This window comes from Hyperoodon ampullatus, assembly GCF_949752795.1.
Source record: "Hyperoodon ampullatus genome assembly, chromosome: 2".
Classification (NCBI taxonomy): Eukaryota; Metazoa; Chordata; class Mammalia; order Artiodactyla; family Ziphiidae; genus Hyperoodon; species Hyperoodon ampullatus.
The window spans coordinates 176,066,866-176,138,022 of NC_136915.1; the positions used below are offsets into that span (position 1 = coordinate 176,066,866).

The 71,157-nt window shown below is 45.9% G+C and overlaps 3 protein-coding genes and 1 pseudogene across 5 annotated transcripts; all 4 read left to right on the plus strand.

The window, feature by feature from the left end:
* Nucleotides 1-3,834: 3,834 nt before the first annotated feature.
* SDE2 (SDE2 telomere maintenance homolog) lies at nucleotides 3,835-16,809 on the plus strand (the record flags this gene model as incomplete). The annotated part of the gene is made up of 7 exons (XM_079727774.1): nucleotides 3,835-3,954; nucleotides 9,532-9,649; nucleotides 10,654-10,765; nucleotides 11,090-11,259; nucleotides 12,273-12,393; nucleotides 14,092-14,599; nucleotides 16,487-16,809. 7 exons carry the CDS (start codon nucleotides 3,835-3,837, stop codon nucleotides 16,706-16,708), a joined length of 1,371 nt encoding a protein of 456 aa, XP_079583900.1. The 3' UTR covers nucleotides 16,709-16,809.
* A 13,442-nt stretch (nucleotides 16,810-30,251) lies between these two features.
* On the plus strand, nucleotides 30,252-39,406 carry LOC307066691 (deleted in azoospermia-like; annotated as a pseudogene). Its single transcript has 5 exons — nucleotides 30,252-30,355; nucleotides 34,394-34,404; nucleotides 37,845-37,900; nucleotides 38,278-38,569; nucleotides 38,795-39,406. The product of its transcript is annotated as a deleted in azoospermia-like (transcript).
* An 8,262-nt stretch (nucleotides 39,407-47,668) lies between these two features.
* Nucleotides 47,669-50,853, plus strand: LOC307068149 (left-right determination factor 2-like; the record flags this gene model as incomplete). Its single annotated transcript, XM_079725828.1, has 4 exons — nucleotides 47,669-47,918; nucleotides 48,782-49,028; nucleotides 49,264-49,506; nucleotides 50,490-50,853. The coding sequence occupies 4 exons, from the start codon at nucleotides 47,669-47,671 to the stop codon at nucleotides 50,851-50,853; spliced, it is 1,104 nt and encodes a 367-aa protein (XP_079581954.1).
* Nucleotides 50,854-56,659: 5,806 nt separating this feature from the next.
* Nucleotides 56,660-60,557, plus strand: PYCR2 (pyrroline-5-carboxylate reductase 2; the record flags this gene model as incomplete). Of its 2 annotated transcripts, XM_079697036.1 has the most annotated exons (7): nucleotides 56,660-56,726; nucleotides 57,050-57,120; nucleotides 58,125-58,304; nucleotides 58,399-58,620; nucleotides 58,839-58,931; nucleotides 59,117-59,280; nucleotides 59,836-60,557. In XM_079697036.1, 7 exons carry the CDS (start codon nucleotides 56,660-56,662, stop codon nucleotides 59,999-60,001), a joined length of 963 nt encoding a protein of 320 aa, XP_079553162.1. In that variant the 3' UTR covers nucleotides 60,002-60,557. The 2 variants fall into 2 exon arrangements, with proteins under 2 accessions (XP_079553162.1, XP_079553163.1); XM_079697037.1 differs by lacking the exon at nucleotides 58,399-58,620.
* Nucleotides 60,558-71,157: the final 10,600 nt, after the last annotated feature.

Genomic DNA, 71,157 nt, shown 5'->3' on the forward strand with positions numbered 1-71,157 from the left:
CTAACGTTATTCTGGGTGTTTCTGGATGAGATTAACATTTGAACCAGTAGACTGAGCAAAGCAGATTACCCTCCCTAATGTGGGTGGGCCCCGTCCAATCAGTTGAAGGCCTGAATAGAGCAAAAAGCCCAACCCTCCTCCCAGTAAGGAAGAATTCCTTCTACCTGACTACTTTCAAATTGGAACATCATCTTTTTCCTGCCTTCAAACTCAAACTGAAACATTGGCTCTTTCTGAGTCTTGAGCCTGCTGACCTTCAGACTAGAACTACACCATCAGCTCTCCTGGGTCTCCAACTTGCCCACTCGCCCTGCAGATCTTGTGGCTTGTCATCCTTCATAATTGCACGAGGTGTGAGCCAATTCTTTATAATAAGTCTCTCTCTCTCTCTCTCTCTGTACACACACACACACACACACACACACACACACATATATCTCCTATTGACTCTGTTTCTCTGGAGAACACTGACTAATGTAGTGGACATACTCTAATGTCAACTAATTAAAGGAAAAAATACTCCCAAAGACTTATCACTTCTCCAGCAGGAAAATCCCCTTTTGAAAGGCTTAGCTACACAGAATTCATAAAGGACTGTGGATTTCTATTGACTAGAGAGAAATTAAATTTCAGTGTTGAAAAAATTCCAGTGCTGAGATAGTAAATTTCTGGAAGATAGGTGCTTTGCCAGTTTTGTTTTATAGTTCTAGTACACTGAACAGCACAGCACGGCAGAAATTTTTAATGTAATGACATTATTTGATGGTGATGTAAGAATGATGATACCAAATAAGCCTTTGGAAACAACTGTTGGCATGATGATGCAAACAAGGTAATATCTAGGGCAATCAGGAGTGACAGAATGTACTGATGTAAGTCCACCCTAAGTGAAGATGCTTTCTTCTTGCTGATACTACAAAGAGGTGGGCTTCTACATTCAGCACTGACTGTGGGTCCAGCTTTTTATCTCTGCTCTGCGCTTCTACCCTACTCTCCTCTTCTGCCCTCTCCAGATCCTTTCCAGCATCAGAGCTAAACACAAACCTCTTCTACCTCTCACCTCCATCTCACCCTTGACGGGTCCTGTTTTCTTCCATCCAGTAAAGGAAGGAGGGTGGAGCTGTGCCTTCATTGGCAGCTAAACATCTTGGGTGCTTGCTTCAGGCTCCACCTCCCACACCAACCACCACTCAGTGTGGATTACACAGCTCTTACCCAGAAGCTGTTTTTCCATCCTAGGAGCTGACCTCATTGTTCCTGGGTCGGGAGCCATCTACAAGGTGACACTTACCAACTGGGGAGTCTAGAGCAGTTTTGTGTTTGTGGCACTGGAGGAGTCATCCTGTTCCATTGTCTTTTGTTGTAAAGACGGCATTAACAACCTCCTTTCGTCTTCTCTGAGCACAGAACATGGCTGAAAACACAGAAGTGCGACTTGCATGTCACACATGGATATAGTCTGTGAATTCTCTAGTTCAGGAGCCTTGCTGTCATTTATGAAAACTGCCAGAGCTGTACGGCTCTGCTTCCTATTCTTACAGACTCAGTTGAGCCCCTGTCATGGGCTGCCACACAAACGTTGTCTGGTGCTGTCATTTCCTGGCAGTGAGCAATATTCCCCATTGCCTCAGGATGTTCTCACAGTGTCCTTCTCGTGGTGGTTGAACCAGTCTTCAAAAAGCAAATGTATAGCTAGAGTCAATCTTTTGGAGAAGATGGGCGGAAACAAGGTCAGTGTGGTTTATTGGAAAGAACAACAAATACAGTTCTAAGAGCACAGCTACACTCTTTTGATAGTAGAGGAACTAGGCCCCCACCCCCTCACCACTTAGTGTCACAACCCTACATGTGTCTTCCTGTTCCTTCCCTACCTAACACCTTGAGGTGGGAAACGTGGCAGCAGTTATCTCTATTTTATCATAACCACTGACCAGCCTGGCCACACAACACCGTCTACTGGACACCACCACACACTCTCAGCCATCCAGCCAGTCAGCTGTGTTTCTAGATTTTTTTCCACTGATGTGCCCTGTTTTCTTGGCCACAGCCCTAACTTTAGGTACATCAATTTCCTCATTATTTAAATGTATTCAGTAATGATAACCCAAGTTGAATCTGCATCCTTAGGAGAGAAAGCATTCTATTAGTGCAAGCTATGTCTCTTCAGCTGTATATTGGGAATAATTACACTTACTACCTTAGTAATTCATCAAATATCCAGCTAATATTGATTTAATGTCTACTTTGTGTGTGTCATAGTGCTAAGTGCTTATTGTAAAGATTTAACAACAGATTATATACTGCTCAGGAGATTTTTGTCTTTGAAAAGTTAATAATCATTATTTCATATATTATAGGACAAATGCCTTTTCAATACTTGGGATTTTTTTTAACCATAGGAATTTAAATGCAACAAAGGGATAAAGAGTGAACAATTTCATTCAGACTTCAGGTTTTGGAAGGACTAGATATAATGTTAGTAATAAACAATGTGGACTTCCCTTATTAGAAAGATACATACTTAGTGAGACATTTACTGACTCCAGGGTCACCATGTCACCCTCTTTGCAAAACACTGGTCTCTAGCACCGCATCTTTGTTATTTTGTGTAATTTTTCTTTATTTCCTGGCACCCCCATGGAGGCACTTTCTCATTTTTCCTCCTGTGTAAGTGAAATAAAGGTAACAGAGTCTATAACTTCAGAGGCCTTGAAATTTTATGGTTGTTCATACCGCCACAGTTAAAATGATTTCTGAATTTTTTTGTTGCTTTCCCTTCAGCAGAGTTTCATTTGCCAAGTACCTGAGCGGCAGAGAAGTCGATTCTGTGGGCGGATATATCTGTGTTTAACAGGCGCAGATATCTCCTAAGAACCCTCCTATCTTCACACTCGTCGCCTTTATATTTTTCGGGATTTTAGAAATACCATAATCTCAGCATATTAAATATGAAGGGACTCCTTCGGATTCCCAGAGCCTTAAAGTTAGGCTATGCAAATGTGTGCGAGTGTGTTTCCATGGTGCGGAATGAAAGTTACGGCAGGGTTTTTCGAAGCAGCATTTCTATAAGCGTCACTCCTGCCACTGCCTTTCACAAGGGCCCACTTGCTGTGAAATATTTTGAAAACAGAGCTGAAGTGAAGCTAACGCAGAGCGCAAACAGGCGGAAGTACGAATAAACTGAGCGTGGCTGGCAGAAACCGAGAGGTTGGCAGTTTCCGCAAAGGAAGAGAATGCTTGGTAAACCGGGAGGAAAAAACCGCCCAGGGCTGTTGTTTAGAAACCTCCCGACCTCTGTTTCCCTTGCCCCTAGGGTTGGGGGAGCTCCCCAGAGCCGAGGAAGCAGCCCCCCAAAACCGCTTCCGGGACTGAAGCTTCCCTCCTCACGCCCCCAGGGAGCAGCGCCTTCTCAGGCCACGATTCCCTGCGACCCAAAAATAACTACACAGACTTGAGGAAAAGGGCCAAAGCCTGCGGCACAGGGAGGTGCTTAGTTACCGACTTATCGCTTACAGCCAGAACGCTCGAAACCTAACCCAGCGCTAGCCTTTTATAGAGAGTCCCTGGAGCCCCGCCCTAGCAACTTCTCCTAGCAACGCCTCGCCCGGGTGCTCCGCGGTCTTATCTGCCTCTGCCAGACTCTTCCTGTTCCCCTCCCCCAGGCAGCAGGCTCGGCCGTCCCAAGTCACGTGACTATCCCCAGGGGAGGAACGGGACAAGCGGAAGATGTGAGGGGCGGGGCGCTGGAGGGCGAGCTTAACGTCATCAAGATAGGCCAAGCTGGTGGTGGCGCTTAGCGCTTCTGGGAGTCTTGAGATTCGGCGACTGGGTGAAATGGCGGAGACTGCGGCCCTGGTGTGGCTTCGGGGCCCCAGCTTCGGGTGCAAGGCGGTGTGGTGTACCTCGGCCCCGCGCTCCGTACGCGATTTTATCCACCGACACTGCCAAGATCAGGTGAGGTTTGTGGTTCCTGGAAGGAATGGGAAAGCAGGACAGGGGCAGGATTAGGTGCGGTGAGGGTCTGTCGGGGGCACGTCTGTTCTTTGGGGTTCTCAGTTTTTGAGGCTGAGGGTTAGGGTTTTAAGGTGCTTCAAACTGATGCTGAGGCCTGCCTTTGCTTTTGTTTTGTGGTGGTTTTGTCTCACAGAAGGGAGAAAAACCCCTCCGCTCACGGGCGTTTAGTCCGGCCCTCAGTCTGGACTAACAGAATACACTTTGGTATTCTCTTCATCCGTAAATGAGGCAGTTGGACCAGATGATTTTTAAGGCTCATTTCCTTACGTTCGCTCTGTGCTTATGTGACGTGCATTTTTTGTCCACTGATAACACAACCCTCTTAGCTCCAACCTAGAGAAGTATGTCATATCCAAACCCAGGCCAAAGGATGGTTGGGAAGGAAATGGATTTATCTGGTCACTGGTCGGGGCCAAGCACTCACATAGGTCATGTCGAGGGCATGATTCTTAGGGCCTGTCATGTAGATGTTTTCACTAATCATTATGATGCTCTTATTTGCCCAGGCATATTTTTGAAAACCTGTCATTGACTTCTAAAGTTACATGTGTGGTTTACTTAATTATCAAGTCAACAAGCTTTTACCAAGTATAAGATATTAAACCTATTCAGTTATTTAAAGAATATGCTGGTCTCAGTGAATCTAATTTTAATTTTGACATTTGATCTCCTATTAACACGTTAACACTGCAGTCTAAACCAAATCTTTACTTGGATTGGTTCCATGAAGAAGCAGTGTCTGTTTGCAAATAATGTGGTTTTTCAGTTTCCTCATTTTTCTTCCTAGACTTCAGTCCAGTTTAAAAGCTGTCAGAAATGTTTTTACCATCTGAATGGGGAAATATTTTCCAAAATAGTTGGATTTTAATATCTCTGAAAATAACTTTTATCTGATGACCAGTTTTCAGACTTACTGACAGTTGATCCAAAATGAGACCAGAAAAAAATAAGATCTTAATTATGAGGAGTCTTGGAAAAAATAATTTAAAATAAGCAAGAAATATAAACGAATGGATTCATTCATATACCTAAGACACATGGCCATAACAAATATGAACAAAAACACAAAACTTACAAAAGGGCATTTGATGAGACACTGGAACGAATAAAAATAGCTCAAGTTCATGCTTATGCCTTTTAAAACAGAACTATTCTGACACATGATAAAGTTAGTGTTAGCTCTACCTGATAAAGTAAAAATCAGGCTGGGATAATACACAGATAAAGCTAGCTGCAAAGTTAATAGGAAACAGTGTTTCTCCCAAGGACATGGTACAGTGATGAAATGTCATAATGACTTCCTTGAAAGTCTGCTTCTTTTTTAGTCTTTGTGAAACCTTACCTCAAAAATCAGAGATTATAAGAATAAACTGCTGTTGGAAGTTTTATCAGTAAGAAGCATCCCACTCTTACCTTGAGAATCTATGTCACTTTGATGTAGAGAAGCACTCTTGATTTCCCAGGTGCAGAGCTTCAGATTAGGGGTTTCTGGGCACAACATTCCACATTTATCTTAACTTTGTAGTTTCCGAGGAAAGAGGAGCCTGGATCTCCTTCACAGTCTAGACCTGATGTTGACCCTTAATACACACAGCCCTGCTTTATTGTGAGCCTCTCAAAACATTGTTTCATTTAAATTTTACCTAAATTCCATCCGCCCCCAATCCTATAATAACTATATCTTTTTATTTGTTGGTGAGACACCTCATGATTCCTCTGGTGTGCAGTCTGTCTCTTGTAGTGAGTCAAGAAATTTGAGTTGTTGAACTATATGTTGTTTCTGGTGGCCTTTGGCTGATTGGCCTAAGACACACGTAATACTTTCTGCTTGAAATGCTTTATAATGGTTAAAAACAGTTAAATTGATTGTAAATTTTCTTTGTTATTTTTTTCTACTAGTGATTATTAACTGACAAGAATCTTAACAAGTAGAAAATGCAATTTTGTTCATCAGTTGTCTCGTTAAATAAGCAGTTCTGTTTGGAAATGAAGTATGATGCATGATGTATAATCTTTCAGCCTTCATGTTAAAGTCTTTTAAAGTTATTTAGGATTTTAGAAATACCATACCCATTGGATATATAAGATATTAAAAGAAGCTAAAGTAGCTTTTAATTTATAAACATTAAACATATAGGAGGTATATTACGTGTCTCATTTAATTTTTACAGCTCTTTAAAGTGGACAGCATTTTATAGGCAAGAATAGTCCTTCATGTTAATCACATCATTGCATACAGCCTGAGCTCTTTTGCTCCTGTCTCCTGGTATCATATTTGCCTGGGAAAACTCCAGTCAATTTAAATCCAACTCTCCACCTATTTTACCTGGCATCTGGGCAGCGACTGTGGTAGGGCAACTAATCACGCAAACCAGTCTCACTACAAATTCATAAACACCAAACTTAGTGGTGCTTGACATTTCTACTGTATTTCTCTAACCCAGAGCATGCTTCCACTGGGTTGCAGGACTGCTGAGAATATTGATCTAAGTAGTCCTTGGGCAGCTGGACAGAACCCAGGATCTCAACACATCTTCAGTAGCTTTGCTCATTTTCCCTAGAGTGTCATCCAAATATCATTTGTGTATACCATGGTGTGAAAAGGGTTGAGAGGCACTGCTCAGTTCATCACTCTTTCACTCTCCTAGATTACTTTTTCACATCTTCTCTCTTTAAATCTCCAAGACTTCTTCCATCCCAAGGACCATACTTTGTACTCAAGCAGTAAAGAGAGAATTTCTGCATCGTCACACCAGTGCCTCTGGTAGGTACCTGCTGTATATTCAGCCTTCTTGTCTGTTACTGTGGATGAACTGTCATTATTTTACAAATAATTTGCAATTATCTTCTACTTTGTACAGTAACCCCTCCCCCTCACCTACTGACAGACTTATTTTGACATTAGTTCTTTCTCCCCTGTATTTTCCAGTGTTTACCCTTTTTACAGCATCATTCCTACCAGTGCGCAAACGTGAGCCCACATCTCTTCTAGCTATCACCTTATTTTCTCTGATTTTCTTTATAAAAAAATATTCTTGAACATAAAAGTTTTCTCCTTTAGAACCCACTCTAGTTAGGCTTTTTTGTTGCCATCACTCCAACAGAACAGCTCTTTGTCATACTGGTCAGTATCTTCTATGTTGCCCTATCCAGTGATCAGTTTGCAGTTTTCATCTTGTTTTGTCTGTCAGTGCCGGTTTGCACAATTGACCATTCCCCGCCGGAGTACACTTTGCTCACTTGTCCAGATACCACTCTCAGTTCTCTTCCACCTCACTGACCTCTCCTTTCCAGTCTTTTACAGCTTCCTCCTCATCACCCTGAACTCTAATCTTGGAGGGGCCCCTCCCTCATCCCAGTGCTTTCATCCATACTCATGGCTTTAACTATCATCAGTATGCCGACAACTTTCAAATGTAACTCCCCAGTGCAGACCTCTTCCCCACACTCCACACTTGTATAGCCACCAGTCTACTCGGCATCTCCATCTGGCTGTGCAATAAACACCTCAAAGTAAAATATCTGAGATGAGACTGATTTTCTCCCTCAAACTTCCTTTTCCCTCTTAATAAATGACAACTCCATTTTCCCATTTATCAAACCAGATTTTTGGAATCATCTCTAATTCCTCTATTGATCTCACTCCCTTCACCCAGAGCATTAGCAAATCCTGTTGCCTTTACCTTCAGAGTATCCTCAGAATCTCACATTTCTCATCATCTCTGCCACTACTGCCCTGGTACAAATAGCCTTCATTTCTTACCTGGATTATCACAATAGCTTCTCAATGATCTCTCTGCTTCTATAGTCTTACTTTCAGTTTAACAGCTAGAGTGATACTTTAAGAGCATGACTCAGATCTCACTTTGTTCAAAACTCTACAATAGTTTTATTCAGAGTAACATCCAGAGTCCTTACAATGGTTTTGAAGGCCTTATCACTCCCCTTTTGTGCACTTCATTCTAGCCTCATTGGCTGTGTTGTTCCTTGAATGCTCTAAGTTCATTCCTGTTGCGTTTGCTCTTGTCTCTGTCTGGAATGCTGTTCCCCCAGATAGTCACATGGCTCATTCTCTCACTTTCTTTAATTCTCCGCTCCAATGTCACTTGATCAGAGAGGCTTTCCTTGACTATATATATTAAATAGATTACCACCACACCCATCCACGTATCTTATCCCCTTTACCCTGCATATCACCACTTGACATGACACATAATTTGTCTTCCCCCACTAGAATGTTAGCTTCATGAGGCAGGATCTATATTCACTGTAGTATTCATGGTAGTATTCCAACACTTGAAAAGTACCTGGCAAATAGTAGGTACTTAATATTTGCTGAATGAATGAATGGGTCCCATTGAAATAGCTGTATGATGTGGTTCAGAATGAATGTTCATAGTTTCCACTTCAGGAAGTTGCCGGCAATGCATTTTTCTTTTCTATTCCTATTTAGATCTCTCTTTTCTTCTTGTTGCAGATTTAATTGTCAACCTCCTAAGTTCCATATAACTTTGGAGAATACTCCTCTCTTGTCTCATTTTATGGCATTAGAAACTTGTTTAGAAAGACTTACAGTTTTTATATTTTCTTTTCATCATTTGATCTGAGAATTTTTTGGAAATACATAGAGTGGGTTTGGGGGAGTGTACTTGGGCTTCTGCAGTGATTGGCTGGAACTCAGGGGGATGCTGGCAGAAGAGATGAGGCACCAACTGCCAGCTGGTCCTAAAGCTGTTAAAGCTTATATAGGTAGTATATTAAAAATCATACTTTTGTCTCCTCCTCTCCTCTCTTCTTATCCCTGTCTACACTTTTCAAGATGTCACTTTTAAACTTGGGGCCACTCAGTGTTCAACTTGATACTACCTGTTTTAAAAAGTCGGAGGAAATGGGACCTTCAGAGTTACTAGATCTGAGCACCGAATAGACTTCTACCTTGACCCCTATTTCCTATTAGAGAAGGAGAAAAGGCAGGTTTTTTGTTTCTGGGTTTTTTTTTTTTTTTTTAACATTTATTTATTTATTTGGCTGTGCCTGTCTTAGTTGCGGCACATGGGATCTTCATTGCTGCATGCGGGCTTTTGCAGCATTCGGGATCTTTTTTTTAAGTTGCATCATGCAGTATCTTTAGTTGTGGCGTGCGAACTCTTAGCTGTGGCGTGTGGGATCTAGTTCCCTAACCAGAGATCGAACTTGGGCCCCCTGCACTGGGAGTGTGGAGTCTTAGCCACTGGACCACCAGGGAAGTCCCGAGAGCAGTTTTAATTTTCACCCAAAAGGCAGAAAGTTCTTCTGTATATCATGATTAAGTATTAGGAAGAAATCGTACCTAGAATACATCATACAAAATGAGTTTTTTCTTTTAGTAGTTTCCATTTTTGCAATTCAACAAATATTAATTGAACACACAGTATCTCCTTATAACTGGAGTAATAAAAAGATAAGCTAGGTCCCTTCCTGCAAGAAACTTGTATTGTCTCATAAACAGCATTGAAAAAACCCCGAACTTGTCTCTAGGATATTCCAGTGGAATGCTACTTTGTGAAATGCAATGGATCACTCGTTAACACCAGTGACACAGTGCAGCATGGAGCTGTTTACAGTTTGGAACCCAGACTTCGTGGTGGAAAAGGAGGTAGGACACGAATGTTGATGGCTTAGTTGTAACACATCTGCGTTCTGTAGCCATATGTATTAAATTAACAAACTCCTTGGTGTCTGTAATGTACCAGCCTCGATTTGCCTTGTGAAATCCTTTGTTTGCTTATCTAATTTTGCATATTTTCTCTTTTATTCTTTTTGAGGTAGATACCGTATGATAAAATTCCCACCTTCTCCAGTTGGATCACTCTTAGACACCCTAGGCTCTCAAGCTCTAGGGAGGATTAGATGAAGAGAGGTGGTTGTTACTCTGTCCAGTTTGCAGACGAGTGTCAAAACAGTCAAATCTCCTTGTGCTTTTCTCAAGATTTTTGCCTAGTTATTGTAGTTCCAAGGGAGGTGTAAAGTCACTTTATGAAATACAACCATTTACAGATTGAGGTAGATTAAGGTCCTGGTTGTAGTAACTCATCTTAGAAGAGAAAAAAGAAACTACAAGAGCAAAAACTGAATATGAACCGTTCTTGGTATTTCTCCTGATGCACTAACATATAATCCTTAGGCTTTCTCAGAATCTGTGGTGATTCGGTTTGGTTTTCAAAGAGCTAACATTTCAGATTCTAATCATCCTGCTGTTGGAAATTGTGTCAGTAAGAATGAAGCTTGTCGTATCAGCCAGTGACAGCTTAAAATGGCCTCCTTGCAAAATCTCACCATATAATTTTTAAAATTCTTAATCGTGGAATCTTGGGATTTCTGGCACTAGGTAAAGCCCTCTAAAATAGCCCAGTGGTGCAGGTATTGATACAATATTGCAGAAGTATAAGAGGAAGTGTAAAAAGCATGAGATTGAATCAAGTTTATCAGTACTCTTACCTTTGCTACCTGGGTTAGAACCTTGATGTACATTTCCTTTAAAACTGAAAAGAAAGTAGAGATCACCTGTAGTCTTGCGATATAATACTATTTTCACAAATTTGGCTTTTGTCCATCCTTGAACACTTTTTTAACCTGCTTTCTCCAAACATATTTGCTCAGGTTTTGGGTCTATGCTCCGAGCACTTGGTGCTCAGATTGAGAAGACAACCAATCGAGAAGCTTGCCGGGATCTCAGTGGAAGGAGACTGCGAGATGTCAATCACGAAAAAGCGTAAGATGCCCACCTGTTTTTATTTTTTTTAAGAAACATACTTTTCTATCATTGTACACATGCCATGCATATCAGAAATGTAAACCTGAAATACTTATGCTCTAATTTGTTATCAGATTTAACTTTTCCTGTAATTTAACAATTATCTTTGGGTTTTAGTCAAGTCCATAACAGTATGCTAGTAGTAAGCATGGCACACCTTTCTGAGGGAATATCACAGTATGAACAAGAGTGCATTAATTTGTCTGGGTGGGGTGTTTTATGTATAAAAACACATGTGTATAGTATAGCCATTCAGTTACATCTCTTCTCTCCCATCCCCAGAATGGCTGAATGGGTAAAACAACAAGCCGAGCGAGAAGCTGAAAGGGAGCAAAAGCGCCTGGAACGACTGCAGCGGAAGCTTGCAGAACCCAGGCACTGCTTCACCAGCCCCGACTACCAGCAGCAGTGCCATGAGATGGCCGAGCGTCTGGAGGATTCCGTCCTCCGAGGTGAGAATGAGGATTCCTTAGTGCCATCAGCAGGCGTCCCTGGAGCCAGCTGTTCCGCACAGAGGGCAGTTCTTAAGCCTTTTTGGGTTACAGACTTCTGAGAAACTGATGAAGCTGTGGAATTTCTCCCCTCAGTAATGAATACAGTATATCTTACAACCCAGGGAAAAAACCCATACACTCACACAACATTTGACATACTTGACCCCTGAACTTTGTGGGCTCCTGGGCCCCAGGTAAGAATACTTTTTGTGCTTCATGGGAATAAGCTAAGTCTTCAGGAGGTGCCTAGACCCCAACATTTTGCATCCAGTTTTAGGTCCCTTTTTTGAAACACGGTTTTTAATGAGAATGATTTTCATTAACTTTTATGTTTTTAGCATCCAAAGCATTATGCTAGGGCTATTGTGCATTCAATTGAATAAGAAGGAGTCTTTTCCATCAAAAGGGTTATGGCATAACAAGGGAAAGACAGTTGTATGCAAATTACAAGCACAAGGGGATGAATCCTTAGGTTTGAGGAGAGATAGGTATGAATCTGTCAGCCTCAAAATTACAAATTGGACATGGTGCTTTAAAAATCCGGTTCAAGGGCTTCCCTGGTGGCACAGTGGTTGAGAGTCCGCCTGCCAATGCAGGGGACGCGGGTTCGTGCCCCGGTCTGGGAAGATCCCATTGCCGTGGAGCGGCTGGACCCGTGAGCCATGGCCGCTGAACCTGTGCATCCGGAGCCTGTGTTCCGCAACGGGAGAGGTCACAACAGTGAGAGGCCCGCATACAGCAAAAAAAAAAAAAAAAAAAAAAAAAGTCCGGTTCAAGAGCCAGAGTGCTTATCTTAAATCTGTGTAAATTTGAGATTAGTCTCATTTTAACTGGATTAACTTTTGGTATGTTAAGAAATTTAAATCTAGAGCTTTAGATTGCAGCTGTTTTTGCAATTCAGATTATTTATAAATTCTTTAATTGAACTTAGTCCTGATAGCAGAAACTGAGTTGTTAAAATGTCTGGTTAGGTATGCAGGCTGCCTCCAGCAAGACGGTATCGGTATCGGCAGAAATCCGTGAGAGTCGGAAACGGCCTAACAAATCAAAAACAGACAAAGCAGCCAGTGCAGAGAAAAGGAAATGCTTTTGGTAAGTATGTTCATTTTCATTTCAAATAGATCTTTGAGAACTGAAGAAAAAAATTTTTTTTTCTTTCTGTTTATCCCTCTGGAATATCTTGTTCTGAAACTTACCTACTATATTTTTTTCTTATCTACCTGAAATAAACATACTTTTAAGTAAAGTCTGATGGAAGCTCAGAAATTTTCCAGAGTGCTTCAGTTCAGGTTTCAGTGATTCTCACATTGTATACATTAGTAATGGTTTCTGCCATAAGTGCCATTCATAGAATCTAAAGGATAATTTTTTTCCTTACAGTGGAAAATCACATAAAAATAGCTTTATACTTGAATTACTGTTAGGTGTTGAAAGAGTTAACTTTCAGAAATTCCAGGTGGAAGCCATGGCTTTACTTTCCAGGTTGTTCTGTTTTCTCTGTGGTTTTTCGTAGTCATCACTGAGGTCTTTGGTCACTTTGCCAGACCTCTCTTCACCAGTTTTGCACTTGCAGGTGAAAAGCACAACAATACTTTTTCTTATCCATTCTTCTTACAGTTCTCCCACCCTTCCCAGTTGGTCCTCTGGTTACCAGCTCAGTTCCCTTGGGCCGAGTTCTAGAATATGATAAGTGCAAATGGATCTTGGTTTCATTGTTGGCTTCCCCTTTGGGGATAGAAAGATAATTATTAACTAAACACCATGTAACTCTGTGAGTCCAGCATAGAATTTTTTGTGTTCTTTCTGAAATGTGAATTAAATGTTCCTGAGAGAAAAGATAATAGTATTTCCTGTGGGTTTGTTTTTTTCAAGCCAGGTTTATTGTGGTATAATTTATGTATGGTAAAATTCACCCTTTTTGAGCAGTTGTACAAGTTTTTAAAATTTTATAATACACAGTCATGTAACCATCACCAAAATCAAGCTATGGAATATTTTCATCACCCTAAGAAGTTCCCACGTGTCCCTTTGCAGTTAATTTTCTTCCCCCACCTCCATTCCTGGCAACCCCTGATCACTGGTGTGATGTTTGTTCATATGGTTTTGTCTTTTCCAGAATGTCATTATGTCTGCTGCTTTCACTTACAATAATGCTTTCGAGATCCACAGATGGTATTATATGTATCAGTAGTTTGTTCCTTTCTATTGCCAAGTATTGTTGCCTGATATGGCTGTACCACAATTTGTTTATCATCCATTCTCTAGCTGTTAGAAGTTTGGGTAGTTTCCAGTTTTGGGCAATTATGAATAAAACAGGATTTTCTTTCCTTTTTTTTGGCCACGCCATGTGACATGCGGGATCTTAGTTCCTCGACCAAGGATCGAACCTGTGCCCCCTGCAGTGGAAACTTGGAGTCCTAACCACTGGACCGCCAGGGAATTCCCAGGATTTTCTTTTAACTGTTTATTATTTTATCTAATTTCCAACAGTTAAAATTCATACAGTATTGGGCAAAAAAGTTTTAAGCAAAACCAGTTTGTTTTAAGAGAGTCACAGTTTTTAAAAAGAGATCCTGTTGGATCTTTGGCATGTTGCTTCCAGTCTCACTGAAGTTTTTTTTCGTTTTATACCTCTGGAATATCTTGTTCTGAAACTCACCTACTCTCCATCTCAAGCTAGCTGATACCTTTATTCAGAGTCTGTTTCCTGGACAAACTGCAACTCTTTTTTTTTTTTTTTTTTAAGTAGAAGCTGTAAATGGTGTTAAACCTTTTTGTTGCTTCTAATAGGTTGGGCATGGAAGGACTAGAGACTGCAGAAGGATCTGGCTCTGAGAGCTCCGACGATGACAGTGCAGAAGCACCTAGTACTTCAGGAATGAGCTTTCACGTTCCCAGAAATGGCAGTGATGGTGTGGAGATGGCAGCCGAATTTCCTAGTAGCTCTCAGCGGGCAAGAGTATTGAGTGCAGACTCTAGATCACGAGAAAAACTACAGACCCCTGTGACGGACTCTGGGAATGGTATTTCAGAAGACTTGTATGCTGCTGAGCTGGGAGAGGCATCTACCCAGGAGTACATGGAAAGGAAGATGGCTATAGAAACAGAGAAAACCCAGGAGAAAAATGAGGCAGAGAGTAAAGAACCCTTAGAAAAGGAAGCAGCTGGAGTTGGACTGAATAAGGAGCAGGACACCAAAGAAACGACTGATGGGGAAAGAGCTGCCAAGGGAGCCCCTGGAGGAGACAGGGAAAACATACCTATTGCCCAGCTGGAGGAAAGCCAGTCAGGAAACACAGTAAGTAAATTTGGGGGGTTGACGTCTGAAGCCAAATCAGTTTAATCTCTGTAGTAAGTCGTTAAAATGAAAAGATGTGCTTTTTCCCATCAGCTGCTTAGTGGAAAGGCTTGTTTAATAATCAGAAGTACAGATGATGGTGAAGCTTGCCATGTTCCCCCGAAAAATCCTTAGTTTTTTTTTTTTTTAAAGCTCTGGAATTGGTATTATTTTGCCACTAGGTGGTGTCCTTGGTTCCATATTTCATCAATTCTAAGTGCACGTTTTTCACGTTTTAATACCTCTGAATTTGGATATATATCACGTTATAGTTTAATTGGTATTGTTATTCTTTCTTAATAACACATGCACTAATAAGGCATATTATGATAGATGGCATTTTTAGCTTTGATAAAATGTGCTTATTTTCCTGTCTCTAAATTTCTAGTTACTTAGTTTTTCTTTCTCATGTGAGTTACTGTTGAGCACAGTTGTCAGTTGGATGTGAAGATCTTTCCTGTAGAAGAGGAGCAGCTCCTTTTTAATTTATCATTAAATCTTAAGCCCCACACTCAACCTTTTAAAAATTTATTTTCATTGTGCATGCTTTTCCTTAACTAGTTATTTGCTGCCTTTAGTGGACTTACTTCCAGCAAAAATCTTTAATGTTTACTCTTCAGTCTAATGATTTGCTTTTTAGGATAGATGAAACCTGAACTACTTGGCTTCTTTGGTAAACACAAAGCCTATCATTATTTATTTAACCAGCACTTTCCCTACTGGTGCTGGTTAAATCAGCAAAAATGCACATATTGCCCTTTCTAGGGAAGATAGTGAAATTTTTTATGCTGAGGGCTTTAAATTGACCCTTACACCATCTCTGGAGTTACAAGCATGTAGCTTTTATGTTACTCATATATGCTAGGAGTTTATCCTAACCAAAGTCTTGGAAAAATGAAGAAAGGAAAATAGAATAAAACCTGATTTGACTTTCAATCTTTGAGCTTTTAACTGTGGAAATTTTGTTCTTGATGTAGTTGTAGCTGTTGTATTCATAATAATCATGTACAACCATGTGTGATTCTCCAAAGACACATAAGTGGTGGTTTAGGATTTGGCCATATATAAAGAAGCCAAGATTCACTCCAGAAATCTTAACAAAATGGACTTTTTTTTTTTTTTTAAAGATCACCTAGAATGATAGCTTGTCCCTAGAGCTCTTCAATATTTTTAAAAAACAACTTGCTGTGAGAGAAAATTACTGACCTTTGAATATGTTTTTTAAAAAAAACCCTAGGTGGTGAATGTTTTCATTCTTTGCAGAGCACCTCTCATTACAAGTATTTAATTTTAAACAAAGTATTTAATTTTGTCTTAAAAGTCTATAAAGGTACTTGGTGGATAGAACAGTTGCAAGTCTTTTGAACAGCATTTAAATTTGTCAAGTTATATAAGTGAGAACTTTGATAATCACAGTTATTTGATTAAAATAGAAAGCTTAGGATTATGGGGTTAGTAGATTCACAGGCATAGGAATCTCATTAAAATGAGGCTTTAGAGGGTGCTGCTCTTTTCTCTGGTCATAGTATGGGGGTAGGTGAGGTACATTTTGCTGTTTGAATTTTTACTGGAAAAATCAAAGAAAAGTAATATTAAGAATCTGTTCAGAAATTCTATAACTTGTTACTCTTCTGAATACTTGTTTCTAAGTATATAGATTAAAAAATTAATATTAATTATATGTGTTGACAATGTGTAGAGAATAACATGATTATTACAATTCAGTAGTAAGATATGGCATATTAAATGAAGATTTCTTGAAAAACAGAAGGTCGATGACAATTGAAAAAAGTTTTATTCAGAGGAATGGACCTATTTAAAATTTTTCTTTCTTTTTCTTCTTCTCAGGATATTGGTCAGGAAACTGTAGATTTACTGGCGTTCAGCTCTGTTGCAGAAGTGGAGTTGCTGGGTTTGGAGAAGCTCAAGTGTGAACTCACGGCCCGGGGATTGAAGTGCGGGGGCACTCTCCAGGAGCGGGCAGCGAGGCTCTTCTCTGTCAGAGGACTGGCAAAGGAGCAGATAGATCCAGCTTTATTTGCCAAGCCTTCGAAAGGGAAGAGGAAGTGAATTTCATCGGAGCTGATTTCCTGTTTCTTTATAGGCTAGCGCTTACAACCTGTATAACGTTGACTCTTGGGCATTATTCTTGTTGCTATTAAAGGTGACTTTTTAATAACCAAATTCTAACTATCCTCTTTTTCATTATTAGATTTATAGAATTAATTTGTGAAACCCTCTGGGCCTGAAGTTTTTTTTGTGGGAAGGTTTCTTACAACTTATTTCTTTAATAAATATAGGGCTGTTCAGAGTTTGGGTTTCATCTTGGGTCGTTTAGGTAAATTATAATTTCAAAGAATTTATCCATTTGACCCCAGTTGTCAGATTTGTGGACATAAAGTTATTCATAATAGTCCTTTCTATCCTTTTAACATCTTTTAGGAGCTCTAGTGGTAACTTCTTTTTCATTCTGGTACTGGTAATTTCTGTTTTCTCCTTCTTGATCAGTCTAGCTAGGAGTTTATTGTTTTGTTGGTCTGTTTTCAGAGCCAACTTTTGGCTTTGTTGATTTTTAATTGTTTTCAATTTCATTGATTTCTGCTCTTTATCATTTCGTTTCTTTAGGTTGGGTTTACTTTGCTCTTTTTATCTTCTTAAGGTAAGTCCTAGGTCATTGATTTTAGACTTTTTTTCTAGTATAAATATTTAAAGCTGTAAGTTTTTCTTTAAGCACTGTTTTAGCTGCATCTCAAAAATTTTAATATGTTGTATTTTCATTTTCATTCAGTTCCAAGTATTTTCTAGCTTCCTTGTGAATTCTTTGACACATGGATTATCTAGAAGTATGTTGTCTGATTAGCAAATGTTAAACTTTCAATTTATTTAAACTTTAAAAAAAAGTTCACCCATTTCTCCCACCCTGTATCCCCCTGCCTCTGACAACCACCAATCAGTTCTCTGTATCTATCAGCTTGAGGGGTTTTTTTAATTAAAAAAAATTTTTTTTAATTCCACGTTTAAGAGAGATCATACAGTATTTGTCTTTATCTGACTTATTTCACTGAGCATAGTGCCCTCAAGTTCCATTCATGTTGTTGCAAATAGCAAGATTTACTTCTTTGTTACAGCTGAATAATATTCCATCATATATATTTACCACATCTTCATTCATCTATCATCCATCGATGGACACTTAGGTTGTTTTCATATCTTGGCTATTATAAATAATGCTGCAGAGAACATGGGGGTGCATATAGCTTTTCAAGTTAATGTTTTCATTTTCCTCAGATAAATACCTAGAAGTGAAATTGCTATATTGTATAGTAGTTCTAGTTTTAATTTTTTGAGGAACCTCCATACTATTTTCCATAGTAGCTGCACCAATTCACATGCCCACCAACAGTGCATGAGGGAGGGTTCCCTTCTCTCCACATCCCTGCCAACACTTGTTACTTCTAGTCTTTTTGATAACAGCCATTCTAATAGGTATGAGGTGATATCTCACTCTGGTTTTGATTTGTATTTCCCTGATCATTAATGATGTAGAGCAGCTTTTCATGTACCTGTTTGCCATCTGTATGTCTTCTTTGGAAAAAAGTATTCAGATCTTCTGCCCATTTTTATTATCAGATTGGTTTTTTTTGCTGTTGAGTTATATGAGTTCTTTATGTATTTGGATATTAGCGCCTTATCAGATACATGATTAGCAAATATTTTCTCCCATTCAGTAGACTGCCTTTTCATTTTGTTGATGGTTTCCTTTGCTATGCAGAAGCTTTTTAGTTTGATGTATTCCCATTTGTTTATTTTTGCTTTTGTTGCTTTTAGTGTCAGATTGAAAAAAAATCATTGCCAAGACCTATGTCAAGGAGCTTACCGCTATGTTTTCTTCTAGGAGTTTTATGGTTTCAGGTCTTAAGTTCAAGTCTTTAATCCATTTGAGTTAATTTTTATGGATGGCATAACATAGAACAAATGTTTGTTTTTTCTCCTAAATATTTTATTGTTACTGGTTTCTGCTTTTAATTCCACTGTGGTCAGAAAATAGCCTGTTTATGATTTCAGTCCTTTTAATTTTATTGAGACTTGTATTATGACACAGTGTATGGTCTGTCTAGATGAATGTTCCACGTAAACTTGAAAAAGCAGCCTTAGAATCCCTGTCTGCTTGTTCTGACACTTGGATCATCTCAGGCTCAGTCTTTGTTGATTCTCTTGAAAATGGATCTCATTTTCCGGATTGTTCGCATGTCAAATAGTTTTAGGTTGTATCTTGGATATGGTGAATGATTTTACAGAGATTCTGGTTTCTGTTATATGCCTTCAAGAGTATTGCTCTTTGTTTGTTTCCTATTAGGCATATAACTGGGCTGGACTCAAACCCTAAACTCTTTTTCTAGGTGGGCAGCACCTCATATCTCAGTTGCTGCTTAGAGTCTGCCCTGTGCCTGTGTGGTTCAGGGGGCAGAGTTAATGTAGACAGAATTTTTGGCTTACCTATCCTGGCTCTGCCTTCCAGGGCCTCCTCCCTCACTTTCCTGCAGCTGTGATTTCCCTGAATTCTTATCAGGGAATTTTTGCAATTTTTCCTTCAGAGTTCTAGCTGCCTGGCAAGGTATAGAGTAGGGACTAAAAACTGTAAAAGTGGGAGACTTCCGCAGTGCTATTCCTTTCTTTGAAGTGTGAACTCTGCCTGCTTCTGGTCATTCTCCAGTGTATTCAGTTAGTTGTTTTTTGTATTTTGTCCAGAGTTTATACCTATTAACAACAGGAGGGTTGGTCCAAAAGAAGCTGCTCAGCCATATTAGGAGCAGAACCTCTAGTACTGCATTACAGATGTGTGTGTGTCTATATCTTTATAAACTGAATTGCAAGAGTCCATATATTTTGAGTTATGAAGGGATGATTTTACGTGGTGAAATTGTTCATACACACGTATTAATGGTTCCTAACAACTCAGTAGGGTTGTCTGTAAAACTACAAGTAAAATTATAGGCACAATTTTGTGTGTAAGTGCTTTTATTCTGAAGAAAATGAAGCATTTTAGTGTAGTGATGGAGAACTTGGATTTGGAGATATTTCCAGTCCTAGCTCATACACTTCACAAGCTATGTGGCTTTGGAAAAATTATTTAACCTCTCTGGGAATCAGTCTGTTCAGCTGTAAAAGGAATAATGGTAGGGTTGTGAAGATTACATAAGGCATAAATGTAATGGGCTAAACTCTGCACAGCATTTATTAGACGTGCTTAGCTATGGATTTTGTCTGATTTTTCAAACGGTGTTCCTGTAAAGGAGAAAGCCACTGCCATAATTCCCTTCATGGTATTACCAGGGGGCTCTCTGTTTATATAGAAGTATGGTTATTACACAGAAAACAGCTGTTCAATGAAATGCCTTGGGCAAAACTGGACAGTAAATAGTTACCTAAGGAATCAAAAAGAAGTGCATTTTTTTCTTTATTCTTTCAGGAATATTTTGGACATTACCTTGTTTCATGATGATAGAAACAACCCTACGGAGACACCGCTCTGTTTTTCCTGGTTTCCATTAATTGCTATTTTTTTTACTGTATCTTCACTCCACTCCCTTCCCTTCCCTTTGTAATGTCTCAGTTTTTATTTGGGCCCAAATTAATGTTCCAGTGTCATATTACATAGTCTGGCCAGTTCTTTAATTATTACTATTTTTTTGTCTTCTGCTGGTATTCTTAATTTCTTTCTTTCTTTTTTTTCTTTAAATAAAGAGTATATGGGTGGTGCACTTTCTGAACCCTCACATAGCTGGCGATGTTTTTCTGTTACCTTTGCATATGTGATACCGTGAATGGATATCAAATCCTTAGCTTACAATCTTCTCCTTTAAAAACAGTAGATATTTGCTTTTGTTTTCTGGGATAGAGTATTGCAGAAGAGAAGCTTTCTGTCTGATTTTGAGTTTCTTTTGTATTTTGTACAATGTGAATTTTTCTCCTTAGATAGATACCTCTATATCTTTTTCTTTATCCTTTAGATTTTAAAATGTCACCATGTTATTTCTAGGTGTGGTCTCTTCCTTAATATTCCTTTTCTTACCCAAAAAGGTTGGGTAACCTTTTTGAGGTCTGAAGACTAGCCTTTTAATTTTAGACCATTATTTTCCTATTATTTGATTCTTGCCTTTATTCTCTGCTCTGTTTCCATGGAACCTGCTATTTTGCCACATCCAATCTGCTGTTTACCACTCCTCCTGTATTTGTCAACATTAGGTTTTTCCCTTAGAGAATCTTTCTCACTCTCAGATTAGTCCCTCTTCATGCTTACTTGCTTCTGTTTTTAGATGTGTTCTCTTGAAACTCGGTATGCATATACTTTAGGGTCTTCTATGTTGACTGTTTCTCTTTCATAAGGGCACCTTTCCTCTAATCCCTCAAATTGATTTCTTTACAATTTTTCGATTTTTTAGTATGTCTGCATGTGCATGCATTTAGGTCTGCTAGGATGGGATTAGATATACAAGAGATTCATTGAGGACTGGGGCTGGGGGCTGGTGCCAGAGAAGGTAGGGAGAGGCTTCAGATCTAGGTTTGACACCCATGGAAGGAGAGGGAAGAAAGAAGATAGGAAGAATCTCGGACTACAGTTCCAAGAAAGATTCGGCCAGGCGGATGGAGAGTCCTCAAGCCAAAGTCATCTGTTGGAATCCAGCATCTCGCTGAATGGGCCTACCTTAGCACCCCACCATGCTCATTGGCTAGAAGGAGTCCCCGGGAAGTGTAGGCTGGGGTGAACTTGGTGGATCCAGGGGGCAGCCGATGGGACCATCAGGCAATGATGCTCTCCACCAGGGGATCTGAAGGGTATTTATTCATGGTTGCCACAGTATGTTCTTCTGTTGCTTAGGATTATTTTTCTAGTTCAAGTAGTTGAAATCCGTTTTCTTCAAATTATGTGGGTACCTGTGCAAATCTTAAAAAGCACACTCAAAGGGCGAAGGGGAGAGTTTAGATTTAGTGGAGGTTTACTTTGTCAGATTAGAGGTTCTTTCACGTGTGAGAGATTTGGGCAGCCATGTCCAAAGAGTTTTTCTGTTGTGGCAGCATGAAGTTGGCTGGGTCAGTGCCCTTTTCCCAAGTGGCATGGTTATGCCCTTCAGTTGCCAGCTCGAGCTGTGCCCTGCTTCACTGAGTGTGGAAGTGTGAGCAGCCCTCACCCTGCTCCCCAAAGCAAAATGACCTTGACTGGCAAAGTAAGAAGGTCATAATTCTGAAATTGCCCCTTGTAGCATTAAAGACCGGAAGTAAGGAGGTCACAATGAACAGAGACTGACCATCTCGACATCATTATATGTGGCTGTAGTTTGTCCAGCTCTCACTGGTCCACGGGTGGGGATGTTAATGAGCTGCTGCTGGGGTCCATTCCAATGGCTCACACTTTTATTTTTCCCGCTTTATTGAGAAATAGTTAACATACATCACTATAAGTTGTAGACATACAGCATGATGATTTGATTTACATATATTGTGAAATGATTACCACAATAGGTTCAACTAACATCCATCTTCCCAAATATATACAATAAAAGGAAAAGAAAAAAGGAAAAAAAATTCTCCTTGTGATGAGAACTCTTAGGATTTACTTGTAACAACTTTCCTACATGCCACACAGCAGTGTTGGCTATAGTCCTGTCATATGTTACATCCCTAGTACTTAAAAAAATTCTTTTAAAAATTTTATGGGAATATAGTTGATTTACAATGTTGTATTACTTTCGGGTGTACAGCAAAGTGATTCAGTTACACGTATACATTTATTCTTTTTTAGATTCTTATATAGGTTACCACAGCCTAGTGATAACCTATTTAATCTTACAAATTTGTACCTTTTCACTATCTTCCTCCAATTCTCCCTCTCCCACCCTCCACCTCTGGTAGCCACAAGTCTGATCTCTCTCTCTCTCTCTCTCTCTCTCTCTCTCTCTCTCTCTCTCTCTCTCTCTTTTTTATGAGCTTGATTTTTTTTCCTTATATATAAGTCAGATTGTGAATTTGTCTTCCTCTGTCTGACTCATTTCACTTACTTGCTCACACTTTGATTTGAAGGTAGCAGCCTTTCTCTCTCCTCAGTTTCTAGTACTAATACAGAGTTTTCTTGTTATATTCCTTTGGTCACTTAAATGGGAGTTTGCAAGAAGGAGTTAAATGTATGTTCTCCGATTACCATCCTGAACCAGCCCCTGTTAGTGAGTTTTCTAAATTAAAAGTGCCTCCCAGAAAGTCCAATACTTTAATAGCAGGTATTAACAAGTCTAGGCTGGCTCCGATCAAAATCGGGAAAGTGCCAACAATTAAACTTCATGACACTCCTTGTGTGTCTGAACTAGAACACGGGCAATCCAGGCGTCACTGTGTCACACAGGCCCTCGCTCTAAGCCATCTGTCTGTCGACATGTTTCTGGGGAGAAGTCTGATGCAGGTAACGAATCAGAACTAGTAAGGAAGAGAGTGAGGAATTAGGAGTGTAGACAAATACTCAATGAAAATGGGCATTCAGTACGGAGAAGGCCCCCAGTGCTGGATACCTCAGTTTACCAACTAGATCACTTGCTACACTTCGAGGTTTAGCATAGGAATGACGATTAGTCTAGGGAGGCCTGTCATGTCTGCTTGTTGAAGTTCTCATCTTTCAAGACAGCTCACATTGCCTCCTCCAATGTGGGTCTCAGTGAAAAGAAACAGTGGGCTGATTTTAGAGTTCATTCTGCAGACCTCTAGTTTCCAAACATTAATTGTGCACGTCTATCAGTAAAACACTTGAGGGTGTTTACCCCAGATCATGTCACTTATCTGTTTAGAGCCCCATCTGCCTCTGAATAAAAAGCCCAAGTGCTTGGGCTTCCCTGGTGGCGCAGTGGTTGAGAATCTGCCTGCCAATGCAGGGGACACAGGTTCGAGCCCTGGTCTGGGAAGATCCCACATGCCACGGAGCAACTAGGCCCGTGAGCCACAACTACTGAGCCTGTGCGTCTGGAGCCTGTGCTCAGCAACGAGAGGCCACGATAGTGAGAGGCCCGCGCACCGCGATGAAGAGTGGCCCCCGCTCTCCGCAACTAGAGAAAGCCCTCGCACAGAAACGAAGACCCAACACAGCTAAAACTAAATTAAAAAAAAAAAAAAAAAGCCAAGCATTTGAAGCCCTTTGTAAAAAAAAAAAAAAAAAGCCCAAGTGCTTGCTTACAATCCCCGGCAACCCCTTCACAGTCTCTGCTCTCGCCCCTCTCTGACCTCATCTCCTCCCCGCCTCACTCCACCTCAGCCAAGGCGGCCTTGCTGTTTCTTGGACAAACCCAACACACCAAAGACACTCTGCTTCCAGAGCTTTGCACTAACTTCCCTCTGCCTGGAACATTCTATCTCCAGGTATCCTCACTTCTCTAATTTAAAAAGGCAACTACCCCTCCCGCATAGACATCCGTACCTTTCTTTCCTGCGTATTCTTTTTTGTACCACCAATTTCATGCTATTTATTTTACTTGTTTATTAAATGTCCCACTCCCCCCTCCCCCCACAGAGATAAGCTCCATCAGGGCAGAAATATTTGTCTGTTTTCTAGTACCTGGTACATAGAAGCTGCTCAAAAAATATTTATTGAACGAATGAATGTACTACTGCCCTAATATGATGTATTTTATAAAAACAATAAGCATGGAATTCCGAATACATTCATCATCCCTCATATGGCATATCCCATGGAGTGCCTTTGAAACCTTTGCTTGTAAACGTAGGTGCCTTTGAAGGTCGTTGTGGAAAATGACTGGAACTTAATATTTTATCAAAATAAAAGCTGAGAGCAATCTCCAGTTGGACAGGAAGGGCACCCCTACAGAAAGGGATTCTGTTGCTCACCACCTGCCAAGCGACAAAACACTGCCGATTTCTGGAAGAAAGACTTTTCTTGTTGCCAGTAGAGGGTGCTGGGCACCAACAAACGTGAACAGGAGCAGGGCAGGGTGGGAACCTGCTCCGAGGTGAGGCGACAGACAGAGGGTCAGGGGCAGCTGGCCCGGATTTGACCAGGCTCTCTCCGTTCTGATGCTTAGATTCCCATATTGCACTTCAGCTTTCACTCTACCAGGTGTTAATAACTCATTTACAGGCTTGCTGAATATCCCAGAGCTACTTCTCAGCGAACAACTCTCTCCTAATCATTTGCTGTTGTTTTCTGCCAGAGGAATTGGAGTATCCTTGTGTAACAATTGCTTTATTTTTATTTTATTTATTTTATTTTTATTTATTTATTTATTTTTTTGCAGTACGCGGGCCTCTCACTGCTGTGGCCTCTCCCGTTGCGGAGCACAGGCTCCGGACGCGCAGGCTCAGCGGCCATGGCTCACGGGCCCAGCAGCTCCGCGGCATGTGGGATCTTCCCGGGCAGGGGCACGAACCCGCGTCCCCTGCATTGGCAGGTGGATTCTTAACCACTGCGCCACCAGGGAAGTCCCATGTATATAATTTTTATAACAATGAAACATGTTATGGCTCCTTTGCTGGAACGTCACTTTGGTTTATTTCGATTTTATTTAACAAATACTTGTTCAGCACCTGCCCTGTTCTCTACTCTCCCCGGCCCTGGGGATGCCTTTCTCACAGAGCTCAAATCCAGCAGCCAAAGTAGGTGTCTATAACGTGGTTATAATAGTTTTTCATCAATACATAGAAGGTGCAATAATGAAGCGTATTCATAGGCGACACAGCACGAAGAAGGAGGACTCATTCCATCTGGTGGAGTGAGGTCAGGTCACTGGGGAGGCGACTGGGGGCCTGGGTTTTAAAAGATCTTCCACCCCAGACAAAAAGATCCACCCCAGACAAAAAGACAAAAAGATCTTCCACCCCAGTTTCATCTTCCCAAACTGAAACTCTGAACGCTTTGAACGGTAACTCCCTATCCCCACTGCTTCCAGCTCCTGGCAACCACCATCCTACTTTCTGTCCTTATTAACTTGATGACTCTAGGTACCTCGCGTAAGTGGAATCACACAGTAGTGGCCCTTTTGTGACTGGCTTATTTCACTTAGTGTAATATCCTCAAGGTTGTAGCATGTGTCAGAATGTCTACCTTTTTTAAGGCTGAATAATATCCCATTGTATGTGTATACCACACTTTGTTTATCCATGAGAATTATCTTTTAAAATGCAAATCAGATCATGTCCCTTTTTTGCTTAAGACTCCTCAGTGGCTTCCCATGGCTCTCAGTCAGAGCCTTCCCATGGCTGGGATGCCCTCCTCCAGCTTCCACCCCTCGGCCTCTGTGCTCTGGCCACGCGGGCTGCTTCCTAATCCCAGAACATGCCAAGCCCTTTCCCAGCCCCGCACTCACGTTGCCTTCTGCCTGGAACCATCTTCCTTGCTCCCTTGGCGCTGGTTCATTCTCACTCCAGATGTTGCCTCCTTGGTGAGGCCTCCCCGGTCACTCTCTCTTTCATCACCCTGTTTACTTCCTTCACATTATCTGGCTTCTTTGGTGGCTTGTTTATTGTCTGTCTCCTCTCCTTGGAATGGGAGCTTCACAAGATGCAGGCCTGGCCGTCTGGGTCACTGCTGTGGGCTCGGTAAGGATGCTCTGATGAGCGCCTGGCTGAATGGGCGCTGTCGGGCTGTCTGCAGGGGGCGTGACCTGCTGTGATTTAGTGTCGCTTGCTCACTTGTCCTAAATGCGCTTTTATAAAAGCACTGATATTAGAAGGTGGTTGTGACCTTGCAAGGGGCTACACTTGACTGTTAGGAACCCAGGTTTTCTCCCTCTCTTCCTTGTATCCACAGCCTCCTGATCAGGTAGCTGGACTGAAGGTCTCAGTTGTTCCTTCTGTCAAATCAAGGTGGGGCATGCTGACAGTGTGTGTCTCCTCCTGACTTCCTAGCACTTTGTGACAATGTAGGGAGGGAGAGAAACTGAATATCGGGTAAAGAGCTTTAAAAAGAAATATATCAAATCTTTTAACTAGAGGAAGAAAGAAACCAAGAACAACATAAAAAAATTATTTGAAAAATTTCCCCAGAGAAAGAGCAGAATTTCCACTCATCTGCATTTAAAACTTTGTAATGAGGGAAAATCTGTTCAATAAACACAAAAAATAATTTATTTTCAAATTACACATATCTATAGAAACACATAAAAATGCATAGCTAGAGAAGGATGAAGAGATCTTAAAAGGAAAAGCCCTTAAAAAAGCCCTTAATTTAACATGCTGGCAAAGAGCTAAGTGATATATGTACCGGCATACTTTTTCTGTGTTGCAAATATCTCCTCCTACTTTCAGCTTGCCTTTTCATTAATGGGGTCTTAAAATAAACATATTATTGAATATAACATACATACATACATACAGAACAGTGAATACATCATACAGTACAATGTGAATTTTTTACAAATGAACTGTGTGACCAGCATCCAGATTGAGAATCAATATCACCAACGTCCCCAAAACCCCTTTATGCCTCCTCTGGTCACCACCCCTCCAAGGTAACCACTATCCTGACTTACGTACATGGGAGATAAGGAAGGTTCTCTTTGGTGTGTGCTTGTGTGTGGGATTCAGTGCATTGATCTGGGCAGTTGTTATTAACTCATGTTTGTCGCATTATTGCAGTCTATTTCATGACAGCTTATCCATTCTATGATTGATGGACATTTGGATAGTTTCCAGTGTGGAGGCATTACAAAGAGTGCTGCTGTGAACATTCTCGTATGTGCTTTTGATGAGCACAAGGACACGTTTCTGTTGGGTGTACACCTATGCTGGTCACAGGATGTGTGTATCTTCCTCTTTAGGAGACACTGGGAGAAATACCAACGCTTGGTACTTTTTGCCTTTTTCATTACAGTGCATTTCCCTGATGATAAATTGAGCATCTTTTCATATGTTTATTGGCCATTTGGATAGCCTCTTCTGTGACACACCTGTTCTAGTTTTTTGCCCATTTTTCTGTTGGATTGTCTGTTCTTGTCTTATTGTCCTTTTCTTACTCACTTTTGGGAAGTGTTTCTATATCCTGAATGCAAGTCCTCTGTCAAATATATGACTTGTGAATATCTTCTCCCACTCTCTGGCTTGATTTTTCACTCAGTGGTGGCTATTGAGGAATGGAAATCTTAAATTTAATATAGTCTAACTTATCAATTATTTTCCTTTATGGTTAACTCTTTTCTGTTTCTGTTTAATTAAAATATCTTTGATAAGTAAACATCTCCAATTTTAATACAGTCAAATTGAGCAATCTTTTCTTTTATGATAGCTCTTTTAGCGTCTGATGTGTCTAAGGAATCTCGCCCTACCCTACGTTCATTGAGATATAAACCCTATGTTCTCTCCTAAAAATTTTTTAGTTGTGCCTCACACATTTAGGTCCATAATCCACCAAGAATTGATCTGGCGGGGGTGGATAGGGAGAGGGATGGACTGGGAGTGTGGGGTTAGCAGATGCAAACTATTACATATAGAATGGATAAACAACAAGGTCCTACTGTATAGCACAAGGAACTATGTTCAATATCCTGAGATAAACCATAATGGAAAAGAATATAAAAAAAGAATGTATGTTTATGTATAACTGAATCACTTTGCTGTACAGCAGAAATTAACACAACATTGTAAATCAACCATACTTCAATTAAAAAAAGAATTGAGGGACTTCCCTGGTGGCACAGCAGTTAAGAATCCGCCTGCCAATGCAGGGGACACGGGTTCGAGCCCTGGTCCAGGAAGATCCCACATGCCGTGGAGCAACTAAGCCCGTGTGCCACAACTACGGAGCCTGCGCTCTAGAGCCCGTGAGACACAACTACTGAGCCTGCGTGCTGCAACTACTGAAGCCTGTGTGCCTAGAGCCTGTGCTCCACAACAAGAGAAGCCACCGCAACGAGCAGCCTGCACACCACAACGAAGAAAGCCCATGCACAGCAACAAAGACCCAACACAGCCAAAAATAAATAAATATATTAAAAAAAAAAAAAAGAATCCACCTGCCATTCCAGGGGACACGGGTTCAATCCCCAGCCTGGGAAGATCCCACATGCCGCGGAGCAACTAAGCCCATGCACCACAACAACTGAGCCTGCGCTCTAGAGCCTGGGAACCGCAACTACTGAGCCCATGTGCCACAACTACTGAAGCCCACACACCTAGAGCCCGTGCTCTGCAACAAGAGAAACCACCACAATGAGAAGCACATGCCCCGCAATGAAGAGTAGCCCCCCGCACGCCGCAACTAGAGAAAGCCCGCCCGTAGCAATGAAGACCCAACACAGCCAAAAATAAATTTAAAAAAAAAATCTGGCTGTTTGGGTGTTTTCAGCTTAAAAGTAAGAGTGGGGAGCAATGAGTCACCAGCCTGGAGCAGGCAGCCTCTCTTTCCACTGCCCTGCCTGGCTAAAGCCTACTCATTCTCCATGTACCATATTAAATGTCAGCTCATCACGGAGACCTAACTCCCTGTCTCCCTAAATTAGACCCCAGACATGCACTTTCTTTTTCTCTCCAAGTGCTCTATACGTCACCTTCTTAGCTCTTCTCCCTTCCCTCTAGAACCAGATGGCTTGAGTTTACTTCTCAGCCCCAAGTTACTAACACTTTGCTCACCACTCTGTGCCGCGGGTTCCCCATCTGTGAAGTGGGGGTAATGATAGCACCTTCCTGAGAGGGTCGTGGTGAAGAGCTGTCGAACTGGTGCTTGTAAAATGCAGCGTATTCTGGGTTCACGGTAAGAACAGCTGTGGACTGAATTGTGTCCCCCCAAAATTCATACATGCCAGCCTTAACCCTCAGTGTGATGGTATTAGGAGTTGGGGGTATTAGGACTTGGGGGTCTGTTTTTTTTAAAACAGCCTTACTGAGATATCACTGACATAGAAAAATTGTATATAATTAAAGGATACAACCTGACATTTTGATGTACTTATATATTGTGAAATGATCACCACAATGCAGCTAATTAATGTATCTATCACGTCTATGTACTTACCATTTGTATGTGTGTGTGTTGAGAAGATTTAAGCTACATCCTCTTAGCAGATATCAGTTATACAATACAGTATTATTAGCTATAGTCACCATACAGTACATTAGGTCTCCAGATCCTATTCATCTTGCATAACTGAAACGCTGTACTTTTGACCAACATCACCCCACTTCCCCCTCCCCCCATCCCGGCAATCACCATCCTTCTCTCTGCTTCTAGGAGTTTGACTGTTTTAGCTTCCACGTAAAGTGAGATCATGTGGTATTTCTCTTTCTGTGTCTTGCATATTTTGCTTAGCGTAATGTCCTTCAGCTCCATCCCACTTATTCAAATGGCAGGATTTTCTTTTTTGTGGCTGAAAAATATTCCAATGTGTCACACAATTCTTACCAACAACAATCCCCAACCCCTGAACAGCCCTTGACATCTTTTGCCTGCAAGACCGTTTTACGAACGCTCTTTCAATTGAATGCTTGGAAGGAAATTTCTTTGTGTGCGTTAATGAATACAGCTTATGCAGCCAAGAAGCACTTCCTTCTGAATGTTTTTCAAAATTGTAAGGGCAGCAAAGCCAGTCTGTAAACTCACAAAAGGTCTATTCTGACATCCCAAGGGAGGATGCGACTCTTCCCCAACGGCATCCCCCCCTGGCCTAAGGTGTGGTGGACGGAACCGCCAGATGCTGGCTTTACTTCATTTTCTCATCCTCCAGTCTTCATGAAGTAGGTATTCTTTCCCCCATTTTGTGGTGGATCAAACCGAGTTATCAAGAGTGCTTAAATAACTTGCCCAAGCTCCTATGCAGGCAGGTTATCGTCAGAATTTATCTGTTTTAACTACAGAGATTGTGCATTAAAAACAAAGCAAAGCAAAACAAAAATCTCATTTTTCTAATTACTAAAAAAGGCCTTCAGAAATTCTGGAAGATACAGAAGCAATATAAAGATGATACTAAAAATCACCCAGATTTCTTCAACTCAGTAGTAATCATTGTTAACACACTGGTAAATTTTCTTTTTTTTTTTTTCTTCTGTGTGCGTTGACTGAAATCATACATTTTATTTTTTCATATTCTTTTCCATTATGGTTTATTACAGGATAGTGAATATAGTTCCCTGTGCTATACAGTAGGGCCTTATTGTTTATCCATTCTATAAATAATAGTTTGCATCTGCTAGTCCCAAACTCCTAACCCAACACCCTCCCCCTTGACAACCATAAGTCTGTTCTCTATGTCTGTGAGTCTGTTTCTGTTTCTGTTTCGTAGATAAGTTCATTTGTGTTATCTTTTAGATTCTACATACAAGTGATATCATATGGTATTTGTCTTTCTCTGTCTGACTTACTTCACTTAGTATGATAATGGCATTATTTCATTCTTTTTTTATGGCTGAGTAATATTCCATTGTATATATGTACCACATCTCCTTTATCCATTCATCTGTTGTTGGACATTTAGGTTGCTTCCACATCTTGGCTATTGTAAATAGTGCTACTATCAACATCGGGGCACATGCATCTTTTCAAATTATAGTTTTGTGTGAATATATGCCCAGAAGAGGGATTGCTGGCTCATATGATAACTCTATTTTTAGTTTTTTAAGGACCCTCCATACTGTTTTCTATAGTGGGTCCACCAATTTACATTCCCATCAAGAGTGTAGGAGGGTTCCCTTTTCTCCACACCCTTTCCAGCATGAAATCATACATTTTAATGATGATACGTATTCCTTTTTAACTGACATTGCATAGTGTGAGCTTTCTTTATGCCATTTAAAATTCTTCTGAACATGGTTTTTAATGACTATTTAACAATTTATTTTGTGTATTTATCTTTCTTTTGTTGGGTATTTTCATTTTCTTAATTTTTTTGATAATTGTATGAAATACTGTAGAAAATCTTTGTGTTTCAACTGTTGTCTAAATCTCAAATTATCTCTATGGGACAGATTCATTTAAAAGGAGAGTTACTGGGGCAAGTTTATGAATATTTTTAAGGCCCTTGATACATATGACCAAATTACTGCTGAAAAGGTGGCACCTGTAAATGCACCTGGCACCTTCTCACCGCTCTCTCTGTAACATTGACTATTAACTTCTTAAAAGAAGTCTTTACTAATTTGGTGCCTGAATAATGCTACCTTCCTGTTTTTTTGGTTTTGTTTTTGTTTATTGAAGTTAGTTGATTTACAATGCTGTGTTAGTTTCAGGTATACAGCAAAGTGATTCAGATATATATTCTTTTTCAGATTCTTCTCCATTATAGTTTATTACAAGATATTGAATATAGTTCCCTGTGCTATTCAGTAGGTCCTTGTTGTTTATCTATTTTTGTATATAGTAGTTTGTATCTGTAAATTACAAACTCCTAATTTATACCCCCACCTTTCCCCTTTGGTAACCATAAGTTTATTTTCTATGTCTGTGAGTCTGTTTCTGTTTTGTAAATAAGTTCATTTGTATCATTTTTTAGATTCCACATGTAAGTGATATCATATGCTATTTGTCTTTCTCTGACTTCCTTCACTTAGTATGATAATCTCTAGGTCTTTCCATGTTGCTGCAAATGGCATTATTTCATTCTTATTTATGGCTGAGTAATATTCCATTGTGTATATATATATATATATATATATATATATATACACACAATGGAATATTATATATACATATACACTGCATATATATATATATATATATATATATATATATATATATATACCACATCTTCTTTATCCATTCATCTGTTGATGGACATTTAGGTTGCTTCTATGTCTTGGCTATTGTGAATAGTGCTGCTGTGAATATTGGGGTGCATGTACCTTTTTGAATTATAGTTTTCTCTGGATATATACCCAGGAGTGGGATTTCAGGACCAACGGTAGCTCTATTTTGTTTTTTGAGGAACCTCTATACTGTTTTCTACAGTGGCTGCACCAATTTACATTCCACCAACAGTGCTACCTTCCTGTTGATTAAGGCTGTCCTCTTTTGACTTCTCCATGCTCCATGGATGGGATCCTGGCTGAAAGTAACGGGGCCACTGCCTCTTGGATCCCTTCTTTTATTTTTTTTAAAAAGCCCTTCCATAGTGTTTTCCATGTCCTGGGAACTGTTTAAGTGCTTAACAAATACTAATTCAAATAACCCTACAATGAAGGCTCTATTGTCATCCTCCTTATTCAGTAGATGTGGAAACTAAGGCACAGAGAGCAGCTCAAGGCCACCTGACTTGTGACAAGGTAGAGCTGGGCTCGGTCTGGGAGCAGGCCCTGGGGCCACTCAGAAGCAGGGAAGGGTTCCTGCTGCGCAAAGAACCCAGCACCTCTGATTTGGGTCTCAGCCATGCATTCCCTGACTCATCACCCTTCTTTCTTTTAGGCCCTGTCTTATTTCTTCAGGTGCCTTGAGCATGGACACTGTTGCCAAGCCTGGTCACATTAATGGGCCTACAGGCAGCCTGGCCAGTGTCCTTGGAGTGTCAAGAATGACACTTGCTTTGTAGTCAAGGCTGTGGCACAGACAGGTCATAAGAAATCACAGCCGTGAGTCACTGTGTCAGGGCCTTTTCCAACCCCAAAGCTCAGTGGATGGCAGGGCTACCTCTGCCAGTCAGCATGGAAGTGTCCCAAACCCCAGAGGAAGGGAAATCTGACATCGACTGCTCACTGGGAAGCTAGCGAGAATCCACATTAGCCTCCCGTCAGCCCAGCCACACTTATCACCCCGTGCAGCTGTCTGTTTACTAAGGGTGGACTTCCTACTGCTGGGACCCTGTCTTTGTCTCCCCAGCCCTGAGGTGTCTGGTGATTGTTAGGTGCTCAGTGAATGCTGATTGAATGAATGAACTGCAGATGGGATGAGCTGGCTGAACAGAAGTGGCCCACCTACTGAGATTAAGAGATTGTTTACCCACGAGATTAAGGTGCTGTGGCCCGGCCTACCCTGGTCAGGGGGCCTGCGTTCAAATCCCAGTGATGTCTCTGACATTCAGGCTCATGACCTTGAGTGATATTAGTTTGTGTGTTTTGGCCTCAGTTTTCCTTCTCAAAGGTCCCCATCGTTGTGAGGGTAGAAATGGAATGTATGTGATGACAAGGAGACCCAGGCAGATGTAAGCGATGGGCTCTGAGCCTTTGGACGGGGATCTCGTAACCACAGGGTCTGTTCTGTCTCGCTCCTTCAGAGCAAAGGCGACACCATTAGGGGTTCGAGGGTTGACTTTCCTGCCCTGCTCATAAATGCTTTTCCTGAAGGGGGCTCTGCCCTCTTGACAGGGCTTCAGCCTCTGGGAGGCAGGAAGCTGATATGCCAAGACCTCTGGGGTCTGGCTGGACACGTTTCACATCGGCTGAGGCTGGACTCCAGGAAGTTCTAAACTTCCCTCCCACTCTTAACAAATTAAGAAGCAGGGGCTTCCCTGGTGGCGCAGTGGTTGGGAGTCCGCCTGCCGATGCAGGGGACGTGGGTTCGTGCCCCTGCCCGGGAAGATCCCACATGCCGCGGAGCTGCTGGGCCCGTGAGCCATGGCCACTGAGCCTGCGCGTCCGGAGCCTGTGCTCCGCAACGGGAGAGGCCACAGCAGTGAGAGGCCCGCGTACCGCAAAAAAAAAAAAAAAGAAAAAAGAAAAAAAAGAAGCGGCCACGGTGATGTGGTGAAGGCAGAGGAAGGAATAGGGTACCACGGAAGCAAGGGCCCATCTTGGCTGCATCCTTTGTGAAACTCCTCCCTTCACTCTTCCCCGTTTTCTCTTTCCTAGGATTCTCCGACGTAGGCCCAAAGGGGTGGCAGGGGCTCAGCCTCCCTCACCTCCCTCCTCTGACCTTCCTCGGAGGGAGATGGCTTCTCATTCCGGGACAAGGCGAACAAGTCCTCAGGACCGAGAGACCCTCCTTAGGGCTTTGGCCTCAGCGTCCTGTCCCCAGACCGCCTGGCAGAGGTCATCCCATCCACTCCAGCTGGAGCCTGCCTTCTTGCAACGACTCTGAAGGCTTTGAAAAAAAAAAGTATTATTCTGTTTATAGACACCCAGAAACAGGCCATGTTAACATAGGGCCATAGCAACATCTTCCTCTGAGAGGCCGCCCGCTGTAAGCGGTCGCCAGCAGGTTAAGGGGCAAGGGCTGCGCTGTGCTCTTTTGCGAACAGCATGTCAGTTTCAGCCCCGAGTCTCATTCGCAATCTCACTGCCTCTTCAGGCTTCTGTGGGGCACACCGGTTGCTTTCCTTCTGCAGGATTTCGGGAAAAGTGTTGGGTTCCTATATCCCAGTCCTTCAGTTTGTCCACCTCAGAGGCTTCTCCAGGCTCTGGGGAAAGTTGGGGAGGGGAACCCTTTTCTTAGAGAAATCTTCCCCAGGAAAGAGTCAAGGGGCTGCACAGTTCTGTGGTTAGCGCCCCTGGGGGAGCCTAGAAGCTGCCCTGGGACAAGGGACTTGGGTGATGTCCAGGGATGTCTCTTTTGCTCACAGAGCGCTGGTCACCCTCCCACTGAAGATGAGGCTGAAATGCATGCATCCTCGTACAAGAAGCACGCTGACCTAAATTCACAATGAGGAGACATGGCCTCAGGTCTTTGCCAAAGAACAAATTTTGATAGTGAAGACCCACAGCCCTACTTTCTCCAGTAATAGGTGATTCCTTAGGTTAGTCCCCTTTGAAGGACTGACTCTAGAGCAAACAAATATTATTTGGGCACATAAAATGCTCAAAAATTATAATTAGTATTCTCAGAATGATTTTTAGTTGAATATATAGTTGATTTCCAATATTGTGATAGTTTCAGGTGTACAGCAAAGTGATTCAGTTATACATATATATATATATTTTCCAGTTCTTTTCCATTATAGGTGATTACAAGGTATTGAATAGAGTTCCCTGTGCTATACAGTAGGTCCTTGTTGTTTATCTATTTTGTATATAATGGTGTGTATCTGTTAATCCCACACTCCTAATTTATCCCTCCCCCAGGCCTTAGGTTGCTTTTCGTTTTGTTTATGATTTCCTTTACTGTTCTAAAATAACATTTTTAGAGAAGTTCCTGAAGGTCCAGTGGTTAGGACTCTGCGCTTTCACTGCTGAGGGTGCCGGTTCAATCCCTGGTCAGGGAACTAAAATCCTGCAAGCTATGTGGTATAAGTAGAAAATAAATAAATAAGATAAAATAAAATATTTATTTAAAATAAGAAACAGCAACAGAAAGCCTAGGCTATAAAGTCATGAATATTTCTGAATGTGAAGCCACGGGCACTGACAATAAATATAAATAAACAAACAAATAAATGAATGAAATGAAATGAGAAATGTAGAGGTTCTACCAGGTCTGCATATAGAGAACAAAGACCACAGAGTGGGGATGGACAGGGCTGGAGGATGAGATTTTATTAAAAGAAAAGAGAAGAGGAAGAGATTTCCTAAAGTTAACTTCAGATGAGAAGGGCTCACAGATCTTGGAGTAAAGAAGGCATTCCTTTCTTTTTTTTTTTTTTAATTGAAGTATAGTTGATTTACAGTGTTGTGTTAGTTTCAGGTGTACAGCAAAGTGATTCAGTTACACATATACATATATATATATTCTTTTCATATTCTTTTCTATTATGGTTTATCACAGGATATTGAATATAGTTCCCTGTGCTATACAGTAGGACCTTGTTGTTTATCCATTCTATATATAATAGTTTGCATCTGCTCATCTTAAACTCCCAGTCCGACCCTCTGCCACACCCCCTCCCCCCTGGCAACCACAAGTCTGGTCTCTATGTCTGTGAGTCTGTTTCATAGATAAGTTCATTTGTGTCATATTTTAGATTCCACATATAAGTGATATCATATGGTATTTGTCCTTCTCTTTCTGACTTACTTCGCTTAGAATGAGTGGCCCAGGGTTTATTTTGGACCCATAGCTTTTTTTGTTTGGGCTCTACAATAAAGAATATTTGCATAATAATGGTAACATAAATGTCACTTACTTGTTTTCAGCATTTAAAATCAACTTATAAACAAGGGACTAAACAGAATGTTAAGGTTACCAATCTTGACATTGCAAATGTTAAAGGTGTAGCTAGTACAGGGCTGGGAGACCAGGTTGGGTGAGGAGGTGCAATACATGGTCGCTTCATAGTCTAGTTTTACATGATGCAAAAATAAGACACTGTCTGCAGCTCAGGGCGGAAGAAATAGAGGTTTTCGTATATTGTTTAAATTTGCAAAAGTGATGAAAATAGGGCTTCCCTGGTGGCGCAGTGGTTGGGAGTCTGCCTGCTAATGCAGGGGACACGGGTTCGAGCCCTGGTCTGGGAAGATCCCACATGCCGCGGAGCAGCTAGGCCCTTGTGCCACAACTACTGAGCCTGCGCGTCTGGAGCCTGTGCTCCACAACAAGAGAGGCCGAGATAATGAGAGGCCCGCGCACTGCGACGAAGAGTGGGCCCCGCTCGCCGCAACTAGAGAAACCCCTCACACAGAAACGAAGACCCAACACAGCCAAAAATAAATAAATAAATAAATAAATAAATTTTTTAAAGTGATGAAAATAACTAAAATTACCAATGCATTTATTAAAAATTTGAGAGGAGGATGGAATCCAGAATGAGGGGGGAAAAGAGCTAAATCCTTGTTTTTCGTAGCAGGGAGTCAACAGATACGTCTAAGGTAAGAAATCAAGCATACTGTTTATGGTTCGGGAGGTAAACTGTCAGAAGTGACGTTTGAAGAGTGGGGAAGGATGGAGTGAGAGACTATTACTTTTCATTATAAATCTTTCTTTGCTATGTGATTTAGTACCATAGATACGTCTTTGAACGAACACACACACACACACACACACACACACACACGGCTCTTCAGAAAACTCATCAGCTCCCACCAGGAAACTCTCAGAGCTCCAAGAGCAAGCAGCAGGCCAAATGCTCAAAGGACATCTTAGAGCTGCATTGCAGAGGAAGCAAGAAGTGTTTCCAGGAGGTGTCGGGGCTGCTTGGTGGCTGGAGTGTCACATTCCCTAATGAACATGCAGGAAGCGGGTAAAACACGCCAGTAGCTTCTCACCAGAGTGGATGGCAAAAGCTCGTTTCCTTTCCATGACAGTTGCAGTGCTGAGCTATTAACAAAATGCTGAAGTAGCTGGGAAAAGGATCTGTCTCAGCAGGACAGAGCTAATCCTAGGGATTCCCAAATGACTCCACACTCCTTATTATGTATTTTGTTTACTCAGGCCACCTTGCCAATTACCCGTCAGAATGTGCAAATGCTTCCTCCCTGCTTTATCAGGTATGAGAGGTAGAGAATCAGGTAGAGAATAGGATAATGATATCAGTACCCTAATAATGATTATCATAGTAAATATCAATTAATGATGTCAAATATCAATACCACTGCCCTCCATTAACACTCTCCCCTGGACTGGTTAGAACTCTGGCTCCACTAGGATGAACTTAGTACTGACAGCCTAGAAAATATGATCTGATCCAGGCCTTAAAGTATTTTCCATCTAGAACAGGTGATCCTAAGGAAAAGGCCAAGGGAGTCCGCCTGTGCCCCTCAGCCTCGCCACCCGTCTCTGACTGTCCCCGCTCGTCCGCCTGTGCCCAGTCAAGGCGGGCGGCGGGCACGACCAGTCCTAACAGCAGCCCCTGCTCCTCTTCAAGCCCCTCTGGGGGAACCCTGGCTGCTGCCATCCTGAGGCTGCAAACCCTGAGACTCCAAACTCAACCACCTCCAGAGATGCCAGCACCCAGCCTTCATCAACTACGACCAGCCAAGGCTATGTTTTACCAGAAGGCAAAATCATGCCAAATACCTTTTTTTTTTTTTGGTGGTGGTGGAATTGATGTTAGGATGGATGAAACCGAAATTGTAAGTTTCTTTGCTAGATATGGTTCAGTAAAAGAAGTGAAGATAATCACGGACTGAACTGCTGTGTCCAAAGGCTATGGATTTGTTTCATTTTTTTTTTTTTTTTTTTTTTTTTGCGGTACGCAGGCTTCTCACTGTCGTGGCCTCTCCCGTTGCGGAGCACAGGCTCCGGACGCGCAGGCTCAGCAGCCATGGCTCACGGGCCCAGCCGCTCCGCGGCACGTGGGATCTTCCCAGACCGGGGCACGAACCCGTGTCCCCTGCATCGGCAGGCGGACTCTCAACCACTGCGCCACCAGGGAAGCCCCTGTTTCATTTTATAATGACATGGATGTGCAGGAGAGAGTAGAATCACAGATAAGTTTCCATGGTAAAAAGCTGAAACTGGGCCCTGCAATCAGGAAACAAAATTTAAATGCTTATCATGGACAGCCACGTCCTTTGGTTTTTAATCCTCCTCCTCTACCACAGTTTCAGTGTAATCCAAACACTGGAGTAATCCCAACACTGAAACTTACATGCAGCCTCCAACCACGATGAATCAGTATGTTCAGGCTTATCCTCCTTATCCAAATTCACCAGTTCAGGTTATGACCGGATATCAGCTGTGGGTTTATAATTATCAGATGCCACCTCAGTGGCCTCCTGGGGAACAAAGGAGTTACGTTATTCCTCTGGATTATACAGCTGTTAACTACCACTGTAATGAAGCCGACCCAGGAGCTGAAGTTTTGCCAAGTGAATGCTCAATTCATGAAGCTACTCCATCCTCTGGAAATGGCCCATCAAAGAAATCTGTGGGCTGAAGCATACAGACGGTGGAATCGTGTCTATTTAATCCAGAGAACAGACTGAGAAACTCCCTTGTTACTCAAGGTGACTACTTCAAGGATAAGAGTTCATCACTTTAGCAGAAGTTGAGCAGTGCTTAAGTCTGTTTGATCTTCTCTGCTGACTTTCTAGTCTCATAGGAAGTTGCAGGTTTTGAATAGTAAGAAGAGAAACTGAAAGTTTTTCAACTATTATAGAAATTTAAGTCTGAATTTTGATAAATCACACTCAGACTTTTCTATACAAGTTATATTAGATTGCCTAGTTTTATTTTACAGTGAAACTGTTTTTCATTAGACATTTACCTAGAAACTGATTCTGTGTTCAATATATAGTTAAAAGTAAAAAAATAATTGAGACTGAAAGGAATAACTTTAAGATTTATCTATAAGGATTTTTTTAACTGACATTTGAAGAGTTTAAAAGCAAATGCTGATTTTCAAAAAAAATTGTTTTAGAAAACCTATTTTGAAAGGTCAGCATTTTGATAGTTTAAATACATGCAATTCACTTCTGCAACAAGTACCTGTGAACAGTACAATATCTATGATGTTGTGCTTTTATGATTTGTCCAGAAATTTACCACAAAAGCAGAGTTTTTAAAACTGCATTTTTAGTCCGTGGAACTCAGTGTATAGTTAGCTTTATTGACGTTTTCCTTATCTAAACCCAGTAAAACAGATTCCAAACAAACAGTCCAATCAGTGGGTCTTACATTTATTTGTTCAAAATATTTTATCTTATCTAGAATCCACACATAGAGATATCCGATTGGGATGGTAATGAGGATAATTAAATTCTGGGCCTAATTTTTTTAAAGACTCCAAAACAAACTAAACTTTATTAAGTACATAAGCTTCTCGATAAGTTACCATTCTCCTTTTTTTCTTTACTTTTTTTCCCTTGAAATGCTAAACTCAATGGCTGTATCTTAAATTGTGCAAAATATTGTTATTCAAGAAGGCTGAAACTTTTTTTTGTTCTTTTTTAAATTTATTTATTTTTGTCTATGTTGCGTCTTCGTTGCTGTGCACGGGCTTTCTCTAGTTGAGGTGAGCAGAGGCTACTCTTTGTTGCAGTGCGCGGGCTTCTCATTGTGGTGGCTTCTTCTTGTTGCAGAGCACGGGCTCTAGGCACACGGACTTCAGTAGCTGTGGCTCACAGCCTCAGTAGTTGTGGCGCACGGGCTTAGCTGCTCCGCGGCATGTGGGATCTTCCCGGACCAAGGCTTGAACCCGTTTCTCTGGCATTGGCAGGCGGATTCTTAACCACTATGTCACCAGGCAAGCCCTGAAACTTTTTTTAATGTCACTTAAAGGTTACTCAGAGCACCTGAAAGGAATTGTTTCTATAAAAACGTTAAAATATTTGTTATTTGTTAAAGAACAGATAGATTTTTAGTTTTGTTTTTTAGCCTATTATATTTCCTTTTTTAAAGTAAAATATGTCCAGGAGAGTCAAGGAAGTTTTGGCATTTCTAAACCAAAAAAGTTGTTTAGCAATAAGCATATCCCCAAAATATACTAGATTTAGAGTTAACAGTCCATTTTTAGATCAGCTAGATTCCTCGTTAGACAGTGTAAACCATGACAAATAACTTGAGATCCAGAGCCCCTTTGCTATACCCACAGTCTTGCTTTTCCAGTCTGTAGCACCATTCTTCCAGGCGGTTTGCTCCTAGAACAGGTGATGTGAAGAAGAGAAGTATCAGTATAAACAATTTGAGGGCTAAGCCTTGGAAAGGTAGCAATGGGATAATACCTTTCTAAGGGAAACACTTGTATCAGCATCATTTGACCTGCCATGGACATGAGTTTAAAGTGGCTTCCTGGGTTTTCTTTCATTGGCCGGCCCCTTCACTAAAACATGGAAACTCCATTTTTCCCTAACCTAATGAATCTTCCATCGGCCATATCATCAGTGCCCATTGTCTTACAATTCCTAATAATCTTCATTCTGAATCTGAAGGGAAGAGTCTTTTAACTTAAGGATCCCCAAGAGTGCTTTCTTATGCCTCAGAATTTGAAAGTGCCCTGAAATTGGTTCTTTTTAAAATTCTCTGTACTTTTTTGTGTGTGCTATAACATTTTACATGTATTATTCTATGATTAAATCTCCAGTTTACTCTAAATGATACTTAAATTCTAAAGAGCCAATTCTAATTATCCCAATATGACCTTAAGAAAAGTAAGGGAATAAACTTTTTATTTGTGTGCTCTTTTGTTGGACCGAAGTATTTAAAAAGGTAGAAAGAAGAGACAAAATTCTGAACCTTTCAAAATGGAAAATTAAACTTAAAAGTGTCTTCCTATTACCTATGTTGATACTGTCTTTGCATAAATGAATAAATAGAAATAAAGAAAAAAAATTTTTTTCAAAAGCGGTTTGACCTACTTATGCATGTCATATTATCTAAAAAGATGGTGGGGATTTGGGTGGGGAGTATGTGACAAGATTTAGATCCCTGAAGTTCAGAAGTGTAAGTATTGTTCAGTTTCTTAATCTGGCCAAGTTAGTTTATAAAAGCAAATCTTGACACACTGAAAAAAAAAATAAAGAAAAGGCCAAGGGAATCACGTGAGAGCAGGAGAACCAGGACCCAGCTCTGGCCCTGATGACTCCTGGCTGTGTCTCCAAGGGCAGGGAGGCGGCGGAGAATGTGTGAAAACAGGAGAACATGTTACCACATGGATATTGTCACACACCTGGGCTTGTGCAGGTCCAGACGTTCTGGAAGCTCATACAAGATTTAGTGTTGCTTTGGGGAAGCAGAGCAGAGGTTAGAGGTGAGCACAGGAGACGCTTCTCCTTGTCTGTCCATCTGCCAATTTGGTCAACTTTAAAGTTGTATGTGTTGGCTATTAGTTTCCTGAATCAATAGTGGCCTTAACCTGGACTAAGAGCTCATGTGTCTAATTTCCATCCATCTACTCTTGTCTTTTTCCCCTGCTGCCACCCCCCAGCCTCTCTCTTTTTTCAGCAAGTGCAGTTCGAGCACAAACTATCTGCCGGGTACCATGTTAGAGGGTGTCCGTCCCTCGCTGAGCAGGTGCTCTATCGGGAGAGCTGCACCCCAGCATCTCTTTCCAGAATGCCACAGGGAGCGTCATCCCCCTGTTTTCACGAGGGACCAAGGGCATCCAGAGAACATAGTGATGAACTGGGCAGGGAGAGATGGGAGTGCTCAGAACATTAGGAAGTGAAATTTATGCTGAGACTTGCCAGATGAGGACATTTCAAAGATAAAAGAGAGATGAGGAATGAGCCACTAGATGACCCTCCAGGGGGTGTTCTGTGAGAGGCCTGAATGCTGAGATGGAGGGCGGCTGTGAGGGGCAGGACGCGGGGGTGGGAAAGCGGGCTGGGCCCCGGGGGAGGAACCTCTGTCTGTGCTCCGTGTGGCCACGAGAGAGTGACAAGTTAGGCGTCCCCTGGGCAGAGAGGCACGGTTCAGAATCAGCACCCTGGGCTCCCGTGTCCTATGTAACGGTCCTTGAATGGGAAAATATTCAGAAGTGCTGAAGCTGTGGGGAAAGACACAAAAGGGCTTTTTACCAGAGGGAGAAGAAAAAAAAAACACCTTTCTGTTCGCCTGCTCTTACTCTCAAATGTTCAGGGAAAGCCCAGAAAAGACCTCAGGGAAAAAATTCTTTTCCCTTTTTTTTTCTGGTCACTTTATTTCCTCTCATCACAGTCAATCAGGAAGCGGAGGAACCCTCTGGAAAGGGCTGGGTTACGGTTCTCCTTAATGGTAGGATGGGATGCTTTTCTCCCACAGGACTCCTATCGCACAGCCACCCAACCCTGCTCTCCTCCACCCTCATGTGCACGTGCAGAAGCTCTAAAATTCAGATTCCTGGCCCCGGACCCCCATCCGAGCCCTTAAGGAGGTCTGGGCTGGGGTCCAGGAATCCATAGTTACACCAGCTCCTCAGATGATTTGCCCCCAAGAGTCTCCTGTGGAAAAACACCCAGACCTGGTGGAAGGTGGGAGGTGCCCGAACAGGGGTTGTAGAGAAGCTGTCTGGGGCTGAGGGAAGGGGAGGCATGGAGGGGCCACCCCTGACACTCAGGGGCTGCGGGCTTTGTGGCTCCATGATGACCAAGCTGTGCTGGGTGGCCGGGGTGGGTGACGCCAGGTCAGGGAAAACGGCTGCAGGAGCCGTGGACTCTGGTCTGGGGAAAACAGAGCAAGGCTGCCAGTCTAGGTTATCTAAAGGCCACCGGGGGCGGGGAGGAGACTGGTCATAAATGTCCCCAGTCCTAACGCATGTGCACGCCCACAACATGCCAACAAAACAGACGGGAGGCGGAGTAATTGCATGCTTGTACAGAATTCACACGATTACACTTAGAGCATTCACAACATACTACCTCTGGGGAAAAAAGTCTTCACAAACTTTTCAAACCCCTAACAACACAGGTTCATGAACAGTATGCACTCCTTCTACCTTAGAAAGGTCTGATTCAGACAGCTTTGTAAGTAGTCTCCCCTCCCACGAGGTCAGTGGAGGCTATTTTACAATTTTTCCACTTTCCAAGCCCAACCTGACCCCACAGACTGCCTGACCAGACTCTCCCCCGAGATCCACAGTCGGAGGGGAGGCCTGGTTCCCAGCTCTGCATGACAAAGGGCAGTTGCCCTTCCTCCCTGCAACTAATAGGTCCCTTGAAACAGGTCTCCCAATCCACATTCACCACTAGCTAATTGCTCAATTATTTTATTTCCCCAACAAAACTCTTCAGTCCGCCTGGAATCCACATTGCAGGACTAGGACGCGGTATCCAGAAAGCCTCAGGAGTCTGGGGGACTTGCCCTCTGTCTGTCTGCCTCCCCTGCATCCCCTGCCCAGCCCAGACTCGACCCTGGATTGACTGAGTCCCCAGCTTGCCTGGGGCTTATGGATGCTCCCAGCCAGCTTCAGGGGGTCCTGCAGGACCATGCGCTGGAAATAGTTTGAAGGTGTGGAAAGATTTGGGGCTGGGAATCGGAAGACCTGACTTTATGCAGGCATCCATCATTACCTGTGTGAGCTTGGAGATGCTGTCACCTCTCTGGGCCTCAGTTTTCTTAGGTCTAAAAACCAGGGGGCAGGAGAATGGATGGGATGGTCCACTTCAGCCTTAAGCCCTCTGATTCTACAAAGTAGCCAGGAAAAGGCCGGGGATGGGGCACCTTGCTGGACAAATCCTCTGAGGGTGACAAATGCTCCCAGGCTCTCGTGCCTTAAGGGAGATTGGGAAGGATTCTCAGTTTCCAAACCGTGGACCATCTGCCCAGGCACCAGTGGCCCTAAGAGCTCCCTGAGCACCGGACCCCAGAAGCCCATCCACGAAGGCAGGACTGGTCCTGGTCAGTTCCAGTTCCCATGAAGGACTCAGTCTAGAGTCGGCTCCATGCTAGGAGGCCAGCCCAGGAGCCCAGTGAGACACCTGGGAAAGGCAGAAAATCTGGCAGAGGAGGGTGCTTCCACTTTACTTTCTTATCTGAAAAACTAAGTTTCAGTTTCACTGGCCAGTTACCCCAGGTACAGAAGCAGCTTCTGACCGGGGGGACTCCCAGAGGTCCTCAGCCCTGAGGCATCTCCTCGGCGCACCGGCTGGTCAGGGGGCTGCAGCACAGGGGCCCCGCAAGGCCTCATCGTGAGCTTCCAGCCCCGGGGAGCTCCGGGGGGTCTAGATGTTGGGGGCCTGGAGGGGGGGCCTCGGCTTGCAAGGACAGCCTGGGTGTTATATCCTTGGCACCGCCCTGGCCAGTGATAAGCCACATCTCTTCCTCTCACCCAGCAGCGAGGCTGGTGGACTACTGCATATTTATGGAACTACTTCCAGGGACTGAGGGCCACAAGTCCTGGGTCTCCTGTAAATGTGACACTTCTGCACCTTTTGGCCTGACTCAAGGCCCAAATGTTTGCATCAAGTAAGTCCTTTCCTTGCTAATCACTTGCAAAGAAAGGCAACAGCTCTCCTTTTGAAGAAGGCTACACTTTTCGCAGGGAGAGCACGAGGGCCCCCTCAGGCCGGACCCAGAGGTGGCGCCTTATATTTCAGGGGGTGTCGGAACAACATAATATATGAACTCCAAGATGGGATTTGAATTCTGCCTTGTGAATTACACAAATGCTGAGGAAACAGAGGTGTAAGAGAAGGAAAGGGGAGCAGAGAAGCAGTAAAGGTCATGATTGTGTTGCCCCCTGAGAGGCTCCCAGCTCTCCCCCATCCATTACCCCTCCCACCCCGTTCAACTGTCAGGATTTCTGTATTTCCTCTTACCTTGTCCTGTGAGCGTGTTTGACAGAATCCTTGTTTCCTTCCCTTCAGATAACCCGAGCTCTGCCACTTACTAGCTGTAGGACCTTGGGCAAGTCAGGTACCCAGTTTTATGCCTCAGTTTCTTCATCTATAAAATGGGAACACTCATGGCAAATTGTGAGGATAAAGAGTTAATGTATATAAAGCACTCAGAACAGTGTGCAGCCCATAAACAATATTAGCCATTATGATTATTATCAGCATTATTATTATTTCTCCCCTTCCTTGAATTCAAAGCCCTCCCCCACCTTATTACTAAAACCCAAGCAAATGCACACACACAGGTATATGCATATGTGTGTGTATGTATATATATATATATATATATATATATATATATATATATATATATGTATGCACATAGGCGTATGGTAGCAAGTTGTGCTCTCCTCCAGGGGGAATTCCGCCCTCAATCACCAGAAGGTTCTCTCTTCCTCTGCCTGGGACATGTGAGGAGCACAGAGGCAGGGGGATGGCATGAGAGACCTGTCAGTGACACAGCATACCCACAGAGGAGGCCAGAGTGGCCCCTGCTGGGAAAGGGCTCAGGGGTGCTCCCTGCGCACTGGGCCCCTCGGCCCCCAACCACCGTCCATCCTCTTCCACCGTCATTGCTCACCTCCCACGTGACAGGACAGGGAGGGAAAGGCTTCCTCCTGTGCATACTCAAATCCCCTGTGCCAGGAGGGGCGTGGGGGACTCGCTGAGCAAGCGCAGGCAGGTTCCTTCGCCGCGCATGTTCTGACTTCGCATCTGGAAGATCTGCGGATGCTGGCACCTGCCTCCTAGGGCTGTTGTGAATCCACGTTCAGGGCCCAGAACACTGCCTGGCACAGAGCGACACTCAGGAAATGACTGCTCTTCTTGTCGTCGTCATTTTTAGAAAGGTGCCCCCGAGACTGCAAGAGCAGGCAGATGATAACCAGAGCCAACCCTCTAGGGTGCTCACTACACCAGGCACTGCACCCAGCGTCTTAACCCGTGTAATCCGTTCAATCTTCACACTAGCCCGTGAAGTAGACCTGTCATTGCCCCCTCCTTCAGAGGAGAAACTGAGACACTGAGAAGTTAGGGGACTTGTTAGCAGGTCAAATAGCCAGCGAGCAGCAGGCTCCCTACTTGAGCCCAGCCAGCCTCAAACGTGTGTTCGAGGAGGCACTGGGGGCTCCCACCCACGTGACTCTGGGCAGCTCTGTTGCTCTGAATCCGGGCATGACCTGGGCTCAGACTGCGCTGGTGCTGTGAGCCCGCGGCCGGCTCACCGTGCAGAGGGCTGGCTCTCCAGAAGGATGCTGAGCCTGAGGGCTGCCTCACTGCAGTCCTGTGGTTGCAAAGACATTTGCAGAAATCGCTTCTCCTGGGATTGGCAGAGAGCCGAGCTGCCAGCTTTCCTGTCCTGATAGCGTCTAGCTTCCTTCTGTCACGGGGAGGACAGGGTCACCTGAGGGACTGTGGAGATGAACGGGAGGGGGCTTGCAGGGACTGGAGAATGGAGGGAGGCGACTCAAGGGGCTTCTGTGAAAGTGCCCTGAACGGGGCCTGGACCGGAACAGGCAGGAGTGCAGAACACTTTCCCTCCTTGCTCTCAGTGAGCAAACCTAGACCCAGACTGGCCTGCAGGGAAGAGATTTCAGCAGCCGGCTACTGGGACACTCGTCTCCACAGAATAGGCTCACTTTTTCATAGACTAGGACTGGGGTGGGGTCAGGGAAATTCAATAGGCACTAAAATTATTATTGAGCTGCCAGACAGCAGCGGTCAGAGGCCCCAGGCCCGTGTGGCATCCAGACAGCCCTTTGTGCCCTTTCTAGACAGCCCCCTCCTCGGGGCTCAGGGACCTGTCTGGCCACTGAACTCCCAGGAGGTCCGAGGGGTGTGACCTCCCTCCCTCCCGGGCTCCCTCCCTCCCACCACCCAGGCCCAGCCCAGGCCTGGCTATAAAGCTGGCCCAGCCTGGCCCTCAGCACACCCAGCTGGGAGCCTCCTGGAGCCTCGTCCGGGGACACGTCCGCTCTGCTCCTCCCTCTCCCGAGCAGCACCATGCGGCCCCTCTGGCTCTGCTGGGCGCTCTGGGCACTGCCCCTGACCAGCCCCGGGGCGGCCCTGACCGAGGAGCGGGTCCTGGGCAGCCTGCTGCGGCAGCTGCGCCTCAGCGAGGCTCCCGTCCTGGACGAGGCCGATGTGGAAAGGCTGATCATCCCTGCCCACGTGAGGGCCCAGTACGTGGCCCTGCTGCAGCGCAGCCACGAGGCCCGCTCCCGGGGGAAGAGGTTCAGCCAGAACTTCCGAGGTGAGGTCCTCCCTCCCTGCTGCAGCCTGGTCCTCGCGGGGTGTTGGCGGGGGGGCTGCTCTGGGGAGGTGGTCTGGGGGCGCAGGCTCCACAGGGCGATGAGGAGGGACCATGGACTGTGAGGAAAGCTGGGCCCGGGTCCCTGGTCTCTGTCTGCACTGAGGGCCCCACCCCTCTGGGCCAGGAGGAGCTGGACCAAAGCTAAGGCATCAGAGAAGATGAGGATAGAGAAGAGAAAGCAGAGCCAATGGGAGCGTGTGGGTGTGGCGAGAACCCTGGCGCAGTCTCAGGGAGCGGCGTAGAGTCAGGGCTTCCGGGGTACCGTTTTCACATTGCCACCAGTAGCCTGAGCAAATGGTTTTAGGATCATCTTTTTGCTTCTCTGTTTGTTCCTCCGGAGCACTGGTGTGACTGTAGCTGACCCATCTCCCAGCGCTGTGAATATTAAAGTGCGTTATTGTGGATGAAAAGGTGTAGGGACAACACTGTAGTGTAACGCCGAGCTATTCAGCTGTCAGGGATGCAGCCATCCTGAGTCCTATTCAGCCTCTTACCTCCCTGGGCTGGACTCACCTCCTCAGTGCCCAGAGCTAGACCCAAGGCCATGTGCCCCCAGGGGAGGATTCTGATCTTCAGCATCTCAGCTGAGGTAGCCCTGTCAGCCCTGCCAGCCTTCCGCTGGGCGGAGATTGTTACAAACAAGGCCCAGACGCATAGGGGGATTTTCAGGTAACTGGGCTTGGCCCAGGGAGACAGAACAGGGGCTGGTCTCTCCCTGCCTGGCCACCGCCTCAGTGGCCCTGCCACCCTCAGAGCTCCCCTGGTGCCCGGAGGGGCCCCGCTGACCCCGCTCGTGTCCCCAGAGGTGGCCGGCAGGTTCCTGGTGTCCGAGGTCTCCTCGCACCTGCTGGTGTTCGACATGGAGCAGCGGCTGCCGCCCCACAGCGAGCTGGTGCAGGCCGTGCTGCGCCTCTTCCAGGAGCCGGTCCCCAAGGCCGCGCTCCGCAGCCACGAGCGGCTCTTCCCGCGCAGCGACCGCGCTCGGGTCACCGTCCAGTGGCTGCACGTCCGCGACGACGGTTCCAACCGCACTTCCCTCATCGACTCCAGGTGGGGAGGTGGAGGCTGGGGTGTGGGGCGGGGGATGAGGAGGGGGGCTGGGTCCGGTGCAGGAGGAGGGGCGGCCTGGGGGAGGAGGGGCGGCGCGGTCGGGGCCGGGCCCCTGGGGGGGGAGGGGAGAGGGAGAGGAGAAGGGAGGGGGTGGGAGAGGGCCCCCCCGGGGCCACCCCAGCCGTCCCAGTCCCCACCCTTCAGCGTGGACCTGTGTCTCCGCGTGGTGTCGCAGGCTGGTGTCCATCCACGAGAGCGGCTGGAAGGCCTTGGACGTGACGGATGCCGTGAACTTCTGGCAGCAACTGCGCCGGCCCCGGCAGCCGCTGCTGCTGCAGGTGTCCGTGCAGCGGGAGCACCTGGGCCCGCTGGCCTCCAGCGCCCACAGGCTGGTCCGCTTTGCCTCGCAGGGGCCGTCGGGCACGGGGCAGTGGCAGCCCCAGCTGGAGCTGCACACCCTGGACCTCAGGGATTATGGGTAGGTGCAGGGCCAGGACTTTAGTAGACTGGGTGGTCCAGTCCCACGGCGGTGGGGACCAGCTGGGGGGCAGATGCAGATAGCCCCAGGATGCAACTGATTCCCCACTACATGTTAAGAGTTTCTAATGGTAGAAATTTTTATTATTCAAATATTTTATTGAAAATATCTTCAGGGAATTCCCTGGCATCCCAGTGGTTAGAACTCCTCCCTTTCACTGCAGGCGGGGGGTGAGGAGGGGGCAGGTTCTGTCCCTGGTCGGGGAGCTAAGATCCCACAAGCCAACCGACTGGCAAGAAAAACCCCAAAAAACCAAAAACCGAAAACCAAAAACCAAAAAACTTCAGGTATTTTCAACGAGCTTTATGTTGTCATTGATACATATACATTATTGTAATCATCTGTTTTCACTCTACCCTTTTCCCTGATTAATTCTTTGAAAAATATTAGCATTAGCAGTTACTAAGGTTGAACAGCTTTCCTCTGGCATTAGTGAATTCTTTCTTCTTGGGACGTTAGCTATTTGGAGTGGATGGAGCTGTGTAGTAGGGTGATTAATAACAGGGCTTTGGAATCATACAGCCTGGGTCCATGTAGCTTTGCCTTCTACTGCTGCAGGAACTCTGGCATGTCAGTTAACACCTTTGGGTCTCTGTGTCCTCATGTGTAATAGGAATGATACTGGAGCCTCTTCAAGGTTCATCTGAGGATGAAATGCAGGTATCATCTGAGATAATATATGTAAAGTACTTAGTTCAGTGCCTAGCATAATAGTAAACCTTTAGTGAACAGTAACTGATTTATAATTTATGTTTTGGATATGTTTATACATTCACCACTTATCACAAATAGCCAACATTTTGAACATAACAAGAGATGGACCATACATCTCCCTCCAGATGCCCCACTAAGCCCCGCCCTGGGCCCCCTGACCTCTGCCCTCCCAGCTGACCTCTGACTCTGCCTCTCCTTGCCCCCCACAGAGCTCAGGGAAACTGTGATCCTAAGGCACCAGTGACCGAGGGCACCCGCTGCTGCCGCCGGGAGGTGTACATTGACCTGCAGGGGATGAAGTGGGCCGAGAACTGGGTCCTGGAGCCCCCAGGCTTCCTGGCCTATGAGTGTGTGGGCACCTGCCAGCAGCCCCCAGAGCCCCTGACCTTCAAGTGGCCATTTCTGGGGCCTCGACAGTGCATCGCCTCAGAGACGACCTCGCTGCCCATGATTGTCAGCATCCCGGAGGGAGGCAAGCCCAGGACCCAAGTGGTCAGCTTGCCCAACATGAGGGTGCAGAAGTGCAGCTGTGCCTCGGATGGGGCGCCTGTACCAAGGAAGCTGAAGCCGTAGGCGTGGGGTGCAGCCATGGAGCCCTCTGACTAGACGCGTGCACAAAGCAGGTCTTAACATAGGTCTTAATTTTCTACTTAGCAAGTTACCCCTGCCCCAATTCAGTGCCCCTATTTTACCTTTCTCGTGTGTTCTTCCATTTCTTGCTCTCCTGTCCGTCACCCACCCTAAGCACTTACATGAGTAATTAATGCAACCCGATTGCAGAGCTGTAGAAGGAAACCCCAGCCTACTTGTTAAAGGATATAGCTGAGCAGGGGCAGATTGTCAGCTAGGAGCTTCTGTTCTCTAGCAGATTCTCAACCGAGTATGGGACAACAGACCCTACAATGAGAAGTGGGAAAATAGACTGATTTACTCTATTATATGATGAATTAAAACAAAACAAAAAATCCCTCTGTTTCCCCTAGGTAGGGAGGAGGTCTAAAAAGAACCCCCATTCACCAAAATGTTCATCCACTCTGGGCTTTTGTACATATACTTGGGTCCCCAGTCCCCTGAGAGAGTGCTAGAAGGGAGGATGAAGGGTTTTAGGCTAGGGGCAGTGGACAGGGTATCAGGACACCTGGTTTCTGGATCTAATAGGGCCATAAACTGTGACCTCAAACAAATGCAGAAGCCTTTGGGCCACCATTTCCTTTTAAAAAGGAGGATTTGGGATTCAGCTTTAGGACTTCATTGCCCTGGGGATCAGACAGCCCTAAACTCACCCACTTCTCTGCTCCTCCAGAGACAGCATTGCCTGTGCATATTTAGGTTATTTCCCCCACTGTTTTAGAGAACTTATCACCAGAACCCACATGTATTTACGTGTTTGTTTTTTTTAACTTAGCAAAAAGAAAACAATCGAATGTAGATAATCTGCTGAAATAAAAGTGATGTTTCACTCTGTGTCTCTGTATTTAATTTCTAGTGTCCTTGGCGTAGGAGAGAGGGAGCAATAATGGGGAATGAGAGCGACATAATGATCTGAAGAATGGGCGTGACCAAGGTCCCCCAACCCCTAGGTGGCGCTTAAGACTGTAATAACGGTTTAGGTTCTGTTTTTATTTGTAATATTTATATCCCTCCAACTCTTATCCCAAAAATAGTATTGTAAACAATCACTCACATATGCCATCTCCTTAGAAAGCACTTTAACCTTTGCAATAGTGGTTCTGGGGACAGGGCAGGCAGGCGAATGTTTACTGAGCATTCACTCTGAACCTGGGAGCTATGCTAGGCAACCTCATATACATTATATGACTTAATTCTTGCAACTACTCCTTGAGGTAGGTATTATTATTCCCATTTTTCAGATGAAGAAATCAAGGCTGAGGCAATGCAAATCTATGGGCTAGAGATCAGCATGCCCCATGCTCTGCTGATGACACAGGCATTAGTTAACATGTCATTTGGAAGCTGCCACATCTGGCAACTCCCCTACGTTTACCTTTCCCGCTCAGCAGGGTTTCCTTATGCCTGACTTATTGAAGTTCATGGATTTTCTATTTTGGCATACAAAGCTAATTAATAGCAACTGAATAGCAAAGGGGAAAATGAGCTAGTCTATGGACAGCCAGGAATTGAGGACTTGGCAAGAATATTGTTGGAGATGGGGAGAGAAGATTTGTCTCTGACTTGTAAATGGCTATCTTACCTCTATAAGACATCAAAATGAAGAACTGCCAGTTGGCATGTTGTGAGTACCAGGGCATACAGTCGCTTTCTCTACAAGAAGGATATCAAAATCATCTAAAGAATTCTACCAGCTTCTCAGTGATGTATCTGTGGCTCTAAAAGGTCTGTGGACTCCCAACCAGTCACATGCAATCAGTGCCAAGGATGGGCCTGCTCACATCATCCCATGCGAGCTAAAAATACCTAGGAGATCGGCTTCATTTCAAAATGTAAGGATGTGCTCATCAGCACAGGGAAACAATGTGGTAGACAAAATGTTCTCCCCAAATACGTCCATGCCCCCCAATCCTTAGAAACTGTGACTATGTTCTGTCACATGGCAAAGGGACTTCGCAAATGTAATTAAGTTTACAGACCTTAACATAGGGAGATTGGAGCTTTTTGAATCTCCTGTTCGTACACAACCTGACCTGTTTACATACAACATGAGTACATACCTGTTTTTAAAAATGAAGGTTAAGGGAATTCCCTGGTGGTCCAGTGGTTAGGACTCAGCGCTCTCACTGCCAAGGGCCCCAGGTTCGATCCCTGGTGGGGGAAAAAGCCCGATCCTGCAAGCCGCGTGGCATGGCCAAAAAAAAAAAAAAAATCAAGGCTAAGGTGTGCCTTGCCGCATATGAAAAAGCGGTGTAGAGTCATATTCCAAAAGAGTCACATTGATTCTCTTTAGGTGGTGGGATTAAAGGCAGTGTTCATTTGATCTAATTTCTAATTGTTCTACAGTAAACATGGATTATTGGTATAAGAACAACAACAACAAGGCAAATAGGCGTGCAAAGTGTGACTCCCTGGAGATTCCTATATCGGGAAGGAGTCAAGGGGACCTGCCATTTGACTGGCTGGGAGCAGCTCAGGATTCGCCCTCATTCCCTGGATCATCTCCATTCCTAGGAAGATGAGCCTGCTATCCAGAGACAGACCAGGAAGGATGCCCTGAAGCCTTGAGAGTGAAGACCCTGGACAAGTGAAGGCAGAAATGAAGCGCTGTCCGCTTTGTTGGGACAGCTGGAGGTGAAGAGGGGGCAGGACCGTGGGGTGGGGGGTGAGAAGGGAGGAGAGGCAGGAACAGCTCAACCCATCTGACTGGTGGATGCGAGGATCAGAGGAGAGGAGTGAGGTGGGCCGTCCTGGAAGCTTAGTGGACTCCCCGTTTTCCTTCTGGACTTCTCTGTCTGTTCAGATGGAGGAAAGTGATAGAGTAGGCACCCAAGAAGACAGGTGCCAGAGAAGGAGAGTATATGTCCATGGCAGAATGGCAGCACCAGGCTTCCTGAGGGTATGTCCTAAGTGGCTGGCTGGGGAGGACGGGTCTTTTCTCATCTCATCTCATCTCATCTATCCAACACTTGTACCCAAAGGAACTTCACAGGCATCAAACGTAATGGCCATGGGAGCCACAGCAGGGGCTGCTGCGCAGACGAAATGAGCCTTTAGAGTCAGCAAGGTCATTACAAGAAAATGAAAAGGGATTGCCTACAATTAAAATATGTATTTAAAACTTTGTATGCATAAACTTTAAACTTTGGAGATGAAAAAAAAAAAGATCACAAAGTACCACAAGAAATAGCCAGTTTCTGGTCAGGAGTTCACATGTTCAAGCTTAGTCAGGAGGACCAAGTGCTTTGGCTGCTCCCTGTCTTACGTGGCCTGCCCTGGCTGGGAATCCAGCCAGCACTGGGGGCCACCAACTCGGCTTCCTTTCCCAGGCTCTCCAGTCCTCCTCCTATTTCACCTCCACTCCTGGAAGCTGAGGCAGGAGTTACCAAGGCAACCAGGTAAGGGATGGATGTGTGTAAGGGGACTGACAGGTGTGAGATACTGGTGTCTCCTACACCTCGCCCCACTCCAACACACACATACTCACGTGCACACACACACACTCGGCGCACAACCTTTTGTACTGCAGGTCAGAGCCAGACGCCCTGCAGCCTCCCAGTGGACCGTGGGGAACCCGAGCATCCCTCAGAAGCACAGGCACCGTTAGGAAGTTCTGGTTCCAGTCCCCAAGGTCCTCATGATGTAGGTGTTCCTCCTGGTTAGTGTGCTCCTCGGCACCTTTCCTAAGGGCTGTGTCGTAAGTCCCCCTCTTCCTTCAGCTAGTTTGAGCTGTAGGGTTTCTGGTGTCAGAGCCCATGCTGGTGACAACTAGGCTGGGCTGCAACATGGCCACTATGGGAAGCATTTAAGGCTTCTACACACAGAACCACGAGATCTCACTTTCAGGGATCCAGGCTAAGGAAATAGTCAAAGAGTTAGGTAAAGACTTTCTCACAGTAGTTTGAACAGTAATTTTAAAAATTGATATAGGTTTTATGAAGGTAAGGACTTTTGTCTGTTTTGTTCGTGGCTGGATCCCCAGAAACTGGCTCAATAAATATATATTGAATGAATGAATAAACCTAATGCTGATCTTTGAGAGCATGGCTAAATTAGTACAGTGCATCCATTTAATGGAACGCTAAGTAGTCACTAAAATCTTGTTTTAAATAACTTTTCAGTGACATTGGAAAATATTTATTGTATATCTAGTATAGAAATTTCAAAACCACATGTATATCATTTATTTCCAACGATGGAAAAGCTATGTATGCATACAAAATAGTGTGTAAGGAAACACACAAAAAATGTCTGCAGAAAATGATCCTTAGGAAGTATGGCTATGGGTGATTTTGACTTTTCCTTTTTTTTGTATTTTCTAAATTTTTTCTCAATATACATGTATTACTTTCCTAATCAGAGAAAGTTATAGAAATGTAATTTTGCTTCATAGTAAATATTTGGTCCTCACTTTTAAAAAATTAATTAATTTTTGGCTGCGTTGGGTCTTCCTTGCTGCCAAAGGAGGGGGGGGGCTACTCTTCATTGCGGTGCACGGGCTTCTCATTGCTGTGGCTTCAGTAGTTGTGACATGCGGGCTCAGTAGTCGTGGCCCGCGGGCTCTAGGCGTGCAGCTTCAAAAGTTGTGGCGTGCCGGCTAAGTTGCTCCGCGGCATGTGGGCATGTGGGATCTTCCAGGACCAGGGATCCAACCGGGGTCCCCTGCATTGTCAGGCGGATTCTTAACCACTGCAACACCAGGGAAGTCTCTGGTCCTCACTTTTAAGGGTCCAGAAACTCAAGAACCAGGGACTTGTCCTCCTGGACGTGATCAACTAGAGGAACATTGCAGAAAGCAGCCCGCTGCTGGGGGTGGGGTGTGGATTATACGGAAAGGCCTGTAGAAAGACTGAGAGAGGCGGTGGGGAACCAACGGCCTCTCCTGCTGTTCTGAGACGCCTCCCTCTTGAGATGCCATCTCCTTCCTCTGTCACCGGTCCCCCCGTAGTACTTAAATTTACTACTGATGAAAACGTAAACATCACGTTTGTGGAGCGTTTTAAAGCAAGTGGCGGTGGTCGGGGTTACTTTAGTCAGGCTCTAAGGAGCCCATCATTTCCTAAACAGAGGAACTAACCCTATTCGCAATCCAGTTAATAAGACCAATCGCGTGAACCACTTAAGTTCAAGTGAGTAACCGCGGCTCCCCCGCCGCCTCCCCGCGAGGGCCGGGAGGGAGCGGGCGGCAGCCGGGGGCCTCCCAGCTCCAACCCGGGCGCACCGAGGCGCCTGGCTCGGAGCCCACAGGTCCCCAAGCTCCTGTCTGAAGCCCCGCCAAGAGCGTCACATCCGTCCCCTCAAATCAGCAACCTGGAGAGCTCCTCTTACCCTCGAGGTGCGGCTCATGGCCAGCACCAGGAAATAACATTAGCCAGACCTCCGCCCGGCCTCAGCCCTGAGCCCCACGCGACTTCCAATGACGTGTGGGGCCCACACGAGGCGGAAATCCCGGCTTCGCGCGCCGCGTCCGAGATTCCACCCGCCAATCCCGTGCGCAGGAGGCGGGCACACGGCCTCGTCCCGGCCTCGGATTGGTCGCCCTGGAGGGGCGGGGACACTTGGGCCCCTGCGGCGCGGTCGGTGAGTGTGAGTGAGGAGGGGTGGCGGTATCCGGCCCGGAAGCTGCGGGCAACTCCCGGGATTCGGCTCCGGGGCTCTGCGCCCGCTGGGCCCTCCGTTCTCTACTCTTCTTTTAGGGCACCTTTGAGCCGACTTCTGCGGCGGCCCGGCAGAAGCAGAGCCTGGAACCATGAGCGTGGGCTTCATCGGCGCTGGCCAGCTGGCCTGTGCCCTGGCGCGGGGCTTCACGGCCGCAGGTAAGCGCCTGGAGGCGGGAGGCGGATGTGCGGACGGTCCCTAGCCTACCCTGTGAACCGCCCCTAGCCTACCCTGTGAACCGCCCTCCACCCCACGAACGTGAATGAATGAAGAAAGGGGAATTTGTGTCTGCTGGGGGAGAGGAAACTCCTCTTAAGCAGCAAGAGAGTCCTGCCCGCATAAGGGATTGAGCGGGGAGAAGGACACTAGCAGCCGTCTCCACAACGGTCAGAACGTCGTGGGGTTTGACTCTGCTTTCCCAGGGAAAGCATGGGAACCGGGTGGGCCATGATTCCCAGTTGAAAAGCCCTGTCTTCTCCAGGCATCCTGTCGGCTCACAAGATAATAGCCAGCTCCCCGGACATGGACCCGCCCACAGTGTCCGCGCTCAGGGTAGGTGGGGCAGGGGGGTAACTGGGGAGGAGGGTGAAGGCCCAGGAGAAGGATGGCCTGATGAGCCGAGCCCCTGTGCTGGTCCATGGTCGGCGCTGACCTACCCACCAGGAGCATCATAATCCTCCACCTTCCATGGGGCAGCTCAGGGTGGTGGGAGCACCCAGGCAGACAGACTTGGGTTCTAATCCAGATACTGGGGTGGTTAGAAGGTTAGTTGAGGTTTTATGTATGGAAAGCACCTGGCGCATAGTAGGCATGCAATAAAATACTCACTTTTCTTCATCCACTGGCTAAGTGGCCTTACGGTACTCGGCTACTCTGAGACTCAGTTTCCTCATTTATAAAATGGAGACCACAATAGCCACTTAGCTGAATTATTCTGAGGCATAAAAGAGCATGTTGGGAAAGAACCTGGCAGGTTCGTTGTTCCTCTGTCTAAAAAAGGAATATCCCAAGTCTTCACCCCAAACCTGAGCAGTGTGGGAGAGGATGTCTAATGAGGCGGGCGACAGGTAGTGTCTGTGCCTGGGATGGCTGATGTTACCAGCACTGGAGGGACCTGCTTCTCAGTATGGAGTCTTAGAGAGATGGGTGTCCTCCAGCCCACCCCTGGACCACACAGAGACTGCACTCTGATGAACAAGTGTCTGGAGTTGGGATACGGCCTCGCTTCCGACCATTGAGCACTAGTAGCATTTCACCTTTCCCTTTGCCACTTTCCAGCCATGGAGACTAATTACCTGGCAGAGGGGTGCCTTGGGGGCCAGAGAAGTGGTGGGCATGGGGGACAGCTATTTCCTGGTTGCCATGGGGAAGCTTGTCCGCGTCCAGCACCTATGCTCACTTGCCCGGTAGCAACATTGGAAAACTTTGTGCCGGTGGCAGTAGGGGCAGACCCTGAGGGGCTGGGGCAGGGAATTCCAGGCTTGTCGGGGGTTTCAGCTGCTCCTTGGGAGGCCCTGGGCCCAGTGAGGCTGCTGCACAGTGGTCTCCTCCTGCAGAAGATGGGTGTGAACCTGACCCGGAGTAATAAGGAGACAGTGAGGCACAGTGACGTCCTGTTCCTAGCCGTGAAGCCACACATCATCCCCTTCATCCTGGATGAGATCGGGGCCGACGTTCAGGCCAGGCACATTGTGGTCTCCTGCGCGGCCGGTGTCACCATCAGCTCTGTCGAGAAGGTGCCCATCTCGGCCCTGGTAGTCCTGTGTGAGGGGCGGAGGGGTGGGTGCTAGTGGGACTGGCAACTCACTCGGCCCTCTGCCTTAACCCCAGAAGCTGATGGCATTCCAGCCGGCCCCCAAGGTGATCCGCTGCATGACCAACACGCCCGTGTTGGTGCGAGAGGGCGCGACGGTGTACGCCACGGGCACCCATGCCCTGGTGGAGGATGGGCAGCTCCTGGAGCAGCTCATGAGCAGCGTGGGCTTCTGCACTGAGGTGGAGGAGGACCTGATTGACGCCGTCACAGGGCTCAGCGGCAGCGGGCCTGCCTATGTGAGGCCCTCATATACTTAACGCAGCCTTCCGGGGACCCAGGGGCGCAAGATGGGCTGGCAGGCAGGCCTGGGCTGGGGGTGTCACCCACCTCTTGGGCAAGGCAGGCTGGTGGAGAAGGTCAACCCTTGGAGCTAATTCCAGTCATCAGGAAAAGTAGACCCTAGGGCGTGCCCCTGAGTGCCTGCTGCCCCAGGGCTCAGTGAGTGTCTCCACAGGCGTTCATGGCCTTGGACGCGTTGGCTGACGGTGGGGTGAAGATGGGCCTGCCGAGGCGCCTGGCTGTCCGACTGGGGGCCCAGACCTTGCTGGTCAGTATCTTCCGCCTGCGTGTTCTGGACCACAGTGTGGGGATGGGGTTCTTAGGGGTCACTGGGCCGGGGCAGGGCTTGGTTGGGAAGCTGGGATAAGGATTGGGGAGGAACAGTGGGTGTGGAGAAGCTCATCTCAAGGGGCACCAGCAGTTTTCTGCTCTAATGCTTCCTTCCTGCCCTAGGGGGCTGCCAAGATGCTTCTGGACTCAGAGCAGCATCCGGGCCAGCTCAAGGACAATGTCTGCTCCCCTGGGGGGGCCACCATCCACGCCTTGCACGTCCTAGAGAGTGGGGGCTTCCGCTCCCTGCTCATCAACGCAGTTGAGGCCTCCTGCATCCAAACACGGTGGGTCTCTCTCTTTCTCTGCCCAGGCCCTCTCCTCCCAGCCAGCCCCAGTATGGGCTGCACACCGTCTTGCAGAATCTGCCATCTTTGGTCCCATTACCAGTGCTGGAGTCTGCGCTCTGTTAATAACCACGATTCATTAGACTTTGTTAGCTAAGGGTTTGTAGGCCTTCATTTAATTCTCACACAGTTCTGATAGCTGGGGTTAGCTTGATTTACAGATGAGGAAGTCGAGGCTTCGAGATACAGCTCTCCCAAGGTCAAACAGCTAGTCAGTGATGGAGGCAGGATTCGACCTCAAGTCTTTGACCTCCAGTCCTGTGATTTTTCCACACTCTCTCTCTCCCCATCTGATCACAGATAACACTTAAAGCTCTACATCGATGTAGTAACCCCTACTTAGTTAAATAGCACTTCTAGGAAGCTTAGGGGAGTTTTTGGTTTGGGCTTCTAAGTTGGGCTGGTACCAAGTCAACAAGGGTTGGGGGTTAAGTGGATGGGGAAGCCTCGTGCAGCTCTGGCTCCTCCTTCAACCTGTTGGGGCTTTGTCTGCAGAGAGCTGCAGTCCATGGCCGACCAAGAAAAGATCTCCCCAGCCGCCCTCAAGAAGACCCTCCTGGACAGAGTGAAGCTGGACTCCCGCACAGTGACCTCACTGACCCCCTTCAGCTCAGGGAGGCTCCTCACAAGAAGCCCAGTCGCAGGAGGCAAGAAGGACTAAGACAGCCTCGGTCTGCCCTGCTCTCTGTGACCGGCGCCCTTGGGTGAGGGGCGCTGTGCAGCGCAGGGGTGGGCTCAGTCAGTCTTGGGGGCCTTGGGATAAAACCTCCTTAAGTCTGTTCAGACCACAGCGCTAGTTTCCTCTCCTGTCTCGGGTTAGAAGGTGCTCTGAAGGGGTGGTGGATGCTGGAAACCAGATGCAGCCCTGCACACCTCACACAGTGACAGGAGAGAGAGGCTGGGGCCCCAGTCAGAGCCCCAGCTCCATAGGGAGGTCTGGAGACCTTCAGCTGATGACCCCTTCAACTGGGGTCCTCCAGCTGGAGCCCAAGGCAGGGTGAGTTTGTTGCCAGGTCAAGGAAGTAAGAGGTACAAAACATGACAAGTGCTTTTCTCTTTGAATTGGTAAATGGAAAAGAAGTGAGTGACTTAGAGTTATCACAGTTACTCAGAAATGCACATATTAGACTGTTATATTTAAGTCTTGCTTCAGAGGTATACCATTGAAAGTGTGTTCAGTGCTGCTAAGCTTAGCTGCTTTAATAAAGCTTTATTTTTTATTACCCTGCTTTTCTTATGCTTTATCTTACGTCATCATTCTAGAGAACTCGAGGCCCTCTCCAGGTGCTCCAGCTTCGGGAGAGTACTGCCTAAAGGCAAGAAGTAGGGATGAGAGGAAATAAGGGGCCAGGCCCTGAGAGCTGTAATGACACCCTGCTCCAGCCTGGCCCCTAGGGTCAGGGTCAGGGTCAGGAGATTGTGTTGTAGGATGTGCCAAAGCTCAGGGCAAAGAAGAGCCAAGTGGCCTTGGTGGGGAGCTGGCTGTAGCCCAGACACAAAGGAGGAAGCTGCCTGCTTGTAGTGGGCCACACACTATATCAGATCCAGACAGATGCCCTCCGAGGGAGGAACTATTCTTTTTCTGACTTTATAGAGGATGCTGAGGCCTGAAGGGGATAAGCAGCTTACTCCAGTTGAGTTGTTCATCAGTTGTAGGACCGTCTACACAGCTGGACTGAGCCCGCAGTTCCTCCATGCAGGCCGTGTGCCTGGCGCTTGTGCCCACCAGCTCCTGCCTGTGACATTGGCTTTAGCATCAGCTCTGAGTTCACATCTTACTTCCCACTGCTTTCAACTAGGCGACCTTGGAGAAGGTACTGAATATCTTGTACCTCAAGGTTTCATCCCTAGAAATATGGAGGTCATGCTTCATCCAAAGGTTCTGGTGGGTATGAAGTGAGATCGTGTGGAATTGCTCAGCAGGACATCCAGAACATGTGGACCCTTGTGCCAGTGGAGCTCATCCTCCACCCTCCCCTGAGGAGGGAGGGCAGCTGGGCTCCAACTCCAAACTGGAGAGCCCATGGGGAAGGCTTATTCCTAGGGGGTCAGAGTGACAACGAGTACGACAATACTAAAAGCTGTCATCTTTCAGCCCTCATTATATGGCAGCCCCTTTGCAAACCCTCTACATAAAGTCTCATGGCCTTAGGAGCTGGGTATAATTAACAGTAAGAGGTTAAGTAAGTGGCCCAAAAAGATGATAGACTTTTCACCAAAGAAGATTTACAAATGGCAAATGAGTTGCTCAGCATCATTAGTTATGAGGGAAATGCAAACCAAAACCCAGTGAGATACCACTTCACACCCACTAGTGTGACTTCTAGTTAAAAAGGATAATAATGAATGTTGGCAAGGATGTGGAGAAGTTAGAACCCTTGTGTATTGCTGGTAGGGATGTAAAATGGTGCAACACCTCTGGAAAACAGTCTGGTAGTTCCTCAAAAGATTACATAGAGTTGCCATATGACCAGGCAATTCTACTTGTAGATACCTACCCGAGAGAAATAAGAACAGATGTCCACACAAAAACTTGCTCATGATTGTGGCAGCATTACTCAAAATAGCCAAGAAGTGAAAACAACCCAAATGTTGAAAAACTGGTGAAGGGATAAAATGTTATACCCACACGATGGATATTATTCAGTAATAAAAAGGAAGTACTGACACATGGTACAATATACGAACTCCAAAAACATCATGTTAAGGAAGTTGCTTGCAGAAGGCCACAGATTATATGATTTCATTGACATGAAATGTCCAGAAAATGCAACTCTATAGAGATAGACGGGTTGCCTAGGGCTGGGGTGGGAATGGGACGAGGACAGGGTTTCTGTGATGAAGTGATTTAAAATCAGATGATGGCAGTGGTTGCACAACTCTGTACATAGTTACTGAATCGTAAACAAAGTGCATGAATTTTACGGTATGTAAGTTACACTTCATAAAACTTTAAGAAAAGGAAATAGGCAGTTCCCTTGTGGCCTAGTGGTTAGAATTCTGGGCTTTCACTGCTGCGGCCCGAGCTCGGTCCCTGGCTTAATCAGCTAGGAAGTGGCACCAGGACTCAGACCCAAGCCTGACACCAAGTTCTGTCCTTTCTGCACGCAGCCTGCTGGCGAGCTGTCCTAGGTGACAGGAGACAGTCCTTCATCTCTCCTCCGCCCCCCTGCAAGGCCACCTCCTTCCCAGGCCTAAACCCACCAACATACATTTACTGAGGACCTACTAACTGCCAGGCCCTGGCTCATGCTTTGGTGTGTAGGGTCCACCTGGTTCAGGTGAGTCCTCACCTGCTTAGGACCCCCTGCCCTTTGCTTCTGAGCTTCGACCAGGTATGGTCAGGACTAGATTTCACCCAAGGTGGCTGTGGCTCCAGTCCTCCAGGGCGTAGGCGAAGAGGGCCACCCCTTGGAAATCAGTTCCGGTCGCCTTTCTGCGGGGCCTCAGGCCTGCCCCTCTCAGCTGCTGCCTCCTCACAGGGCTGACGGGTGCGGGGGCTGGAGCTGCAGAAGACACCCTGGACAGAGGGTCTAGAGGCTGGGGCCCGAGCCACCAGGAAAGGCCGTGAATGCCTCCTGACGCCTTGTAGGAGTAAAAGCTGGTGTGAGAGGCTGGGGCAGCCTTCCCAAGAAGCACGTGCGCAGCACTCCCTCTGCGCCAAGCACGCTGTGAGGCCTGGGTGTGCCGCAGTCAGGAAGACTTGGTCCTTGTTCTGAGTTGCACAAGGGCCGAGGAAAGATGTGGACACAGGGAGGAGAAGTGGAAAACACGGGAAGGCAGAGGAAAAGGCAGCACGGAGGTGGGTAAGAGTGAGGGAGGGCACCAACTAACCCCCTGCCCGCCCTCCCCCACTCTCTGCTCCTGCACCTGGACTCTGGGGGCAGCTGGGCCTAGAGCACAGCCCTCGTTTCATAACTGGCTTCTCTCAGGACCCCCCAAACACTCCCTCATCTATTGCCTCAGTTTTGCTGTCCTGTGAAATGGCGGCACAGACCTCCGGCCCAAAAGTTAGCAATAGTTACTTTGGGGAAGTGGGATTGAGGTTGACGTCTCAGTTGATTTCTTTCTCTGTTTATTTTGCTTTGGATTGTTGCTTGCAATAAGCAGGCATGGTCTCCATAGTTAAAAGATTTTAAAATGTTTCCCCTGATCCCCAATGGCAGGCCGCGTGGGGCACAGACACACCCTTCTTCATCCTTGTCCGCGCCTGACCATTACTAAGCAACACTCTGGGGAGGGACACCAGAGAGCCTGACTGTGTTTCTTCCCTCACTGTTCGCGATGCTGTAGACAGGCCTTTCTGCATATCTAATCAAATACTTAAAGCCTTGACCTGTGCTCTGCTTTTATCAATAAACCAGAACATAGGCAGAATGGATACCGTGTCTACTTGAAATCAGTAGTGTTTTGAAAATGAAATGTACCTCTTTTCAAGGTCCAAGCCAGTGTGGATAGCTTGCTACCTTTATGTAAGAAAAGGAGGAAATACGAAATTGGATGAAGAAACTCTAGTAGAAGGATACACAAGACACCAAGAAGGGGTACTTGCTGGGGGACAGAGGGAAGGAGGCCGACGGGAACAGGGGCAGGAGTAACATCTCATTACAAACCTTTTTGTAGTGTACTGATATAGCAATCATACGAGGGTGTTACCTAGTCACCAGATACATTATGTAGACCTTTTGGGGGGCTGCCGGGCTGCCCTGGCTGTGCAGTGCTCTAGCAGGATGCATTGCCCCGAGGCGGTCAGTCAGGGCTGGAGCGACCCGAATGCCCTACTCTGGTCTTGCACTGCACCCAGGAACACTCTGGGCATGAGTGTGTCCTCCTTGGCAAAGGTGGACAGATGGGTGCTCTGGGCCCAGCCTCTTCCTTCCACCTGGGCCCACCTTCTGCGTCACTGTGGGCAGGAGCCCAGCTCTGGGCTCCCGTGGAACCTGGTACTCCTCCGCAGTGACACTGACCACGTCATGTGCTAATCATCTGCTTTCCTGTCTGTTTCCACCGCCAACTTGTGTGCTTCAAGGTGTGGGGAACAGGCTGTGTTGTAGGCCATCCGTCCTGGTCCTAATGCTCGACACCCAGTAAACACAGCTGAATGAATGCATACATTCATGAATGAATGAATGAATGACAACTCTTCTGCTTAAATGTCAGTTTGGGCTCTTACTTGCTGTGCCTCGAGAAGCTTCTGATTTACTGGGGTGAAAGCCCTGGGCAGCTCCCAGCCTGACCCTCAACTGTTGAGTTCTGACCCTTTTATTCAATCAGCCAGTGTTTGCTGAGCACTTCTGAGATGCTGTGCTCGTGCTAAATTGGCTGGGTTGTGGGGAACTCTTAGTGAATTTCTATCCTGGCCACTCTGTCTAGGGGGCACCTCTATTAGTGCACCCTGTCCCTCCCTCAGGGCTGCCTGAGAGCTTTTTCAGCATGTGGACACCTCAAAGCCATCTGTAATTTCAGACAGCTCTGGGGTTCCTTAGGTAAGAGGGAAGCACCTCAGGAATGTTTAGGTAAAATGGGATTGGGATGGAAATCAATTTCATAACAGCTTTCAATTTTAGAAAGGGTTACATGGATAAGTGTTCTCTCTTCCTTGAAGATAAAAACAACCAGGGATGCACTCGGTGGGCTGGAGCAGCAATATATTTGGTTAGACATCAGAGACTTTTCCTGTCAATCAAGAATCGTCGATAGTGGTGACCTGGAGAAGCTGAGAAACCCCAGCGCCTCTCAGTTACTGGTCACCCTGAATTGTAAGACCTGAATATTGAACTGGAATTTCATTTGTCGTATGTTTTCAATTACATCACAGTAAAGATTGTTTTCCTTCTGCCAGCTTGGTTAATGCATTTCTGGTAACAGAAAGAGCAAAGGTCTGGGTTCTAATCTGGGTCACAGGCCAGGTGACCTCGTGCAAGTCATTCATCTGCTTTGGTTTCAATTTATTATTATTACATTAAAATGGAAAAATAATAATAATTACGTTTGCTTCTCCCAGGGTGGTCTTTGCTTTGGGTAAAGGCTTAGTGAAGGCTGAGTCACCGCACAGCCTGGTGGCACCTCGGCAGATGACAGTGTTGCCCGGACACAGTGGTATGTCTCCCGCCCCTCCCCCCTCCCCAACCCTTTCTGCAGTCCCACACCGCAAGGTTTCCTCTTTTCTGAGATGGGAAGCCTGGCTGACATTCCTTGTCAAGCAGCTTCTCATTTATAGCCTAAAGCATAGAAACTTCCTTAATGAACTAACATGTATTTTCTTCCTAAGTGCCAGGCACAATATTATATATGCAATATACATGATCTCATTGAATCTTTAATTGAGTAATTATGATGTAGTTATTATTTCCCCATTTTACTGATAGGAACACTGAGGTTTGGAGATGTTAGGAACAAAGCCAATGAAGGGAAAAGCCTGGGTGCTAGAAACCAAGACTCTTTTTCTGAAGCACTGAATGTCCTGCCTCAGGCGGGCATGGCCGCCCTCCTCACTGCTCTAATAACTGAGGGGCCCTCCTGCCGGAACACAAGGAACGACCGGAAAACTAGGCTGAGAGGGGATGCAAACGGGGGATAATGTGCAGGGGTCCCTGGTGGGTGCCCGGGGAGGAGACCCGGAACACAGGCAGGGTCAGGACTGGCCTCATTACAGCCTTCAGCGGGGGTAGGGACCTTTTTTTGAGGGTACCAAGCCACGGGAAAACCACTCAGAAGTAGATATTTTAATTTTTTCATTTTAGTATGGAAGCAAATATAACCATCATTTTGAATGAAGAGAAAGGAATGAGGAATTAGTATTTATGCTTCTCCTTTTCCAAGGCCATTGCCCACATCTCCCCCAAAAGGCTCCCCTTTGCCCTACACACATGGGCCTGTCTCTGCTGAACCCCGTGCCCCCCACCGTCTTGCTCACTCCATCCCTCTACTGCCTCCCCTCTCCTCAGCCCTCTGCCCAGCCCTTCACTGGTCCTTAGCATCCTGGACCTCACTCTGTTGGCAATTTTCTTATGAACGCAGTAATTTGCTGGTTAGCGATGCTATTGAGCTAGCAAGGTGCTGTCACCCATCACATCCCATAGGATTCTCACAAGGTCTTGGGAAGCAGGTGGGGAGGGTATGAGCATCCCCATCTCGCACAGGAAGAGCTAAAGCAACCGGGAGCCTTAGGTCCCAGCTTTCGGATTCCCGAGGAAAGCTTGTCCTGGCTGCCCGAGCCAGTCAGGCCCCCACGGCTCAGCTGCAGAGGAAAGGCTCCCTCGCGCCACTAGAGGGCGCCAGGCGCCAGCCGCTGAGCACCCAGGCCGCCTGATTCCGGTTGCAAAACGCGGAACGCCTGTGCCCTGGGGAGAAACTCGGTCAGAAACACGGATCCAGCTCGGTGCCCCGCGTGCCAGCTGCAGAAGGTGATTTCATGTATTCACATAACAAAGCAGCTTAGTGTTGGTTACAGAGGGAAGCCCTTGAATCATCTTCCTCTGAGCAGCCTTTGCCCTCTTCTCCTCAGCATCATCATCCCTGGTGGGAAAAGCGGGACACCTGACTGCCCACACCGGGGTCCCTCCCCTGGGCATCCCGGGCTGAGGGAGAGGAGCCTTCTCGAGGGCCCCTGTGTCCAGGCTTCTCATAGGTCATCTCAGTCAGTACACACCAGACTTGCTCAAGAAGAAGCTTTGAATAAATAAGTACTAGGGATATAATGTACAACGTGTTAAAGGTAACACTGCTGTGCGTTATAAATGAAAGAGAGACCTAAGAGTTATCGTCACACGGAAAAAATTTTTTCCTATTTCTTTAATATATTTAATATTTATATGAGGTGATGGATGTTCACTAAGCCTATTATAGTAATCATTTCATGATGTATGTAAGTCAAATCATTACACTGTACACCTTAAACTTACACAGTGCTATATGCCAGTTATATCTCAATAAAACTGGGGAGAAAAACAAGCGGCCTTGAGAGTCAGATCATTTAGCGGTCCTGTGACCCTGGGCAAGTTACTTACCCTCCAGGCACTTATCCGCTGCATAAGGATGATAACAGTCCCCATCTTGAAGGGTTGAGATGAGGATTAAATGAGATAAAGGGCTGGGCTTGGTGTCTGGCAGGAGGTGAGTGCTAACGACTGGAGGTGCTGTTGTTTTTACTGTAATTGTTCAGGAACCTGAAGCTCAGAGAAGTTAAGCAGAACAGGTCCAAGAGCCAGGGCCTGGCGGAGCCAGAGTCAGGCTCAGGTCTGGGTGTGCGTGTGGCCCCTGTTCCCTGGGCACCACTGACTCCAGACCTGGTTCTCAAACCAGTTGGTCACCTGCCTTTTTTTTTTTTTTTTTTGCATTAAGCGGGCCTCTCACTGTTGTGGCCCCTCCCGCCACGGAGCACAGGCTCCGGACGTGCAGGCTCAGTGGCCATGGCTCACGGGCGCAGCCGCTCCGTGGCATGTGGGATCCTCCCGGACCGGGGCACGAACCCGTGTCCCTGCATCGGCAGGCGGACTCTCAACCACTGCGCCACCAGGGAAGCCCCCAATTTTATTACTCTTGACTCTCCAAACTCTGGACCCCAGACCTACCCTTACCCATATGCCCTCCACTGCTTTTGCTCATCCCCTTTCCCGCACTGGAAATGCACTTCTCCCTCTTTTCTCTTCTCTAAATGTGACAGATCCTCATCTCCCACTAAAACCTCAGAATCAGAGATTCCAAGCCTCAGCCAGTGTGGGAGCCACTGCCCAGCACTTGACAAATGGTTTTTGAATTGAGCTGATTGTGGCCACAGCCAACATTCCCGGGTATCCATGGAGATAGACCAGAAAAAAAAACGACGACCAGAGAAGAATAACTGCATGATCACCAGTCAACACGTATTCACTTAGAGCTTATTATGGGCACATGAAATGCAAATCATTCAGGTACCAGGACTCTCCATGGTTTGGTGTCAGTATCCTGAGCCATTCAGGGCAGAGAGGGAAGCTGGCTCTCCTGTAACCTTGTACTTCCTCAGCTGTGTGGGGATTAAATGGGAGGAGGTGTAAGGAGCATCTGGCTCAGTCTGACTCGCCTGCCTTTGTCAGTCATTTATTCACTCTGCACATGTGGAGCGCCCCTGTGTGGCGGGCACTGGAACAGCAGATGTAACCAGACCTGATCTCTTCCTCCCCTGATGGGGTTCCTGATCTAGTGGAGAAAACAGATATGAAAGAAATCGCTGCAAGCTCCACACTACAAGGTGATAAATGCTGTGATGGAGACAGTAAAGCCCTGGGAGCCGAGAGGAGGCGTTTGGGAAGATCTGGTGAAGGAAGTGATGTTGGAGCTGGTTCTTGAAAGATGAGGGGAGTTTTTCAGATGGAAGGAGGTGGCTAAGAGCAAAGATGCGCTAAGGAGTGACACCCAGGTGATGGGCACTGCCTGTGCCCAGGTCTAGAAGTGGACAGAGGCCAGTGTCTCTCACCTGGCAAGAGTGAAGGATGTGGGACTTGCCTGGTGGTCCAGTGGTTAAGACTCGGCGCTCCCAATGCAGGGGGCCCGGTTTCCCTCCCTGGCCAGGGAACTAGATCCCACATCCATGCCACAACTAAGAGTTTGCATGCCACAACTAAGGAGCCGGCGAGCCACAACTAAGGAGCCCACGAGCTGCAACTAAGACCCAGTGCAACCAAATAAATAAATAAATATTTTTAAAAAAGAAAAAAGAGTGAAGGATGTGCTGGAGGAGATAGGCGGGAAGACAGGTAAGGCTGCACCAGGTAGAGGAGGGCCCACTGAAGGCAGGAGCAGCCAGGGAGGATTTTAAGCAGGGAAGGATCCGGTCTATTTTTGCTTAAGAAAGGAAATTCTGGAAGCCTTTGGGAACAGTAACTTGAGTCTTGCAGCCATCTGGGTAAAAGACAAGCCAGCCAAAGAAGGTGATTCACTGGCTTAAGGACCCCTTCCCCTCTTCCCCCAGCATACTCCCCTCCATAGTAATTGATTGTTTAAAACTCAATTTGTTTATTCATTTGCAGATAAGCTGAAGTTCCTCCCTGCCCACAGGCTTCATTCAGGCCCGGGTGCTCAGCAGAGCACAATGGCTGTTGTTTAGTAGGTGCTGGATGAGGATTGTTGAGTTAATGAAGCAAACACAGGTCAGATCCAGGAGGGGGGGGCAGGTAGGGGGGGCGGGTGTGGAGGTCCCACCGAGGCTCCCAGCTTGGTGGCTCCAGGAGCTGACCTGGGAAATACTGGGTCAGGTTTGAGAGAAATAATCAAAATAACAGCTGCCATTCGTTGAGTCCCAAGTAAGGGTCAGACCCAGGGCTGGGCCTTTGCACAATCTTCCCAAATCCTTGCAAGCAACCCTGCTGAGTGGGTGTTTTGATCCCCACTTTCACAAAGAGGAAATTGAGGCTTACCCACTTGCCCTGGGGCTGTGGCAGGCAGCAGTGGAGGCCAGAGCCTGTGCTCACCCCACTCTGCTGTCAGGGGTTCCACTTGGGGTGCAGTGAGGGTTAGGTGGAGACCCCTGAGGTGCAACCTCAGAAGAAGCTTTTAGAGCCAGATGTGGATTTGCGACCCAGCACCATGCTTTAGAGCTGAGCAGAGTTGGAGCTCTGTGGGCATCTGTGTGGGAAAAGCAGAATAGGAGTTTGCTAGGACCGCTCTAACTAAACACTGCAGACTGGGCGGCTTAGAAACAGACATTTATTGTCCCATAATTTTGAAGGCTGGAAGCCCCAGATCCAGGTGTCTGCGGGGTGGGTTTCTTCCTAGGCTGGTAGATGGCTGCCCTCTCACTGTGTCCTCACAGGGTCTTCCCTGTGTCTGTGTTCTACTTTCCCACCTTATAAGGACACCAGTCAGATTGGATTAGGGCTCATGCGAATGGCCCCATTTTACCTTAATTCCCTGTTTAAAAGCCCTGTCTTGGGACTTCCCTGGTGGCCCAGTGGTTAAGACTCCGCGCCCCCAATGCAGGGGGCCTGGGTTCGATCCCTGGTCAGGGAACTAGATCCCACATGCTGCAGCTGAAAGATCCCACACGTGGCAACTAAAGATCCTGCATGCGGCAGCGAAGATCCCACGTGCTGCAACTAAGACCCGGTGCAGCCAAATAAATAAATAAATATTTAAATAATAATAATAGTAAATAAATAAAAGCCCTGTCTCCAAACACAGTAACATTCTGAGGCACTGGGGGTTAGGGCTTCAACATGTGAATTTGGGGGTACAATTCAGCCCATAGCAAGCACAGTCTGGGGATCATGAAGGTTCAAAGGCTGAGGGGAGAAGGACCAGAGAAAGCCTGGGAGGCGGGAGAGGACGTCCTGGGAGTGTAGTGGTAGCTCGTAGGACGGGGTGGAACAGAAGCCCTGAGGCTGGCAAATGACGGAGGCCCCGGGTGGTCCAGGGAGAGGGGACCAGGGTGACCGGGGCTCTGTTCCTGAACCCAGAACTTTGAGAAATGGGAGGCTTCTCAGGAGGAGGAGGAAGTGGCTGGAGTGGCCACACCTCCAGCTAAAGCGTCAGTCAGACCTGCTTCCGACAAAGGTCAACGCAGTTGTGGAGGCACCTCTGGTCAACTGCCATCGGGGACTGTGGTGTCTTCATCAGTGGGGATGAAGGCCACTCCCCAGAGCTGGGGGCCAGGGGCGCCTGCTGCACTGACTACACCCCTGCTGGCGTGACCAGCTGCAAAGCCAGGCCACAGGGAAGCAGGCTCTCTCCAGGTGTGTCCACTCCCATCAGCGCATAGTCTGCTTCAAGCACAGCCCAAGCCTGGGACAAAGGTGGTCCAAGCATCACTGAGCCACTGAGCTACTGACTACAGGACCCAGA